We start from the raw sequence: 60,948 nt of genomic DNA on the forward strand, positions 1-60,948 counted from the left end.
ACTTTGCAATTCAAGCACAGACACAGTAATTCCCTGCTTAAACAAAGAAACAATAATTATGAGAGAAAAACAACAGAACCTACAACGTCCACAATTTAACAGTCATAATGTCCAGGATATAATTTTAAAAACTATCATATAAAGAACCAAGAAAGTGGGACAAATTCTCAAGAGAAAATAAAATCAACTAAGTCCAATGCCAAGATATTCCAGATACTGGGACTAGCAGGTGATCATTTTACAGTTATTAGAACTCTTCTCATGAAGTAAAATAAAATATGCTTTCAAAGAGTAAAAAATAAGAAATCTCAGGAGAGAAATATAAGTGATAAAAGAAAAAAAATGAAATTCTAAAACTGAAAAATATATCTGAAGTTTAAAAATTATTAGATAGACTTATCAGGCAAAGGGAAATGACAAGGAAAAAGTAAGTACTTGGAGATCAATAAAAATTGAAAGGAAAAAATGAAAAATACAAAATGGTCAATGAACACGAGTCAGAATAATAAACAGAACAAACCTCACACCAGGACACATTGTAGTCAAGTTGTTGAAAGCCAAAAATAAATAGCAAACCTTGAAAGCAGTAGAGAAAAATGACACATTACATACTGGGAAATAATGATTTAATTAACAAATGAATTCAGATCAGAAGCTATTCTGGTCAGAAAAGAATGGACCAACATCTTGAAAGAATGAAAGAAATGATCAACCTAGAATTCTTTATTCTTCAAGAATGAAGGTGAAACAAAGGCGTTTTCAGATAAAAGAAAACTTAAAACTTATCACCAAGAAACCTACATTACAAGAAATGCTAAAGGAAGTTCTTCATGCTGAAGGGAAATGATACGAGATAGTTGGATCCTCAAAAAGTAATAAAAAGGATGAGAAAAGATAATAGCTGGAGATACGCGAAAGACAGGGTTTTCTTCTGCTTTTTCCCCTTGGAAATTCTGTTAAGTCATATGGTTGTTCAAAGCAAAAATTATTTAAAAAATTGTTCTTGATCAAAAAAGTTAAATATTTATTCAGCAGATGTTTATGAGTACCTGTATGGACAAACTTACATACTAATTTCAAGCCAGGCACTGCCACATCCAGCCATTTGTGTGCACCGATTGGACAATCAGCATAGCTCTGTAAGACGAGCATCTCCATTTTGCAGTAGAGGAAACTGAGACTCTGAGAATGTCCCGATGGCTTGCCTATGTCTGCCTGCTCGGCTCGTGCAGAGCAGAGCCAGTGCCTGGTCCCAATTCTGTCTGATGCTGAAGCCAGGCTCTCAACTGCTTCTACTATACCGCCTCTGGAAGAACCCATCTGTTTGGACTGCAAGATTTGAGACACACCTGGAAATACCTTAGGAACTGTCAGGAAAGAGATACAGACAACAAGAGCCTGCATTGTTAGAGAGACGAGAGATCCATGCGGGCTGCAAGAAACAGGGAAAGCCCTAACAAAGAAAGGGAGATTTCTAATAGGGTCTTAACAGTAGTTGGGGTTTGTATAGGCATTAAGGTAGGAATAAGAGAAATGTTTTGGGGAAGTATGGCATTAGTAAATCTCTTAGATTTATTAGGTTAGTGCAAAAATCATTGCAGTTTTCGCAATTATTTTTAACCTTTTAAACCACAATGACTTTTGCACCAACCTAATATACTACTATTTCCTGCTGGAAACTGGTGTGAAATTGGTTTAGAAAAGTAAATTGGAGCCAGATAGCATTTTGCTATCCCATTGGCCTCTTAAGTTCAATACACACTTGAACCAAATTTGTCATCGTCTTCTGCATCTCTTCCATTGTCCCAGTGGGACTACCACGGAGTTCCTTACTTCTATACCTCAATATAGGCTAAAAGCTGAAAACATACTTGCAAAAGAAATCCAAAATCTCAATGGCTTCAACACAATAAAACTCTGTATTACTCTTATACAGACCCGGCTCAGCTGCTCCTGGGATGCTGACTCTCCTTCCAAATAATAAATCAAGAACCCATGCTGCTTCTGCCTGTGGCTGCACCATCTGGGGGTTAGGGTCTCGCTGGACAGTCCCAAGTGCAGTCCTCCAGCCAACTCAGCAGGGTTCCCCCTCACCATTTTCCCCTAGATCACTGCAACTCCCTGCCTCCAGGCTTACTGTCCTCTCACTTCTACAGCAACTCATCAAAACTTTACATCTGATTGTGCTACTTTTACCCTGAAAGCTGCCTGGAAAATGTTCTCTTACCATTATGTACAAGGTAAGAAGTCCAAACTCCTCGGTAGAACATAACGGCTCTCTATAATCTGGTCCCTTCCTATCTGGCCAGGCTCGTTTCCCAGAACTCTCCCCCACACACTCTTTGTTCTTACCAAATCGAATTACTAACAGTTTCCTGGTTTTTATCTTTTCTGCCTTCCCTGCTTTTGCACCTGCTGTTCCTCTTGCCTATAATCCCCACCCCTCCACCCACCCACCCTGACACGTACTGCCACCATCTGTCTACTCAGCAAACTTCCCATCCTTACGTACTCACGCTATGAACCTTCCTCCAGCATTCTAGCAGCACACATGCCAGGAAAACTTAGAGACAGTGCAATTTCCCCATTCTCCTTCACAACCCAGGTGGCTTACAGAGATTGAGCAGAGCTGACATTACACTCCAGGAGAGAAACCTCAACCCTGCATTTCTCCAGGCGTCTGATCAGCTGCGTAATAGGGCAACTCCCAGGTCCTCCCCAGGCATGAGCAGGTCTGGGACCCACGTCTTGTAGGACCGATGACTTCCAGCCCTGATCTGCCGCTCAACATTCTATCAGGATTGACCGCACTGCCCTAAGCGTTCAGCTGTGGCCAGTTTCCGTGGGGCAGAGTCCATGTCCCACAGTCCTGACCCCAGCCGGCCAACGCCATCTCTGGAAGGCTAATCTGCAATGGTGGGTCCTGGACAAGTTGATCCTTACCTCTCAGTTCACCTCCCTAAATTCAAAGGGCACCTCATTCGTGTTCCATCAGCATCTCATACATTCCAACCACAAGGTCCAGGCGGCAGGCTTGACACCACTCTAAAGAGCCATTGCAGAACAGACCAGAGCCACAGGATCCAGATCCAGCCAAGAAAAGAGGCTGCAAGGTGTCTGATGTGGGACCTGGGCAGCCACACAGGACCCCCTGCTCATAGGGCCTCCGAATTTGATTTAATGCTCTGCTGTCACTGTCTTGGAACTTTTAATCATTTTTCAACAAGGGCCCCACATTTTCACTTTGTACCAGGCCTGTCCACGGCGTTCCCGGGCACATCATAGTCTTGTACGTGGGAGACAGATTTGTCTTCCTCAGCACTGGTGCTAACCACATTCAGCACCATGTGTTGGTCGGCCAGTGGCAGACAGATGCGCCATTTCCTGCTTAGCAAACTGAAAGGCAGAGTCTGGATTTGACGACTGCACTGCAGTAGACTCACTTAATTATCAGACTACAGGTTGAAATACCTGAAGAGTGACCAGACATGCTAGAGAATCTGCCCAAGATTTCATCCAAGCTCCGAGGGGAAACAAGTCCACAGAGTGGGCTTAACAAGCCAGTGGGGGAGACTAAAGGTGAGTTCTGCCTGCCGCATGGAGCCCAGCTGGCACAATAGTCCAGTTACACTGTGTAGGAGGAAACCGTATTCCTGAAATGTTATGAAGGTGAATTCCTGATATTATCACGCTGCATAGTGTCTTTTGTTTTGTTGCACAATGGTTTATCTTTCTCTAAACATCACACGAAGGGAAAGCCAACATCCAGGTTTATAGATCATGGTGTTTGTAAACAGACATATGAGCAGGTTGCCATCTTGCCAGGGTAAATTTTAGTACTTTGGCTGCCAGCAGGGTCTCAGCAGATCCGTGACTATAACTGAAGCTACCGTCATTGATAGAAAATATAAGGTAGTGACTTCACATCTTGTATTCTGATTCCTCTTAGGAAGAGTCCCTAGACATTGTTTTTTCCCTGATTTTTTAAATTGGGGAACAGTGTATTTTTCCAGGACCCATCAGCTCCAAGTCAAGTCATTGTTTTCAGTCTCGTTGGGGAAGGTACAGCTCACTGGCCCATGTGGGAATCGAACTGGCGACCTTGGTGTTATGAGCACTGTGCTCCAACCACTGAGCCAATTGGCCGCCCCTTAGACATTTAAATGCTTCCCAAAGTGACAGGAATCCATAGCATTTGCACAATGCTGAATTAGATTGAGAGTGTTCTAAATATTTATCTTCAAAAAGCCATATCTAGTTATCTTGTTTTTAAAAGTCTATCAGAAAATGAGAACAGAGAACAGAAAATGAGAGCCTTTTAGTTCTACTATTTTATATTTAAAAGTATATATAAAGTAGTAGAACTAAAAGGCCCTCCCCTAAAGCTTGAGTTCCTTGACAGCTGAACCACAGAAAATCACACTAAAGGCCTCGGCGAGTTCTGAGGAGATACACAACAGGCCCCCACCACGCTGGCTTTGGCGGTGACATCTGACAACTCAACATCAGTGCACTGATACTGTATCAAGCAATGCATGACATGGCCCACTGTTAGCCTGCTATGCTGGACCTTGTCTAACTTCAGACACTGAAGTAACAAAACAGTCAAGTCCTACTTTCACGAGGCCTAGGAATTAGACAACATTATTAAATGGGCGACCTCAGTCTGGGTTGCTCAATACCATTCTAGCACATAGTGTGTGTCTGCTGAGTGTTCATTTTTTTTTTTTTTTTTGAGTGTTCATTTTTAATGTAAGGACAGTACTGAATAAGAACTATTGCCTTCAGCCAGACACACCAAAACTCAGTTAAATGTATTGCTGTTGCTATGCTAATACCATTATATACATATAAGGGAATGCCACTTGAAGTGTGCCTCTTTTAAATAATTATACAGAGAAATAACATAGTACTTTCAAAAGATACTGAAACCATGCTATGGGCTCCATGAAGGCTAAGTAAAATTCTGTATACAATTTCACTTTTTCTTTGCTCTTCCATCTGGACTGTAGAAATTGTCTCATTCTGGGAGAGCAAGAGAGAGCAATAGTAGTTTTCAAGAGAGGAATGACACAGACGTGTGTGTGTGTGTGTGTGTTAAGATAATTCTAGCAGAACTTTAAAATAGATTTTTGGTAAGATTGGAAACAGGGAGGTACAATTCCAATTGTCTAGAGACAGTGAGGTATCGAGAAGGCGGGGGTTGAAAGTAAGGGACCGTCATGCGAGACACAGCTGAGAGATTATACACAAAGCAAAGCCTGTCACTTAAGAAGGAAGAGAAGATGAAATGAAATTCAGGTGAAGAAATTACACTAATTACTCATTGAGTCACAGTTTTCACATTTCTAAAATGGAGATTTAGCAATACATTCCCTCAGCTTCACCACAAGGTATTTGTAAGAAATAAAATAGGCTTTGTACTTTCAAAAGTGATACACAAATATTGGTTATTATTATCCCCTGTAATAGATTTTTTTAAAACCCATGTGTCAAAGCAAAAGTACGTCGCCAACAGATAGAGCCAACAGTCATTTGTGCAATAAATATACACCACGTCCTTGCCACATGCTAGGCATTGTGGTTACAGCAGTGGTTACAGACCAGAGCCCTGCCCTCACAAAGCTCCCACTCTAGCATCAAGAGACATAGGGACAACCTTTGGGACATACCCTGCTTCTGAGTAGAGACAGTGGAGGACGAGAAGAATGGTGGTACTTGTGACAGGAACAAGGAAGAAAGAAGAGCTGCCAGCTTGCAGAGGAGGGACATGGTGGCTGTGAGTTGTGAGGAAACGTCCTCGAGGAGGCTGTGAGTTAATAAACGTGCTATTCCAAAGTCACTAAATTTGCGTTAATTTGTTACAGCAGCAACAGGAAACTTATACACTTGGCAAATATTTTTAGAGGAAGAGAGACCTACAAAGTCAAATGAATAAATTGTTTAAATTTCTAAAACTTCAGGGATCCCTTGCATAGGCTACCTAAAAACATAACAAAAAGCAAACCTGTGTTCGAGAGTACGTTGGTAATTGACGTGCTTGTTGTTCTGTTGTTATTGACGGCACCGGGATCGCCCCCACCGTCTAGTCCACAAGAATTCTGTGCCTTTGTGGCTTAGAAACTCTTGGGTGTTGGCATTTGTCTTACTGTTCATATCAGTTCAGATTCATTTGATGTCTTTTCTTCTTCTGAGTTCAAATGTCATGTAAGAAGTGGACCCATTCCACTGTAAGCACATGTCAATGATTGCTCCCCACGTTGGCAGCGCAGCCTGTACACGGTGGGCACTCAGTACACGTCTGTTGAGTAAATGAGCAGTGTGAGTCCCAGCCGGGAACATGGGGCCCTCGTCCTAGCCCTTGCTGAGTGGCTATGGAAGGGGACAGCCCTAGATCTCTCATTTCGCTTCCTTCATTTGTCCAGTGAGGGCCTCAGCTAGATGAGTTATTTACTCAATCTAATTTCCAGTTACTGTGAATGACAGCGTCCCGCTCACTCTTGTTTACTGCTCAGTGATGAATGTAAAAGACAGTGTCAAAAATCCTCCACCATTTTCATCTGTGACCCTCCTTCAAATGTCCATTTTTTTGTCAATATAAACATCACCTGCCTCGAAGCCTCCTGAACATTCTCCAAGAAACCTTCTTTGCAGGGCTTGAACTGGCAGCACAGTGGGACTTCATGCACAAATGCGACAGGATCCTGGCCACTGCCATTCTAGACATCTGTAACAGACACTTAAAGGTGCCAAGTGCCCGGAAAAACATAAAGCCAGAAGTGTGTAAGGCTTCGCCAAGTGTGCAGAGTAACTGCTGAAGTGGGTAGGACTGAGCAGGCTAAGCTCTCTATACACACCCTTAGTGTGGGACTGCAGCCTCCTAGACGCCCCAGACGCAGCCTCCTCGCTCACCCCGGGGTGAGCACTGTCATCATCCCCCCCCACAAACACACACACACCCCATACCTGGGAACCAAGACCACACAGGCTAAGTAATTTGTCTCAAGGTCACACAACTATTCAGAGCCAGGGCCAGGATTCACACCCATCAGTCTGGCTGTGGCGGTCCCCTCCCGGTATTGCCTCCCATTGAGCTGGCCAATGACAATCAGCTTCACAATTACCAGCTAACTAGGAAATAGGAAGCTGACCTCCAGAAATTATGTTTCCTTGCCAATTTTTCAAGAGACCTGACACTGCATAAAGAGGGGGATATGTCAGCAGGGGGGTTTTCAGGTTAACACTGCCGCTACTTTTCTGGTCATATTTCTACCACACAGAACCTCAGAAAGTTTGCATCACTTTAAAGTAAAAAGTGTCTACATTTACTTCTTAGTATTTATCCTACTTCTTTAACACGGGATTTAATTAATTATAGAGCTAGTTCCATATAAATTTTAAAAATGGGATAACAGTTTATATGACACTAGAATATTGTAGTCTTTCCAGAATGTCAAGAGAGGGCAGTTTGGTTTATATGTATGTAATGTATGTTACCTTTTTTTATTTACTTTTTTAGTAGTATGCAATAAGTTGCTATGCTTGGATTTTTCCTAGAGGTATTCATAAACAAATACGCCCCTAATCCCAATGGAAATTTATCATTTAAAATTTTCTGAAGATTCAGGTTCCCATTCTTCAGTTATTAGAGGCAACTAAAGATGCCTGAAATGACTCATCAACTTCTGATCACTTTTTGAAAGTCTTATTTCCTCTATTAAGGAAAATTAGAAAAATTTAATTAAAATTTTTAAGCTACATATAACAAATTATACAAAGGACTCATAAATACACAAATTTGTTATTTCTAATAGTTTTCACTTCTTTGTGTAGTATCTGCTAAAATTATTTCTAGGGCCGGCCCAGTGGCTCAGGTGGTTAGAGCTCCATGCTCCTAACTCCGAAGGCTGCTGGTTTGATTCCCACACTGGCCAGTGGGCTCTCAACCATAAGGTTGCCGGTTCAACTACTTGAGTCCCGCAAAGGATGGTGGGCTCCGCTCCCTGCAACTAAGATTGAACACGGCACCCTGAGCTGAGCTGCCTCCCGGATGGCTCAGTTGGCTCAGTTGGTTGGAGCTTGGGCTCTCAAACACAAGGTTGCCAGTTCAATTCCTCAAGTCCCGCAAGGGATGGTGGGCAGCGCCCCCTGCAACTAAGATTGAACACGGCACCTTGAGCTGAGCTGCCGCTGAGCTCCCGGATGGCTCAGTAGGTTGGAGCACTACCTCTCAACCACACGGTTGCCAGCTCGACTCCCGCAAGAGATGGTGGGCTGTGCCCCCTGCAACTAGCAACTGCAACTGGACCTGGAGCTGAGCTGCGCCCTCCACAACTAAGACTGAAAGGACAACAACTTGACTTGGAAAAAAGTCCTGGAAGTACACACTGTTCCCCAATAAAGTCCTGTTCCCTTTCCCCAATAAAATCTTTAAAAATATATATATTTCTAACAAAATTCCAGATAACTGAAATGTTTATAATGGCACACCTATTAAAAATTATAAAATAAAATTAGATCTAGAGATTACAGTGTTTTAATTGCTTCAATATCATTCATGTGTAAAGGATTAGTCATTACCTTAGTAATGTTCATTAAGTTCTTAAAGAAAGGATCATGTATTTCCTCCTATCAGAGGTGTGTCAGCCAACTTATTTCCATCGGACTCCCTTAGCTGGGTCTTTCCTCCTGTTATCTGAAAAGTGGATTCCATGAAAAATTGTATTGTGGTCAGTGTTCTAGGTTTTCAATGAGATGACTGCCTTATATTAAACGTGATTTTTATATACTGTACATGAATCATCAAGGGGACCTGCTTTATCCAAGATCATTCTTTATCCTTTGCATCAGGAAGATTCTTACCTCAATGTTTTGAATCATCTGTTCACTTTTTGGATGAGGGAAGAAAGGATAAATGCTAATGTAAAGGTTTCTATTTTTATGGTTGATTTATCCAGTTTATAGGTTATTCATAAAACGCTTCTTTTACCTTTGTCATTTTTATTTGTGAGTCAGAAGAATCATAAAACCACTATCTAATCCTTCCAGAATAAAGAAAAAACAACATAAAAAGATAACATTCAATAAGAAAAGGCTTAAGATATCTCCTGTCAAAGAGATGACAATTTATTGGTAGAATGGTTAGGGAGAGGCCCACTACATGTTTGAAGGAAGAACCTAGAGAGCATATCTATGGCTTGGGGAGAAAACATCCTTTGTCACTGATTTATTCAACAAATATTTATTTAGCACATACTGTGTGTTAGGCTCTGGGTCTGTGAGTAGGAAACAATGGTGAACAAACAGACAAAGTTGCTGCCCTGACTTCTGCATCTCCTGGAAATAAATAAAATCCTGCCCACCCTCAATTAGCAAACTCCGTCAGCCCCGTTAGGATCATTATAAAACACACCTACAAGAACTTCTTTAAACAACCTCTTTCAGTGCATATGCATGGTGATTCAGCTGGTCTGGGGCAGCGCCCAGCTATCATTTTTTAAAAAGCTTCCCAAATTAGTGGGATGTACAGTTACCCACACACAGGTGAAAAGTTGAAAACCTCTGAGCATTGTTTCTTTGGACTCTTTCATAAACGGTGGTTTCTTTGTTGCCATTTGACCCAGGATGTACTTCCCAACATTACAGAAAGAGTGGAATTGGGCTGAGTGAATTAGGAGTTGCTACAGACCCTAGCAATCCCTGCCGCTCTCACAGCCCCCAGAGGACACAGGCTGGGGGAGCATGGGCCACAGCCACAGCACTCAGGGGAATAAGGTCATCACTAACCCCACTCTCCTTCTCCAGCCACCTGCTGCATTAAGTGTCCAGTTCAAAACACGGATCAGAGGTGGCGAGATGGCTCAGTTGGTTAGAGCACGAGCTCTGAACAGCGTTGCCGGTTTGATTCACATGTGGGCCAGTGAGCTGCACCCTCCACAACTAGATTGAAGACAACGAGCTGCTGACACGCTTCGGCTCAGCTAGAGCAGGAGCTCTCAACGACAAGATTGCTGGTTCAATTCCGGTGACTGGACTTGGAGCTGAGCTGCGCCCTCCACTACTAGATTGAAGGACAACAACTTGGAGCTGATGGGCCCTGGAGAAACACACTGTTCCCCAATATTCCCCAATAAAATTTATATTAAAAAAAACACGGATGAGAGTCCATGCCCATTGGGGAAAAATGCCCAAAATGTGTCTTATTTATAATTAAATGGCTATAACCAAATGGTATCTTATTTACTTTGGTGAATGGTAAAAATAATTTTACAACATTATGTGAAAACAACAATCTATCCCTTTTATTCAGAAATTTAGGTGATATATACGTATTAGGAATATAGTTATAGATTTATTTTCAGGTAATATTCAGCAAATATTGTAATGCTAAAATAATATTCTATAATGAAAATCAATGAAGTATTAAACCCTCAAGTTTGAGTTACACGTTTTAATTGATCCATTTTTTAGTGTGATAAAAATATACGTATCATTCCTACAATGCTTTTTATGACCCATAACTTGCTTTGGTGGAAAATGTAATATTAATAAAAGATAGTTTACGAGCTTCTAAGCTGCAAATGCACCAACACTGTAATGAATCTGACAGTGGAAAAGCCTCACGGTGTGTATAGTATGACCTGACCACTCCTGACATTTAGCTTATTGACTGAAAACCTCAGATCATGTCTGTAAAACTTTCATAAATACCAAGACATACTCATTGCAGAATATAGTACTACTTTAAAAGATAGAATCTCTATCTAGAGCAGGGGTGTCCAAACTGCGGCCCGCAATCCATTTTTAATTGGCCCGCAGCAAACTCCAAAAATATATTTAGTTTACTTAAATAAACCAGGCGAGGCAATACGTACTTCACCTCAAGTGAGTGGCCTGGCTGTTTGTGTATTTTACCGCATATAGCCCTTGGTGAAAAATGTTGAAAAAAGTTTGGACACCCCTGATCTAGAATTTCCAAATTAAGCAAACCGTAGTAGATATTTTAAATTGCTGTCTGTGAGAACCAAGGGGAAGACGTGAGTCTTAAGGAAAACCATTTTTGCCTGTTTAATCTACTTGAAACTTGTCAGAGACCGCTGATAAATTTCTTTTCTCCACACATTCATGTCTTCAGCAAACATTTATCGGGCTCCAAGGCTTTTGAGACACAAGGATGAAAGAGCCAGACAGGGTCTCTGCCTTTCCACAGCTTAGACCTTTGTTTCCCTGCAAAACAAAACGTGCCCAGGATTGAGCACAAATGCCACGACTAGGGGCATGTGCGGGTGGATGGGGACTTAGCCAGTATTCAGCATTTCGAACTGAATTAACAATGGCAGAGGGTTTAAATGTGGTAGTAAGCTTAAAAGTATGTCCATCTGATGGCAAAAAAAAAAAAAAAAAAAAAAAAAAGAAAAAGTGGAAAGACTTTGTAAACTTCAAATGCTACTGTTTAAATATCTAAAACTAGCATTTACAAATAAATTAATTTAGGAAAGAGGACTAGTTTTTGAAGCGTGGTTACTGTTTAGTATCTCAGTAAGTCTGGGAGTATGTGCTTTATGGTGATTAGAAATATTGTGGCTGTTAATTGCATTACCCACAAACGCGCCCCTCCCCAGAGCCCAGCGGGAGGAGGCATTGTATTTCACCAGTGCTCTTTTGTCGGCTTCAGATGCTTCACTGACTGAAGAATCCACGGTAAGAGACACTGTAAACCACCTGCTAAAATATTCTGATACTTCCTGAGGACTGCAGCAAACACTCCCTGGGAACAGGCCCTTCCATCGGCACATTAACTCTTTCAGACCAAAGAGGCTGCATCAGGTCAGCTCAGCAGTGTCTGGAGGCAGAGCAGTTAGGCTGAGGCTGGGAACTACTCAACCCTGAACCCCTTTTCTGAGTCTCTGAGATTCTGGGAAAGAGGCCTCAGATAGTTTGCTCAATTGAATTCAATTTCATCTACAGAGTAAGGTTAACAAAAGAACCAGTATAAGTTACCTGCTTGGTCACACAGAACACAGATCGCAGGATGTTAGCCCAAGGGGCCCAGGGCAGTGACACAGGGGACACAGATAACTGAGCTGACTGCTGCTAGCATTTAAATCTTTGGGACCAAAGATTCTGAAATTACATAATAATGCTCTGCTAAAAGCAAGTCTCTACAGATTTAAAAATAATAGAATCAATTTGACTCATTTACCAACAAGACAGTGTAATCCATAATTTTGCTTTATAGCAATTTTGTAAATGTACCATTTAACAAAAGAGAAGTAGTCAATAGATTTTGATAAACAAAGTGGTGGGTCTAGCATACTTAACTGAAACCAAAAGTAAATTGCAAAAACAGAAATGAGGTTTTCAGTTCGTTCTCTAGACTTGAGGTTCGGACACTCCCAAAATCCTGTCTTAGTGGCAATGCGCCTTCTGGGGGAATGCTGTAAAGAGAGTGCTGTAGGATTCTGACTGCTTAATAGAAAATCTCTTTTTGTCATTTTGAATCATTAATGAAAAATGTTATTGACTATGGTCAGCTATTACAGATGAAAGAAGACTGAAAAGAAAAGTATTATGTACCTTCCAAGACTACATTCTCCGTGGTATAATCAGACAATATGACAAAGTGCTTTAGATGGGGATTTCCTGGAAAATCCAACAGCTTTGCTATGCATACAAATTATACTTTTATGTATTTTATACTGTAAAGACACTATACTTCTAAAAGAACACACAGAACTATGAGTAGTTGGGTTTTTTTTCTTTTCTGGTTTAGAGTTAATTTAATACTACTAAAGTTCTAGAAGAAGAAAATAACAAAGTCATTGTGGATTTTCTGCTTTTGAGAAAAGTAAAAGAACAGCTCACATTTGTGAAATGCAATTCCACATGCAGACGAAACCATTGATTAGGTGTAGTAGTCAAGTGAAATGAGCTCCCAGCCCTGAAAAAGATTTCACTTGAATTTTGTTTCCAAAGCCCCATTTTCATATAACTACATACTAGTTTTTCATTGTTTTTGTATGCATCGTTACTTTTCTAATTTCATTTGTTATATAAGATAAACTCACTTTGGATTTCCCATGCAGCCTAAGCAATTTAGGTAAGATCAATAATCATTTTTAAAATGGTGGTAAAACTTCCATTTCTGGCAAAACTGAGTTCTTTTTGGACCAACACTCCTACCAAGAACAATTAGAAAACCAGACAGAATGTAATAAACATGAGTTTAAAAGTATCAGAGATCTCCCAAAGCAGTATCTTAAGAGCTAAGTAAAAGATATGAAAGGGAAGCCATGAGAAGGAGGCCCAACATCTGGAGCCACATCTCCCCTTGAGGCAATTGTCAATAGAAAGTAAAAGCAGTAGCTGACAGGTTAAGAAGTTGAGCCAAGCTTTTGATCACTTCAAGGACTGGGGAAATAAAACTTGCACTTCTGAGTCTACCCAAGAGGAAAGGCCCCTGCAAACACCCTAGGTTTTTCGTTCGGAGTACTAAAGTGCTAAATCCTTAGAATAAGAATAAACTATAAATAAACCAGTTCTAAAAAGACAGGAGCCCAACTATGAATCATCTCAATTTCTGACAAAAATTAGGTGATCTGTCCCTAGCCCAGCTGTCTGCCATAAGCAAAAGTAAATCTTCTCTGGAGAAAGACAACACCATGGAAAGCCTCAAATTATCACAAAAAGATTTATATATAATGTCACACTCATTCCAGAATGACCAAGGCATAGGAGAAATCTGGCAAATTACACTTTAACCACAGGACGAAAATAAACATCACTAAAAATGGGACTATTTGAGAGACTAGTGATCCAAGATGGCGGAGTAGATAAAGACTGTGCTTGCTTCCTTCCATGAACACATTAAAATTACAACTAAATTACAGAACAATTAACCTGGAGAACCATCTGAAGTATGGCTGAACAGAAGTTTTATAACTAAGCATATAAAGAAGCCACATCAAGACTGGTAGGAGGAACAGAGACGCAAAATAAGCCGGCCCCAAACCCCCGTGTGATGGTGAGAATCAACAAGGATATCTCGGCTGCAGAGGTTCCACACCAGGCTCCCCAGAGCAGAGTATTTGTGCCAGGAAGAGGAACCCCCCACAACATCTGGCTGTAAAAACAGTGGGAATTCTGACCACCCGGGTGGGATGGAAGGAACCAGGAAACCCAGACATCCTGTTAAACGAACTGTGCACAGACTCACTCGCTCCCAGGCACTCACCTTGGGCTCCTGTGGTGGGACGGTGACTCAGGGGGTGTCAAAGACATACAGGGGCAGACTGAGGTGTGTTGCTTCAGGTTGAGGGCTGGAAGACAGTCGCAATTTCCCTGTAAGGAAATCCTCCTCCAGTGCAGCCGGCATGTGGATGCCATCTTTCCTATGTTGAGCCCGCCCCACCAGGGCCAAATCTGAATCTGATTGTCTTGGTAAGCTCCGTTGCTCCACCCTGCTGACTCACTGGGATGCCGCCCCACCCCAACACTTGAAGCATTTTGCAGCCTTTCTTGAAAAACTATCTGAGTCCGTGGGCCCCAGGCAAATGACAACTGCCTCAGTGTGCTCGGAGACTTTTGCTGAGTAGCTCCAAGCTCAGCACTGGCACCAAACCAGAATCCACACTAAACTGGTGACCACAACTCTTCCTATTCTAGTGATTCCCTGAGACCCTACCTCACCCAACTCATGTACCGCCCGAGGCTTTATCGGTGGCTTAACCTTAAGGACGCTGGCAGATAGCAGCAGACCTCAGGGTGTCCTGACTTTTTGCAGAGCTACCCCAAGTCTGGTACTGGTGGCAGCCGTCCTTGGTTCACAGCGTGGCCTCTCCCATGTGCCTCCAACTTTAGCACAGGCAGCGAACAACTGCAAATCACTTTGTAGCTCCTAACAGGTAGTCCTTGGCTGGTCACAAGCAGTGGGTGACCTGGGCCTGCACTGGAGCTCCTCCCAAGAGGCCCCAGACCAACATACTTGGAGGTTGGCTTCAGACCACAGCATAGCACCACCCAATTAGCTCCACAAGCACCACACACAAACAGCAGTCTCAACAAGCACCAGAGCCCACTGAGGTGAATCCTATTCAGTGGGATAAACCCCCTGCAAAACAGCCTATAATCTGTGCACATGGCAAACCCCACAGCCAATCAGCCTGAGGGTCCATCCCACTTACTGATGTGCCAATAGCAATCAAAGCTCAACTATAACAGGAAGGCACACACAATCCACACAGGGGACACTCCTGGAGTATGCAGAACAGGTGACCAGGAGGACTGTGCCAGGGCCTTACAGGGCACCTACTACATGAGGCCACCTGGCAAGAGTGGGAGACATAGGAGATCTACCTAATACATAAAAACACAGACAGGCAAAATGAGGAAACAAATATATCCCAAATGAAAGAACAGGAGGAACTCCAGAAAAAGAACTAAATGAAATGTAGGCAAGCAACCTACCAGATACAGAGTTCAAAACCTTGGTTATAAGGATGCTCAAGGAACTTAGTGAGAACTTCAACAAAGAGATAACAAGCATAAAAAAGGACACAGAAACCATAAAAAAGAACCCGTCAGAAGTGAAGAATACAATAACTGAAATGAAGAATGCATTAGAGGAATCACCAGAAGACTAGATGAAGCAGAGAACCAAATCAGTGATTTAGAAGACAAGGTAGAAGAATACACCCAATGAGAACAGCAAAAAGAGGGGCAGATGGATGGATCAGTTGGTTAGAGCACGAGGTCTGGGCAATGGGGCTGCCAGTTCGATTCCCACATGGGCCAGCAAGCTGCGCCCTCCACGACTACAATAAAGTCAATGAGCTGCCGCTCAGCTCTTCGGTGGCCAGATGGCTCAGTTGAGCGGAGAGCGGGCTCTCAACCACAAGGTTGCTGGTTCGACTCCTCGACTCCTGCAAGGGATGGTGGGCTCTGCCCCCCACAACTAAGATTGAACACAGCACCTTGAGCTGAGCTGCCGCTGAGCTCCCGGGTGGCTCAGTTGGTTGGAGCACATCCTCTCAACCACAAGGTTGATGGTTTGACTTCCACAGGGGATGATGGGCTGTACCCCCTGCAACTAACAACGGCAACAATGGCAACTGGGCCTGGAGCTGAGCTGTGCCCTCCACAACTAAGATTGAAAGGACAACAACTTGACTTGGAAAAGTCCTGGAAGTACACACTGTTCCCCAAATAGTCCTGTTCCCCTTCCCCAATAAAATCTAAAAAAACAAAAACAAGAACAGCAAAAAGAAAAAAGAATCCACAGAAAATGAGGATAGTTTAAGACACCTCTGGGACAACATCAAGTACAACAACATTAACATCATAGGGGTACCAGAAGGAGAAGAAAGAAAGCAAGAGATAGAGACCCTATTTGAAGCAATAATGACTGAAAGCTTTCCTAACCTGACTAAGGAAATAGACATACGAGGTCTGACAATTAAGTTCACAAACTTGTTGCACCAATGTTGCTAACCTTTTTTGATATTAGAAGGATTACTCATTAGGAATTTGTACCAACTGGACAAACAGCTAACCAAGTTTACTATTTGCACGTGCAGAAAAGTTTGTGTGAAAAAGTTAGACAACCTGAACTTTTCACCAATAATTCATGGCTCTTGCATCACGATAATGCACCAGCTCACACAGTACTGTCTGTGATGGAAGTTTTTAGCCAGTAACCAAATAACTGTATTAGAACACCCTCCCTACTCACCTGATCTGGCCCCCAATTACTTCTTTCTCTACCCAAATGAAATATTGAAAGGAAGACATTTTGATGACATTCAGGACATCAAGGGGAATATGATGACAGCTCTGATGGCCATTCCAGAAAAAAGAGTTCCAAAATTTCTTTGAAGGGTGGACTAGGCACTGGTGTCAGTGCATAGCTTCCCAAGGGGAGCACTTTGAAGGTGACCATAGTGATATTCAGCAATGAGGCATGTAGCACTTTTTCTAGGATGAGTTTGTGAACTTAATTGCCCAACCTCATACAAATCCAGGAATCACAGAGAGTCCCAAACAAGATGAACCCAAACAGGCCCACACCAAGACACATTATAATTAAAATGGCAAAGGTTAAAGACAAAGAGAGAATCCTAAAAGCAGCAAGAGAAAGGTAACTAGTAACTTATAAGGGAGCCCCCATAAGATTGTCAGCTGATTTCTCAACAGAAACTTTGCAGGCCAGAAGGGATTGTCATGAAATATTCAATGTGATCAAAAGCAAGGACCTAAAACCAAGATTACTCTACCCAGCAAGGTTATCAGTTAAAATTGAAGGACAGATAAAAAGCTTCCCAGATAAGTAAAAGCTAAAGGAATTCATCACCACCAAACCAGTATTAAAAGGAATATTAGAGGGACTTCTTTAAGACATAAAAAAAAGATCAAAATTATGAATGATAAAATGGCAATAGCTACATATCTATCAACAATTATTTTCAATGTAAATGGATTAAATGCTCCAATCAAAAAACATAGGCAGGCTGAATGGATAAGAAAACAAAACCCTCACATATGCTGCCTACAAGAGACTCACTTCAGATTGAAAGACAGTCATAGACAGAAAGTAAAGGGATAGAAAAAGATATTTTATAAAAATGGAAATGAAAAACAAATTTCTGGAGTAGCAGTACTTATACCAGACAAAATAGACTTTAAAACAAAGGCTATAACAAGAGACAAAGAGGACCCAGTAATCCCACTTTTGGGTATTTATGCAAAGAAACCCAAAATGCTACTTTGGGGGACATGTGCATCTATATGTTCATTGCAGCATTGTTTAAAATGGCCAAGATGTGGAGGCAGCCTGCGTGTCTGTTGATGGATGAATGGATAAAGAGGAGATGGTACATATATATAATGGAATATTGCTCAGCCCTAGAAGGGAATGGGTTCTTGCCATCTATGGTGGAATGGATGGACCTGGAAGGTACTGTGCTTAGTTAAGTATCAGACAAAAATAGATGCAATGTGATTTCACTTATATGTGGAATCTAAAGAACAAAATAAAGAACAAAAAAAAACAAAAGCAACTTCATAGATACACAGAATATTTTGGTGGCTGCCAGATGGGAGGGGGGTTGTGGGTGTGGGTGTAAAAAGAGGAGGGGATTAAGAAGTACAAGTTGGTTGTTACATAGTAGTTATGGGGATGTAGGTTATAGCATAGGGACTATAGTCAATAATATTGTGACAGCATAGTACGGTGTCGGGGGCTGCTGGACTTATCATGGTGATCACTTCTTTAGGCATATAAATGCTGAATAACTATGGTGTACCCCTGAAACTAATATAATATTATATGTTAGTTGTATTTTTAACAAAAATCTTTAATAAATAAATGAAATAAAGAATGTTCAGACTAAAATCTTTTAAAAAAAGGACTGAGATCATGCGCCTCTTTACTGATTCAGTAAGGACACAACACCAGTTAATCATACAGTGTTTTTTGCCAAATAAGCATAACCTGACTCTAATCAAACAATCAAACCCAAATTGAGAAATCTTCTATAAAACAACTGGCCTGTACCTATCAAAATGATCAATTGTATGAAAACAAAGAAAAACTGAAGGGATGTTTCAAAGAAAACTAAAGAGACATGAAATCTAAATCCAAGGTGTGGCCCTAGATTATTTTGGGATAAGGAAAAAACATAAAAGATTGCAACCAAGGACATCAGTGGGAAAATTGGTGAAATTTAAATATAGATTATGTTTCTGATAAAGTCATATCAGTATTTTGAGTTATAATTGACATAGCTCAACATTATATTGGTTTCCAGTGTACAACATAATGATTCAATATTTGTGTATATTGCAAAATGATCACCATAATAAGACTAGTAAACATCCTACCATATATACTTACAAAAAATCTTTTTATGCTAAGAACTCTTAAGGTCACTACTCAGCTTGAATTCCACCTCCCTGTCCAGCAGCGGGCAGGAAGCCAGGGTCATTGTGGGATTCACCTTGTGTGTTTCCCGTATCTCAAGATCACATTCCGACTGTTCTTCAACGCCTCCGAATAGTTGACTCATATATTCTGTCCATTTTTCTAGTTGTTTTCAGCAGAAGGACAAGCCTAATGCCGGTTTCTGTATAAAGGCCAGAAGTAGAAATCAAGCAGATGTAATGATGATTATGGTTTTAAGAGTAAAACAGTGGTTCTCAACCACAGCTGCACACTAAAATACCCTGAGGATTTTTTTTTTCAATACTAGTGCCACAGAGTATATTTTGCAAGCTCTCCAGGGAAACTGAAGGTGCAGCCAAGGTTGAGAAGCCCATCATATTGTCTCTACTCTGGCTTCTCACTCTCATCAATTTTAGGCTTCTTGTTCTTCTTTGAGGCAAAGCAGTACCCTCAGTCACTGTGACCCCTTGAATCGGCCCATGAAGAGGGTTTAGATAGTTTCTTTTATGGCACAAGGACAGTTAGGGTGCTGTCCTGTGGAATAAGACTTGCTTGGTCAGCTATTTCTGGGCCCTGTGTTCCCAGTTCACATCAACTTGATTAATAATTTACAGTCGTCCTGAGTGTTACTCTGCTTTGAAGGTCGTTTTGTTCAACTGTACCATAACCACATGTTCTAACACAACATCAACATACGATTGCTGAGTGCTTTGGGAGATTCTTTAGACCTGAGACTGCTCCAACAGAACCAAGACAGCACACTGAATTTATACGTCAGAAAGCCCATGACTATCTTTAGAACTAAACTGTATGCAAGCAATAAACCAGGCCAGTTTCCACAGTCCGAGTCACTAGTTGTAGGAGGAGAGTAGCCCCCAGGGGGTGGGCAAAAAAAACTCTGGAGAATGAGTTTCTTCAGAAACATCCGTAGAGTAGAAATTACCACTTTTTCATCTTGCATCCCTATCGGTGAGTCTCTCGAAATAATGTTTTATTTATTTATTAGTGGTACCAAAGATGTTTTGTCTTCATTAAGAATATTATTATTATGTATAGAGAGAGCAATTGATTTAAAATGCATAATTTTAAAAGATATTGGTTTAATACTTCATAATACAGCAAGTTGAAGGTCTGGTGTTAAGTTCCTCTTACTTCATTACCTGGTTTTGATGGGTCCTTTTAGCCAAAAAAAAAAAAAAAAAAAAAAGGTACCTCTGAAAAAGACGAGTAGAGCCAAATGGAAGAAATATCATTGGTTTATTAAATCATAATACTCATTTATCAATCTTATTCCCCAATTACACAAAATATTTTTGGTGGAAAATTAGCTAGCAAATTTAAATCCTCTCTGATACTCACCAGTTGTTCTTGCAAGCTAATCAGAGGTTGTTCCATTTTTATAATTTTAGAAAGTGGTTTGAAAGTCTGAAAATTTAATTTAGAACATTTTAAGCAGGTTAGAAAATTACATTTCCAGCTTTTGAAATGGGAAAATATGAAAATTTAAGAGTGACACGCATCATTTTCAGTAACAAAATCACGTAGTGATAGAAATAGTTCCAAAGATCTGTTTTGAAATGCTCTATCTAAAGTTTCTTTTACAAAGCAATTGCTAACATACTCAATGTTAAAATATCTCCTTTGACAATGAAGGATCAGATTATGCTTTTAAAAAAAAAAAAAAATGGCCACCAAGAATTTTATCTCTGATGGGAGGGGTAGTACCCAATGGGTGGGGAAAATGTCTGGAAAATAAGAGCACCTTCAGAATGTCGGAAAACATTAGCAAATTTGGAACACTGTCTTTTTACATAAGAAAATTAGGTAACTCATATTTAAGTTCAATACCTCTTTCTGAAGGCTTTTCTATGAGAACTAGTGAGCACCAATGTGGTAGAAAAGATTTTCATAGTCATTTCCTATCTCATTAAAAATTATTGCAGATTACCCTAGTTTAGATATTTTTTGCTTATGTATCTTTATTGAGATATAATTGATATACAATAAACAGCACATATGTAAGGTGAGTTTGGATATATGTGCATACCTGTGGAATGATCACCACAGTCAAGATAATGAACACGTCTATTGCTCTCAGAAGTTTTTTCATGCCCCTTCATAATCGACACACACACCCCCACCTCATCCCCAGGCAACCTTCTTTTTGTCACTGTAGATGTGTTTGCATTGTCTGAAATTTTATTAGAAATTGAATCATACAGTATACAGTCATTCCATTGGGGGATTGGTCCCAGGACCCCCTGAGGAAACCAATATCTGCAGATGCTCAAGACCCTTATATACATAAAATGTGGTCGTTTTTGTATATAACCTACCTTTGCTTCCAGACTACAGCAGGGTACGCCTACACATCATTTCATTTGAATGCATTCAGCATAGTGCTCAGCACCGGCAAATTCAAGTTCTGCTCTTTGGAACTCTCTGGGATTTTTTCTTCCCAGAATATTTCGATCACCAATTGGTTGAACCAGACATGTGAAACCTGCAGATACACAGAACTGACTGCATATTCTTTTTGTGTGTGGCTTTTTTTACTCAGTGTAATTATTTTGGGATACACCCATGTTGTTGAATTTACAATAGTTCATTCCTTTATTGGTGAGTACTGTTCCATGACATGGCTACACCTCAAGCTGTTTATCCGTGCTCCAGCTAATGGACCATGGCCTCATGGTCCAGTCCTTCCTTGAGACGTGAGCTTCTTATTCCCGTTGAATGAGTCAGTCAAGATGGGAACAATAACCGATTTCCTCTAAGGTGTGGGAGGAAAACCGACATGTGGAAAGGGAGAAATGCTAATATTAGGGCTGATGTCAAGTGTGGCATAATAGTCCTACAGACTCTCCACCTCAGCAAGAATGGAACCAAACAGCCTGGAGGTTCCGGAGTGATGACGGGCACTTCCTGGGAAGAGATTTTTGTGTTTGTCACTGACCCCAAGCTGAGGTGTGAATTTCTCTGTTCCTCTGTGAAGCTCAGCTATTATTTCTTCTAAAACACCTTTGTATCCTGAAAGAAAAAAAAGTGTGTGTGTGTGTGTGTGTGTGTGTGTGTGTGTGTGTGTGTGTCTCACAAAAAATGTGAGATCTTGCTTTATGAGATTAGCAAATAGCTGGCAAAGTTCACATGAAAATACCCTCCGCTGCTTTTGTATGACCTGTCATGCAACAACCACTGGGCCCTCCATAGTGAGCCCAGGGTCCGTTCCTAATTCAAGTGGGTAATTCGAAGCAGCTCTTTAATGGTCTACCACAATAAACGAGTAATCTGAACAGCACTAAAGCTATTTCTGGCACTGAACTTACCCTAGCAGTCCTAGCAGACCCTTACCCTCTGACCCCAGTTACCACGCCCACATGCTTCCTCAGGGAAAAGTGAAATTCCAAGAGGATGGTCTCTCCATTTGTTTTGACCTCTCTGATCCAAGGTGAATCTTCTTATGGAAGTGTGGTGGACAAGCTACGGAAGTTCTCCTTGGCCTGGGCAATAATACAGCTTCTGTGTGATGTGCACTGCTACAACCCAGACCTGGCCAGGCTGTCCTGGGGGTGGGGAGGGAGGAGAGAGGGAAAAGGAGGAAAGGGAGGTGGGTGGGGGAGGGGCTTCAAAAGCCCTTCAATGCACACGAATCATCTTCTGCCTTGTGTCTTTCTTTGGCCCAGTTATTTAACCGAAAAATAATTTTAAGACTAAGTATATATTTCAGAGCGCTTATCATTTGCCTACATTAAAGTATCTATTATGAATACCAACGTAGTTCAAGTGTCTAAACACTGCCTGGCACATAATTGATACCCACTGTATATTTCTTGAATAAATGAACAAATTCAGAATGAGAAAGTTCACTCCTTGGGTCTGAGGTGAGAGTCTTTACTTTCTGACCAACCAAATAGTTTTCGTGGTGCAGACTTGTTGCAAATTTTGAAAACTCCTGATGCTTTAGTGTGACAGGTGAATTAGTGACTGCGAACAGCTCTACAAAGAAGCTCAGTGGAGCAGCCAGAGCAGCCGCCAGGGCCACTGGGTGCCTGCAGGCTCTGCTGTGGTGTGGGCTTAACGACAGCACCTTCCTTGCAGGGTTTTTACAAGGATTGAGTAAGTCTATAGGCAAAAAGCTTTTAGAAAAAAGCTTGACGTATCCTAGTAAGTCCTACATATGCCGTGCTTGGTGTTAGCATTAGCATTTTTCTGGATCCCTTGAACTTGCTGGAATTGTACGCAATTATTCAGTGAAAGAAGAGTGTTGAATTCTATTAGCAATGTGGACCAGCAGGCCCCCTAACACCCTAAGTAATCATCCAAATGGCTTCACTCCTTCAGAGCCCCAAAGGGTAGCAGGATGGCAGCTCTAATAACTTGCCAAAATGTTTGCGGTTACTCCCCTTTCTACAGCGTCCAGCACTGTGGAGACAAATCAAACGCATACATCAAGTTACAATCCTGGCCCTGTCTAAAGCTAAAATATGGCCAAGGGATCCCCAAAGAAGTCCTTACTGAACAGGTGAATTTGAGTCCAGTGTTCCCTCTCCATGAGGTAAGATGGTTTTCTCGGCCATTACAGGTCATCACTGCCCCAGCCTGCGGTACCCACCGTTCAGGGACTGAGTCCCTGTTGGAGGAGCCTAAGTTCTGTGTGTTTGGTTAAATTCCATTTTTGTTCTCTGGCCACATCTCAGATAAGGATCCCACGGGGGCAAGGCTGTGTCTTCCAGAACCATCTGTTCCCCATCTCACTCTGTGCGAAGCCACTAAACGGGCTCCTTTTCCCACCCAGGCCTGACCTTCTTACACAGGAACCATGGTTTCAAATCCAGGGCTGCATTCAATGCGAAATGGAGACACCGACACAAAAGCACAACAGGCTTCCAACCCTTTGGGGGCTGAGAGGGGGACAGGGAGAGGTGGGTGCCCCGGTACTAATCCCGTGAGCTGCGGGCCTTGGTCTGGTTTTAGTCCCGGTGGCCAGCAGTGGTCACCAGACCTTTGAGTACATGGGTTTGAGGTTCTACCTCTCCAAGAATACTCAGCATCTTCTAAAAGAAAAATGAAGGCAGCGGAAAGAGATTTATATATGTAAACCTTATAACGTTTGTGTAAGCCTATATGAAAAGATGCTCACCAAAGCATCAAGCTGTGAACTCCTAGACAACTTCTTAATTTAAATACATTTTGACTGCGCCATATAACGATGTAGATTTATATTTACTGAAAAGGAAACATGTTCACTATATGATCTTTTTTTTTTTTAATTGGGGAAGGGGATGAAGGAGAACAGGACTTTATTGGGGAACAGTGTGTACTTCCAGGACTTTTTTCCAAGTCAAGTTGTTGTCCTTTCAATCTTAGTTGTGGAGGGTGCTGTTCAGCTTCAAGTTGTTGTCCTTTCAGTCTTAGTCACGGAGGGCGCAGCTCAGCTCCAGGTCCAGTTGCCATTGCTAGTTGCAGGGGGCGCTGCCCACCATCCCTTGCGGGAGTCGAACTGGCAACCTTGTGGTTGAGAGGATGTGCTCCAACCAGCTGAGCCATCCAGAGGCAGCTCAGCTCAAGGTGCCGTGTTCCATCTTAGTTGCAGGGGGCGCTGCCCACCATCCCTTGCGGGACTTGAGGAGTTGAACCAGCAACCCTGTGTTTGAGAGCCCACTGGCCCCTGTGGGAATCAAACCAGCAGCCTCCAGAGTTAGGAGCACGGAGCTCTAACCTCCTGAGCCACCGGGCCAGCCCCCATGATAAATTTTTTAAAAGTAGTGAAGATGTATGTATTGTACAATGCCTTTTTTAAAAAAATGAATAAAAGAATAAATCTCTCTATATGTTTTTTTGACCGCAGTCATTTATATTTATACATATATATTTATATTAAATTTATATTTATATATATATATAAGTTCTATGTATGTAGTACTTCATTATTTTAGCAGTTTGTTGCCTCTATCAATCTTTAAACTTTTTTGCAATGAATATGTAACACTTTCAAAGAAAGAAAAAATTGTTAAAAACACACACATACATACACACACAGAAAAAAACCCTTCCAAAGAGAGAAAGCCCATCCAAAGGAATCCGTTTCTACTAGAGGAATTTCAAAACAGAACCCCTTATTTTGGGGGGAGTTGCCTTCTCTGACTACCTCCCCACCGTGTCACACCTCCCTCCCATTCCCCACTCACACCATCAGGTGACAGCCCTAAGTGGCATTTTGGTGAGACATGCTGCTGCCATGCCCCAGCCTGGAGTCCTAGGGTCACCCCTGTGGTCCGTGTGAGGGAATTGGGACATTAGTCCATCACTTTTGTATTCAGCAGCCACCCTGACGCTTAGACTGCTAAGAGGTAACACCCTATAAAAAATAAAGATGAAGGGGAAAGAAGTGATTCACTTGGAGGACACTCAATACCAACGTGAGAAAGAGGCCAGGCTGTTCCCAGAAGGCAAGTGAGAATGCCTGGAACAGCAGCCTCCACTGGGCATGCTATGCTAACCGCAGTCTGCTGCAAGCATTACTGAAGAAAGGAGCTCCGAGGACATGTGCCAGCTTTAATTAATAGCTAACCGTTCCATATTGAGATGGTTTTCCTCTTTTAGTGGAATTTTCCATTAGACTCGCTGACAATATTTTATGGCAAATAAGTTATAAACTGAGCTAGAAAGTCAAGACTGCAAGGGATGCTCCAGAAAGGAACAACAAATGGAAGGCTGGGGGCACAGGTTAACGTAATATGACATCTCTGGCATAATCAATTATGAAAATGCAGCAGCAAACATAAGGACACTAAGGTAACCTTTGAAATTCAGAATTCAAGGAAAGTAGGGCATTCTTGGCCCTTGTTTAATTGCTACACCTGAGTAAAGGAACCCCAACTGCCAAGAGGCACCACCTGCAAATTCCCTTCCAGTGAACGTTTCCAGAGCCCTCAATTCAAACAGCTGGAATTATTCTCCAAGAGCCACGCCCAGCCTTTGGAAATGAGAGGTCTGCCTCCTGAAGGAAACTGTGCGTTTGTATCATGGACAGGACAGAGTGTCCTGGGCCTCGTTTATTCTCCATATAAACAGCCTTTTTTGAGAATCGTATGTTAGGTGACACAGGTTACAGCAAATTCATTTCCATCGTGAAAGGTTCCAAGTGTGCAGAGGAGCTTAAGAAGAATAAAAGCCTTCTAACCAAACAACCTTAGCTTCCAAAGTTCTAAATTTCAAATAAAGAAGAAGGTGAGGCTGAAAATATCACTAACATCCGAAGTCCATAAGGAGACACGCGGGGAAGGGAAGCGGAAGTATGAAAATAAATGACAGCGCAATAAAAACTTAGTGGCTCAGATATTAGAGGGTAAGTCAGGCAGCAGCATGTTTGTACAGGGAAATGAAGCACCTGCATGGTTTCCAAAATCCAGCCTTAAGTGGAGAAAGTGACACAGAACTCAAATCCCTAGAGTTTATAACAACTACCGGTAATTTAAGGAGATGAGGAAAACTTTGGCCTAGTAAAACCCTGACTCTCGGGCATCCACATCTTCAGAACTCCTGAGCTTCCAAACTGGGTACCAAACAGGAGATATTTAGCACACACAGACTGACATGCAGATACCCAGAATATATTTGCAACTCTTCATTTTTTTAATCAATTAAGTACGGCTTGGCCTTAGCAGAAAATCCAGACTGAGCTGTGTTTAGGGGATTCCCCTCTCTAGGTGTCCGGGGCTCGTGCAGGAACTCCTGGCCTAAGCAGTCAGAGAACTGGAGGACGGGCCTGTGCCACCCAGCCCCCCTCACCCCACACACACACACCACCACCACCGTGGTCCTCAAGAAGCTGGGTGCACGCTTCTTCCTGGCTGAGCCTCAGCATGAAGATTTCGAGCCAAGGCTTCCAAGCCAGACTGGCTACTCTTCAAGGGCACACAACTCAGACATCCCATCCAAAACATTACAGGTACACAGGACAGTTCTGAGGCCCTGACACCACCACCACCACCACCACCACACCACCACCCCTATAGTGGAAACCCCCAAAATCCTAAACTCAAGCTGTCTAATCCCTCTCTGGTTTGCCCCATTCCCCTCTTCCTGTCTGTTGGGAGTGGGGGGACATGAGGTAGCAATTTCAGCCTCACAATTTCCCTCCCTCCACTAGAAAGGTAACAAGTCTCTAGCCCAGATATTACAAAACAGATGCCTGAAGGCAAAATTCTGAGTTCTTTTGGCTCCCCCCCCCCCCTTTGGTTTGTTTGCTTTTATTACTTGCCAACACTTAAAAAAAATCTAGAATTTCACCTAAAAACCGAGACTCCTATCTTCTATTTGAAAAGCAGGTGCTGTGACAATACCAGGCTCACAGTCCCACGTGCCCCAGCTGTGGAGGGGACTTGGGTTCCCTGCGTTGCCACAGTCTCCGCTGCTCCCTGCCATGGCACTCGGGCCATCACACACTGCATTGCCTACTGGTGAGAACTGAATTGTGCAATCCCTGTCTAGGCTGCAGGCATAAAGGTTTGACTGCCTTTCTGGGAATAGGAAAAGGAACAATTACCTTTCCATTCCTTCAGATTTCCCAAAGAACAAGACAAAACACAATGTTTCAATAGCTTATGTTGTCATTTACCTACGCAAATGTATGTAACTGCTCTGATGGCAAAGCACAGGAGAAGCTGAGCGCCAGCAACCACAAACTGTCCAGCCACACTTGGCAAACAGCAACCAATCCATCCACATGGTAAGAAGAAATCGTTCTGATACTTGTGAAAATGGTGAGGCAGGCTTCATTCAGGACTCAGCAATCGATAGGTGTACACTGCCCTTGGTTCTAGGTAGGGGGAAAGATTGGGCTCGTCTCCAGATACAATAAGGAAAAATGTAAATATATAGCCACGTTGCAGAGTGGGGGTCAGTGGATGGAAAATTACTACAAGGGGGATTCTGGCTGAACTGACCTAACAAGATGCTTGCTGAAGGCGGGTCTCCATGGTCAGGTATCAGTTACCTAAGGGCTGGGGGGATGAGGGATTTGGTCAGGTATGAGGTATCAAATAGCAAAGCAGGGGGAGATTCTGGCTAAGCTGACTTAAGGTCATATGCAAGGATGGGGCCTAGTTGAAAAAGCATTCAGAGGAGCCTGCGGACAGTTTGGTCGTGGAGAAAGAGCCCTGTCACACATCTCCCTCCTCACAGACAACCCTCTCCCTGAAAGACTGCAGGGCCTGTCACTGGCTGGCAGTATCTATAAAACACCCGTCTTTTCTCCCAAGTTCAAGGAGCTGTGACTGAAGAGAAGGAGGAAGATGTAGAAAGCAGGGCCACTCCCAAGACAGTGGGAATAGGGTTTGTATAAGGCGGCACTCGAAGTGACCGAGGGCATTAACAGTCTATCCCAACAGTGGAAAGAAGACACGTAGCCTTAAAGTGGCAGGGGACAGGAGATCGGCACCACCATTGTCCCCCAAGGGCATGACCCTCACAGAAGTTGTATCATAGCACAACAGTTGAGGGTAAGAGACTGTATCATACATTACAGAAAAATATCAGAATGCATAAAATTAAAAGTTTCTTGGGAAACCTCCTAATATCCATCGCATTCTCTTAACCAGGATGACGCAGTCCTCCAAGGTACTAGGGAGTGGGTCTTCTGATGTATCTGAATTTCAAGGGAAAGACTTCCTTTCCTGGGTACCAGATGCACACCTAGCAAGGAGCTCACCTCAGGGACTTTGAGCAGCGGCGTTGTTTCTTCTGCTGAACAGTGTGGAATCTTTACCCACGACCACAAACTTGTCCTGGAACATTCATGGTGCTGGAGGCACATGACAGGCTGGGGTGTGGTTCAGGAGGAAGGGCTGGGGTGGGGGTCAATCTTTCAGAGCCCAGGAGATGGTTAAGGCTTTGGTTGTAATGAATGAAGAAGCAGACAGAGTGAGAAAAAAATCCCAGTACCTGAAGTACTTACTCCGTAAAAATCTGTGTGTGGGGCACTTAATAAGTATTGTCTCAATCCATCTTCTCCCAAATGAGGTGGGTGCTGTATGATCCCATTTCACAGGAAGGGACTGAGGCGTAAGCAGGTTTTATGACTTGTCCCAGGTTTCAGTGGTAGTGACCGGAGAGCTGGGCGCTGAGCTCATGTCCCATGACTCCAGAGCCAGGAGTCTGGGAATGCCAACCCATGAGGACAGGACAAAGAGACAAGAAACTAGAAGCCAGAGAGATCAAAGGAACAGCCCCCAGGTGTGCCCACAGCTGCAGAGTAGAGTTTAAAGAAGGGAGTGAGCTCTGGCTGGAGAGGCCCTGGATGGGCCACGAGGGGCGTCCCTTGGGTGGAGCGTGAGGGCAGACATCCAACTGTAGGATTGGAAGTATAGACGGGGAGAAGACACCTTTCCAAGGAGCTGGGCTATGGAATAAAGGTCAATGTTCACCAACCCCTTCCACATGTAAGTTCATCGTTAGGCCAAAGCAGAAGAGACAAAAGTTACTGGGAGCCCAGTCCAAAGGTCACCTGCCCACCACAAGCCGCAGGCTTCCTGTGTCCGGGACCATCCCACCCACGTCTGCCCCAGTCTCCCCCATTCTCCCAAGCAGCAAACAACTACCTGACCACACATCTGAAGTCCCTTTCCTGCCTACAGACTTGCTAGAAACAAATTTGCAAGTGGTCAGCCATGTGTGGCAACCCTATACATGGGCGAACAATGTCCTGTGACTGTCACTCAGGTTCGCTGATGTGTCACTAACTGCATAAGTTACCTGAAAGGGTAGAGATGGGCTCAGAGTTTTCCTGAGGGGTTAAATATTGTGGCTGCTCACTCACGGGTTGTGAAAAAATTCACTCGGGTTGTGAAAAAATTCACTCGTCAGGTAGAAATACAGAAGGAAGATTTATTCAAGTAAGAGAAGGGTCGGCTGGGCAGAGTCTGCTGGAAACGACTGCAAACTAGTGCATTGTTTGCCTGAAGTTTTATATTTTCTAACCAAGGTGTAAATTGCTTCGGCCTGTAGGGGAATTTTCTATTGAGTTCAGCTTTGTCCGTTGTGGTGGTGGAAGCAGTTAAACTGGTTTTGGCAACCTTTGCATATGTTATGTAGATTTAAGTTGGAGCCAGGAGAAAGCCAGTCCCTTACAGAGGCAAAACCTTTCCCCAGTCACAGGGGCCAGCACTGGGCCGAAGTAAATAGAAACATTGAAACTGGTCTGCGTAGTAAATGTATAGGAAGCAGAATCAAGCTCTAGTGGAAAGGAAGTGAAGAAAGAAAAGAAAGCTTTCAGAAAGACCCAGCTAAATTACACTTGTTAAATCAAATTATACCATTGATCCAAATCTCAAAATAAACGATCTAGTGCCACCATTACAATCCCCCTGTCTTAACATTAAAGATGCAAGAAACTCGATAATCACAAATCCTGATAATGATAAATTACTGGAGAAGAGATTTTCTTTCTTCAATCCTCACAGCCCTCTTCTCCTCAAAGAAATCCACAAAGCTGGAAAGATATAGGAAACAAAAGAGGTAAAGAAAAATCTAGGGCAAAAACAAAAACGTGGAAATTCTCACAGCAGAGTTCTTGAATGCTAAACTAAGCCCTGATGACTCAAATACTTTGAATGTGAATCCTGAAGTCAATCTTTTCATTGAAAAGAATATGTCTACAGTCTAACATTTTATAAAACACGTGTGAAACAGAATTGAAAATGTAAATTCAAAAACATGTCACACCTAACTGATGCAATAAAAAATGTAGAGAAGTGAAAGTAACTGAAATAGGCTTTCCCCTCATTCTTGCTTAAAACACTTGCTGATGTCTGCTTAGAACTGAGCTAGAGAAAGGATTACACAGAAAGAAGGGAGGGTTGCTCTCGGATCTGAGGTCCGTGAGAACTGGGGGTGGGATGGGGGCGGTCCCCCTCTGCCCCCTGCCTGACCTCCACCTCTCAGCAGCCACCGTTTTTCCACCTGCAAAGCACCTTGCCAAGTCCAAGTGCCCTCAGGAAGGTCAGTTATGGTGCGCTGGCTCAAACTCTCCCACCTTTCCCGGGTTCGATGGCTGTAAGTCTTTTTAGATGTTAATTTCATGATTCACCCAAAGGCTTTCAAAAGAAAGAGGCTTTTAAGTAATGAAAGAATCAAATGGGTTTTAAAGTCCGGGCTAGCTGATTCAGCTCAGTCTCTAGAAAGGTACAAAAGCATGCTGCAGAACTGGTTTGGCTTGGAACTGAAACCGCGGAGGAGAAAATGTTTGCAAAACTGGGAGGCGTCACTTCCAGAAGGGAACTGAGCAAGGGGCCCACTTCCCAGTGAAGTTTATTTATCTCGAGATTTCTTCCCTGTCCACGTATTATTATCACAGGTGACTGGCTAGAACTACATTTAAATATCTGAGATTCACATCAAAACAATGTTTCCTATGATTGAATTTAATAAAGTTTCAACACAGAACTGTTTTAAACCAGTCTTGTCCAGGACTCAGTTTTGGATGACTCTTACGCTGAACTGTACTGTGGGATTTTCTTTCCATTTGCAAGATTTAAATGTTTAACAAGTATTTGCTGGTGAAGGGATTAACAAAAGCACGGGTGAGTCACACAATCCCTCAACTAAACTGCTGAAATGGAGGGAAAGTGCAGCGAGGGATCTTCTCAGGGGGAAAGATAAAGGTTAGGCTGAGTGATCTCGGCAACAACCCCCCCCCAACACACCTCACACAGCGCCCCCACCACCACCACCAGTTCAGCGCTGAAGTCCAGATACCTCACCCTCCAGGCCCTATAAAGGAGAGAGGCCTCAAGTGGCTTTTTCTCTTTCTTCCTTTTTTATTATAATGAAGTATTTCAAACATACACAAAGGCATGAAAAGTTAATATGATCAACACTGTTTATTCAGTTTAAGAAATAAAACATTACAAAAATAGTTCCCAGTGTAACCCTAATGCTAATCTAATTCTCTGCCCTCCCTTCAAGAAGCAACTCCTATCTTGAGTGTCCTTATTTCCACGGACTTCTTTTACTAATGTGTACATATTTCTAAACTCTATTTAGGTGTTATTCTGTACATTTTAAAGCTTCGTGTGAATGTTGTTAAAAACAAAATTCAACCGAGTAAATTTGAAGATCTAATCGGTTTTATTAAGTGGTTCATGAATCAGGCAGCGCCCCATCTGGCAAACAGAAGGGTCCTCTGAGGGGTTGAACAAAACGGGAGGTTTTTGTAGGAAGAAGGGTGGGGCAAGGGAGCTGTTAACAAAAGAAAAGAAAGGGTTATTTTTAGGCCATCTTTTCTTTAGGGAAAGAAAAGGGGAAGGGCTTTCATTATGTAGGTTGCCTCTTCTTTCTAGGGGGTTTGGAGAGGACCTATGTGACAGGTTACTTTACTGGTGCTTGACCAGAAAATTCCATACTGGTCGATTGAGATTATGTTTCTGGGAGAGGTTGAAACTACAATTAGACCAGGCATTAAATCTAGGTTTGGTATCATGGGCTTTTAGCACGAGTGACGCCATTTGGGACCGGTGGTTATTTTTTTCTAACGTTTAGCTCCCCCCCCCCCCCCCACTTTGGTCATATTCTCAGTTTAACTGAGAGATGTGATAAAAAAATTAAGGCATTAGTGTCTCTTTCAGCTCCTGTTCTGCAGCTCTGTTGATCCGCGGTGTGGCATGACATTGTTGCTTAATCTGTGACATTTACAGGTCACAGTTCCAGGTTTGGTTCCAGGTTCATAATCCTTAAATCGGTCATTCTCTAATTTCCCTCTTTGATATTCCAGTCTGAGGGCGATTGTTGACTGGGCAATTAGGGACTGCAAACACGCATTTAAAGCATTTGAGAGAATACAATGCCAGGGAGATTATTATGATAACTATAATTTCCAATGTTTGGGGTGCACTTTGAAGCCACAGTCCCCAAGAACCAAACCAATCAAAGAAAGACCCCATTGAAGGAGTCATCCTTTTAAGCCAAATGGCTTGCTCAATGAGCTCATGAAACTGAGTTTCAGCTTCCCCAGAAGGCATGATCCAGGTACAGCAGGTGGTGTTGGCCACAGTGCAGGCCCTTCATTGCTCAGCTAAAGATAATCAAGGGCTATTCTATTATGGGGAACACCTTTAGTCAGAGAGTCTAAGGATCTTTGCTGGGCAGCTGATGCCTTAGCAACTAAATCTGCAATGTCTCCAAGCATTAAGGAAGGACTTTCTTTCTGATCCTATTCCCATTTGTATCTATTCCTAACCAGGAAAATATGGCCCTGCCAAAATTAGCAAAGCCTAAATCATGGAAAGCCTCGTAGGTAAGTCCTTTCTAGAACAGACAGGATACAATGAGATCACCTAAAAGGCATTGCCCAACTGAGCGGCAGCCATCTAGGCATTCACAGGCCCAACGAGAATGACAACTACAGACAAGGATAAATCCTGTCAGGGCACAACAGCCCATTCAAGCCAGGGGTCAGCTAGGTTTTCTCCTAGCCTGAAATAAAAACTTGCTCTAACTTTCAGAGGATTCCCCCTTAACAATGGCCTGAGAGATGTAGAGGACGGCGTTATCTTTCCAGGCCGATGCCAAAGCAAAGGAAAGGAAGAAGAGAATAAAGGGTTTCATGGTTAGCTCAGTTGGAAATCTGGATCCAGCGTCTTGGGCAGAAGCAGTCTACACCAACATCAGCTACTTCTGTTCCTAGTCAATTTGATGTGAAGGTCCCCAGCTTGTGTGAAGAATCAAAAGGTGAGCCTTCTGCAGCTGTAAGATGTGTACCCAAGGTTCGATGACTTCTAGTTTTGTATCAAGTGTCAGTGGTCAAGTGTACTTGGTAAGGTCTCTTCCACCGGGGCTCATGGGCTGTGCTTCTCTGATGAAACTTCCAGAATACCCAGTCACCAGGCTCTACATCATAACCAACAGAAACCCTTGAATTGGGGTCTGGGAAATCTTCCTTAAGGGGTCTGGGAAATCTTCCTTAACCTGTTAATGGTGGGCTTGAGTATAAGACATTAAAGACTTACAGTAGCTGCACATACTAGTATGAAACAAGGGACTAACCAACACACATTGGTCTACCAAGGACTATCTCATGATTCCGTGTGGAGTGAAAACACATTGTCTAATGGTTTGTTTGCCACTGTGAAGGTATCAGGCTGATGGTAGGGGAAAGCTTTAACCCATCTGGAAAACACACATACTACAAGAACATATTGAAAACCCGTACTAAGTGGGAGTTGAATGAAGTCCAACTTAAATGTACTGTGGAGAACGAAGGAATGCAAAAACCTGAAAACGGGTTTCCCAGGGAGCCTGAGAACCAAGTAGCCACCTCAGGTTTCCCATCGCCCCAACTGTCCGTTCAACTTATAGCGATCATTTACCTGTCTTAGCTTCTCTGATTTAAGAGCAGACTGCTGCCAAGTTTCAAGGACATAGCAAAGGATGGCGACGAGGGGCCATGTTTGCAGAAGCAGAACGGACTTCATCCACACGTACCACAATCTGATACTCAGGCTCAGTCCTTTCTGTGTGTGCCTCAACTTTGATGACAGACACCCAATGCCAGGACATCTCAGACTTGCGGGAATTTCACGTAATTTGTGGAACACTTGTAACATATACAAATACAACATAAAGAAGGCTCAATGTTATACTTCCTGTTTTTTAACGTTTATTTATTTAAGTGTGCTTTCCAGGACCCATCAGCTCCAAGTCACATAGTTGTTTCAGTCTAGTTGTGGATGGCGCAGCTCACAGTGGCCCATGTGGGGATCGAACCGGCAACCTTGTTGTTAAGGGCTCGTACTCTAACCAACTGAGCTAACCGGTCGCCCCCTATACTTCTTATTTGACAATGCTTCCCATGTAATTTAACATGTCAAACAAGCCTAATTAGTTCAACACCTCCTTTTAAGAAGAAGAGAGACAAATTCTTTGAGATTTTTTCCAGGGGTCCTCTGGGAATTCTCAAGGTTAGTTTGGAGTCATAAAAACTTTTTTTTTTGGATGTGATTTTGGGAAGTTTGTCAAAAAAGGTTTTGACATTTACTAAAAAGATGTACGTTATCTATTTACCAAAGTGTCAATAAAAATTTCAAAGACAAGTACAGAAGGTTAGTTCTTACTATGAGAAGATTCATTTTTCTTAAGTAAAAGATCTGAGTAAAACAACATAAAACACAGAAAATTATTATTTTTTATTTATTTAATTTTTTAAAGATTTTATTGGGGAAGGGGAACAGGACTTTATTGGGGAACAGTGTGTACTTCCAGGACTTTTTTCCAAGTCAAGTTGTTGTCCTTTCAATCTTAGTTGTGGAGGGTGCTGTTCACCTTCAAGTTGTTGTCCTTTCAGTCTTAGTAATGGAGGGTGCAGCTCAGCTCCAGGTCCAGTTGCCATTGCTAGTTGCAGGGGGCGCAGCCCACCATCCCTTGCGGGAGTCGAACCAGCAACCTTGTGGTTGAGAGGATGCGCTCCAACCTAGAGCCATCAGGGAGCTCAGCGGCAGCTCAGCTCAAGGTGCCGTGTTCAATCTTAGTTGCAGGGGGTGCAGCCCACCATCCCTTGCGGGAGTCAAGGAATCAAACTGGCAACCTTGTGGTTGAGAGGACGCGCGCCAACCAACTGAGCCATCCAGGAGCTTAGCTGCAGCTCAGCTCAAGGTGTCGTGTTCAATCTTAGTTGCAGGGGGCGGAGCCCACCATCCCTTGCGGGACTCGAGGAATTGAACTGGCAACCTTGTGGTTGAGAGCCCACTGGCCCATGCCCATGTGGGAATCGAACCGGCAGCCTTTGGAGTTAAGAGCTCTAACCGCCTGAGCCACCAGGCTGGCCCCACAGAAAATTATTTTGATAAAACACAGAATCTTTGCTTCCTCAACAAATTACTTGGAAAGAAAATCCTTTTAATATCTCTTATCGGGAGCAGAATGACAATCCAACAACAGTGTCCTTTTAGTAGAAGAAGTTTTAGTTTTACAGAAGCACATGATTGATATTAAAGCCTAATTTTCTAATCTCTTATAACAACAATTCAAATTTAGCCAGCTTGATTAAAAAGGTAAAATTCTCCCTCTTCCCGTTCTAAAACAACCAGGACAAAATTACTTTCATTTCCTTAATGAAAATGCATCTTTATCCCTCATACCTTTTCTTAGCCAGGAACACATCTTCCTTTCCTTGTGTAGTCATCCCTGTATTATTTCTAGTAGCTCAATTACATACATAAGAATTTCCAGCCTTTAAAAAATCTTAACAGTTATCACCAGCAATACCTTTTTATGACCAATCTGTAAGGCAGGGCAAACTTCTTATTGCTAAACATCTCTTCTTCTTACTGTCCCGCAGTGACCCTTTGAAGCCCCAAGATACCGTACTTCATCCTTAGCTCAGAATGCCATACTTACCTCGTTTATGAAATCTTTGTTCTTGTATTCAGTCTATTGTTTCCCAGAGGATATAGTACTTTGAGGCTCTTTGGACTATGTGCAGTTGAGTTTCAGCTCCCTAATTTGCATGTGCCCCCAGGGCATTGTCTACCAAGCCCATGTGGCCATCTACACATTTAAGTCACCAGACTGGCAAACACCCCCCAGCATGGCGCTAGCTTAAACATTCATTTACAACTCCAGTTTCCAGCTCCCTTTCCATGTGTGACCCCTGGGAATTTCCTTGATCTCTGACCTCAAAGAAGTATTTATAAGGATATTAGTTACATTTACACCAGCATTTCTAGGTATATGTATCTGGGTTCTTTTCACTTTGTTGTTGGTTGTTCTGGTGGTGGAATTAGCAGAGATTCCAGCCTAGTTAATAGCACGGTGTGTCTTGGGAGCGGGACATGGGATATTCGTTTTTGCTGGAGAAGCTCTAGGAGATCGAGCATGTCTCAAGGGTCAACAGCTGGGGCAGCAGCTGCCCAATATCTAGAGTGAAGCTGACTGGGGCAAAAGCAGCAGCTCTCCTGAGGCACCAGTTCCGGGAGTTGTTCTCAGAGTCATTCTTGGAAGCCCAGTGAGGTCCTGCTCCTCCAGCTATTCCAGTGATTTTGTAAGAAGCTGATGCCCTTTGTCAAAGCTCTTTCGCACTAAGATAGCATGAGCGGTTTCTGTTATCTACAGTTGAACCTTGCCTGACGCAGACACGAGTCTAAAGATGAAAGAAAAAGTAATAAATACATGTAAAAAAGATTTGACTATATTTGTAATTGAAGAAATGCAAATTAAAACAAGACACATTTTTAAAAATATTTAATTTTTTAAAGATATATTTCACCTATTACATTCGGAAATATTCAAAATACAAGGCCCAGTAATGGTAAAGATTTGACGAAGCAGAGACATTCATTCACTGGTACTGCTAATGTAAAATCAGAACAACTGTTCTGATTGACAAAGCCTTACAAATATGTACGACTTTTGACCTACATATGTGTTTCTGCTTCTGAGAGTTTATACTAAAGGAATAATTAAGGCTGCGCACAAAAATTTAATTTCAAGAATGTTCAATGGATTGTCATTTTTTTTTAAAAAAAAGAGATTATCTCATGCTGAACAATTGAGAGCTGGTCAAATAAATTACGGCACATACATAAGACAGACTTTTGAAACTCTACAGGAGAAGAATGCTAACAACAAGGGAAACTGTTGCCAACATAATAAATGGAAAGACCCGTTGTGAACAATGTGCACAAGACGATTCCATTTTTGGTAAGCTAAGGAGTTGATAAAATAATTTTTCTTCTTGGTAACCAATTACTGAAGACATAGGCAAGGACAGAGAAGCGCCCTGGCACACCTGGGCAGCGCGCTGGGTCCTCTCCCACACCTCACACAAGGTGGGGCTGGCACAGAGCTGTGAAGGAGGGAGTGGGCTACCTCAGCCCCCCAGAGCTTCTGCTGTCCCTGCTCCTCCTCCCTTTCAACACCTGTGCCCACAAAAGGCTCTGTGGACTCTTCCCTACAGAGTTTAAAAGCAATTAGAGAAAGATCAGAGCCCTTAGAAGGCTCGGACTCTCAGATCAGAATCTAAAGAGAAATTCTCTTGTAGATTTCTGCAAAAAAGAATCAACTGCACAGATGTTGTAATGATAGATGGGAAGCCTGTGCAATGCCTTTACCATCAGTCCACACACACGCCCACCTATGCTGCCACCCCACGACCCTACCCCAACCCTGTTGCCCACCCCAGTCACTGTTCTTACTTCCCTATTCCTGCTTGGGATGGCGGTGGTTGTCACAATTTAAAATCACATCAACATTGATTTGACCCCATTCTATGCTCAGCTGGGTGACCAAGTGCTACTGAAGAGAAAGCCTGGGATGCCCAAGGAGCTTCTTTGGGAGAGGTGGGCTTACCAAGTCCTGGAGAGATGTAGGTAGTTGGGACAAGCAGGGCAACAGTTTGCAAGGGCCCAGAGGCAGGGCAATGATGAAACCCATCTGGCTGGAGCAGAGAATGTGGGTGGAGCTGCTTCTCCCCACAGATTAGACAGAAGCTCCAGGGACATTTATGGATAGGATGGATGGGATGGTAGGATATGGAAGAGTGAGCTGATTAACTTGGATTTTATCTCGTACATGAAAGTGACTCAAATAAATGCTCTGAGCATCCCAGTGATAAGTTGAAAATGTGCTTAGAAAGATGGATTTGTGCAGGGTGGGTAAGGAAGGGAGAACTGGTGCTGATGAGCGAGCTAGACTGTAGACTACTCCCCAGGAGATAAAGGACTCAGGGAGGCAGCCACAAAAACGCACATTGTGAAATAAGAATCATTGAATTTTGGAACCTAAAATTGGATGTGATGGTTCAAATTAGGAAAGACTCAAAGTCAGTGCTGACACATAAACCTGGGGAAATCTGATTCATTCCCCTGTCCCCTTCCCATTCATTCATTCATTCACCGAACATCAGGTGAGTCCTTACTATGTGGCAGGCCCTGTGCAAAGAACTAGAGATGAAAAAGAAGGGAAAGAGAGACAGCGTCTGCTCAAGAAGCTCATAGCCTGGTCAAAAGACAGACTCAACAGTTATAAAAATGATTGGAGATGCAGGCCTGGCAGTTGGCCCAGGGCTCTGCAGGGCATGGAGGAGGGTCTTTAATCCCAATGACAGGTAGTGCCATCCACATTAACACCTCTCCCCCCCACTGGTTCATTCTGCCATGGCTTTGATGGAGGCAAAAAGATGAAAATTCCCAAGGGTCTGGGGGTAGAATCTCTGGTCTGTGGGAAGGAGAGCACTGTAGATGGGAAGGAGCCCCAAGTAGGCTGTCTCGCTTTCCTGAGCACAAGGTGTGGTGGGTGGACCCCAACAGTACCAGGTCACCACACATTTGGTTAGATCCCCACATGGCTTCTCACCTACCTTCCTTCCACTATTGTGCAGATAATACTGAGAATCCTGGATGTTGGAGCTGGAAAAGAACATTCTCTTGTAGATGAAGAAATTACCCTGCTAAGACTCCCTGTTCTTCATACCTCTCCACTTGCTCCCACTAATAAAACTTAACCACGCTGAGTCATTAGAAAGCTAAGTGATAAATACACAATAATGTGCTAATGAAGTTAACAGAATGGTGTTAAGAACTGGTAGTGACTTCTCCTTCTAGGGTCATTTACTTTTTATAACAGAAAGTTCTTCAACACCCTTAACAACAACAGATTGCATGCCCCTAAGTGGATTCTGTCAGATACTAGAAGAGGGTAAATGGGCTGTCTTAGAAAGGAAGTGAGAGCTTCTCCATTTTCACCCTTCAAACCCAGGTTGCTGCCTCCTTGGCCTTCTATGAATGCAGCTGAGCCTGTACATTCAAATCTTCTGACATGCACCAAGTTGACAGATGTGTGATCTAATTAGGAGAAAGAGGCAGGTGGAAGAGAATGGTGATGAAAGCAAAGGACATCAAAGAAACACAGGACAGGAATGATTATAATCCTCTGCTCCTTTTTCTTAATATCAGGATTTGAAATTGTTTCACAAGCAATGTATGGTATGTAATATCAGTTGCATATCAGTGATTTGGGGTCAGAAACCCTAGGAAACATCAAAAGATGGGCCTTCTGTTCCCAGTGCTGACACTGAGGGCTGGGACCCACTTCCCCAGGACAAGCTGGCTGTGTGCTCTACTCCTGTCCTGGACTTCCTCTCCAAACAGTGTACAATGTGTGCACTGCATAGAGGCCACCTACGAAGACAGAGAGGCTGAAATCCAGCTCGTGCTCAGTTCACCAAGCCCTGGTCTTGACCAGATCTATACCAGTCCAAAAAACAAACACCTTTTTTTTAGTGGTCTGACCAAATAAGTGTCTGTATCTAATTTGAACAAAGGCATGTATAGGATAGAGGCATCTATCTACCTCTTGCTTCCCAGGAGACAAGACAAAATTGATGCCTTTAGAAATAAATAAGGTATCTCAGTCCCTCCAAGGGCCCAGGTCAGACCATTTCAGAGTGGAGAGGAATAGCCCTCATTTTTCCAAGTCCCTTAAATTGTATCCACTATCACTTCTATTCAACATTACATTGGAGGTCTTAGGTAATGCAAGAAGACAAGAAAAAGAAATAAAAGGTATAAAGATTGCACAGAAGAAGTAAAACTGTATTTATTTGTAGATGACATACTTATAAACATAGAAAAAATAAATAAATTAATAGAATTAGTAAATAAATTCATCGTGGGCCTTTAAGGTCAATATGCAAAAATCAATCATATTGCCATATATTGATAATAAAAAACTGGAAAATAAAAAAATTTAAATGTCATTCATAATAACATCAAAAATATAAATATATAGGAATAAATCTAACAACAAAGAAAGGGTCCAATCATCATGCTGATAACTGCAAAACATTTCTGAGAGAAATTAAAGAAGACCTAACTGATATATACTCCAATATAAAGAAGGAAGGGTAAAGGGATCTATATGGTGCTAACATTTCTACATTCCACTTGAAATAAAATATTTGTTCTAGTTAGACTGCGAACTGTTAAAATAAATTAAGTATGTGCATTATAATTGCTAGAGCAACCACTAAAGACATACAGAGATATAATGAAAAACTCACTAGAAAATTTAAATGGAATACTAAAAAATATTCAAATAACCCAAAACAAGGCAGGAAAAGGGAAATAAAGAAATTAAAAATAAAGGAAACAAACAGAAAAGAAATAATAAAATTTAAAAATAACCTAAATCCAGACATATCAATAAATACATAAATGATCTAAAAGAGGGGTCAGCAAATTTTTTCTTTAAAGTGCCAGACAGTAAATATTTTACGATTTCTCAGCCACATGGCCTCCACTGTTTAACTCATTTTGTAGTAGGAAAGCAGCCATAGGCAAGACATAAACGAATGAGCATGGCTGGATTTCAATAAAACTTTATTTACAAAAACAGGCAGCTAATGGGATTTGCTGGCCCCTGGTCAAAACACAACAATTAAAAGATAAGAGATGGGCTGGCCTGGTGGCTCAGGCAGTTAGAGCTCCATGCTCCTAACTCCGAAGGCTGCTGGTTGGATTCCCACTTGGGCCAGTGGGCTCTCAACCACAAGGTTGCCGGTTCAATTCCTCGAGTCCCACAAGGGATGGTGGGCTCCGCCCCCTGCAACTAAGATTGAACACGGCACCTTGAGCTGAGCTGCCGCTGAGCTGCCGCTGAGCTGCCGCTGAGCTGCCGCTGAGCTGCCGCTGAGCTGCCGCTGAGCTGCCGCTGAGCTGCCGCTGAGCTGCCGCTGAGCTGCCGCTGAGCTGCCGCTGAGCTGCCGCTGAGCTGCCGCTGAGCTGCCGCTGAGCTGCCGCTGAGCTGCCGCTGAGCTGCCGCTGAGCTGCCGCTGAGCTCCTGGATGACTCAGTTGGTTGGAGCACGTCCTCTCAACCACAAAGTTGCCGGTTCGACTCTCGCAAGGGATGGTGGGCTGTGTCCCCTGCAACTAGCAACGGCAACTGGACCTGGGGCTGAGCTGCGCCCTCCACAACTAAGACTGAAAGGACAACAACTTGACTTGGAAAAAAGTCCTGGAAGTACACACTGTTCCCCAATAGAGTCCTGTTCCCCTTCCCCAATAAAATCTTTTAAAATAAAAATAAAATAAAAAGATAAGAGATTTTCAGAATGGATTAAAAAAAAAAACAGACCAAACTATAGGCTGTCTAAAAAACAAAACACATACACACACTGGAGTGGCTAAATTAGCATTACACAAAGTAGACGTCAGAGCAAGAAAAATTACAAGGGATAAAGAGGGACGTACGTTATTGTTGAAAGACAATTCTCCAAAGGCTCTCACATTTGGAACATCTTGTGAGCAGGGCAATGACTGTCTTGGATCTGTGAGTACCTTTTCAAGAGTGTTTGTATAGTCAACAGCATTAGAAATAGAAATAGTGGTTCCCACCCAAGCAAGGGCTTGCTTTGTTTTCAGTCCAGTATAACAATGATACTGTCTCCCTTTGGAGCAAAAGTCAGTATGGCTTGATCAAAGATTTGGGTCCCCCTAATCTTAGGGGTCCTCTGCTGTGATGCAACCTGCTTCATGTGCTGGTACCACCTGGTCTGCCTCCCATCATCCAGTGGGAAATGGGGCTCAAGGAACTGGTGCAAATGCCGATACTGTGGCTTCTAGTCCTGTGGCTAATAAAGTCCTGTGCCACTAACGCAGGAGCCAATGTCTTCTGCCAGCATTCGTGAAACTGGCAGGCTAACTGGTTAGCTGACAAGTGGAGTAAAACCTCAGACCTTTCGCTGCCCTTGCAAATGATGAAAGCCTCTCCAAGATAACACATGTCAGATAGCACCTGACAACAGAACTTCAAAATACCCACAGCAAAAACTGATAAAACTGAAAGGAGAAATGGACAAATCCACAATTATAGGTGGAGAGTTCAACATTCCTCTCTCAGTAATCAACAACAAAAAATCAGCAGGATACAGAACTGAAAAACACCCTCAGCCAACTAACTTGACTGATATTTGTAGAATATTTCACCTAATACGTTCTTGCTGAGGGCATTCACCAAAATAGACCGTATCCATAAACAAACTTTGAGAAATTAAAAAAACTGAAATCATACAAAACATGTTCTATGGCCACAACAGAAACCAATAAGAGAAAGATAACTGGAAAATCTCAAAATTTAAAAATTAACCAACAGAATTTCTGGTTTCAGCTCTCCTGGGGGTCTCGTCTGAGAGGGCCCCACACTTTCATGGGTTTTATCTCCAGGAGCCCCACCATGGTTTCAGGCAGGGGAAGGAGAAAAGTAAAGATTTTGAAAAACACCCAGAGAGGTTGCCATAACAAAGGCCTGCCCTGTAAGGGAAACTACCAGTTTTATCTGATTCGGAGGAATGGCAATTAGCCAACTCCAGAACCCTTGAGCCTTCTAGTCTCAGGTAAAAAGAGGCGGGGGGGGGGGGGGGGGGGGGGGAGAAAAGCTAAGAACTGCCTTTGAAGGTCATAGGCCAAGGACTCAGGCCCACTAAAACACTACGATTTAACTGTATGATTAGAGAACACCTCCCTTCCCCCACACCGTACCACCACATCCATAGGGCTCCAGTATATAGTAATGGGATTACAACTGAGAGCTAGCTGCAAAACACAGACTGTGCTTAAGAAGACTCTTGGGAGAATCCGATGACAACAGCGGTGCATAAAACACCAAGGAAACTAAAGGAAGCCTCGAGCTATAGCGAACATTAAATACAGGCCAAATCCCCACCAGATTAACACAAAACTTCACACTAAAAGCCTAATCACCCCAGTTCCTATTAGCTGGTACATGATATCTGGCTTTCAACAGAAAAATTACAGTGCGTGTTAAAAGGCAAGAAAAAGTACAGTCTGAAGAGACAAAGCAAGCCTCAGAACCTGACTCAGATATAACAGAGTTTAGAATTATCAGACAAGGAGTTTAAAACAAGTATGATGAGTAAGTTAAGGGTTACAAGCAAAAAGTGGATATGCAAGAACAGATGGGTAATAAGCACACAATATGGCCAATTGTTTTTTCACAAAGTTGCAAAGTCAATTCAATAAATATAGTCTTTTTATCAAAGGACTTGTATCCAGAATACATGAAGAACCCTAAAAAATTCAACAGGAAGAATACAACCTGACTTTTTTTCTTAAAATGGGCAAAAGGCATGAACAGACCTTACCAATGAGAATAAAGGTGTGTGGCAGACAAGCCCCCAGAATGGTGCTCAGCACCACGAGCCTTCAGGGATCGCACAGTAAAACCACGATGTGATATTGCTCTCACCTATTAGAACCCCTAAAAAATAAAAAAGTGATGATAACAAGTGCTGGAGAGGGTACAGCGCAACTGGAACTCGCACACATTGCTGATGGGAACACAGAATGGTCCTCTCTGGAAAACAGTTTGGCATATTTGTACAAAGTTAAACATACACTTACCAAATGATCCAGCAACCCTCTCCTGGGTGCTTAATATGGAGAAATGAAAATGTATGTTTACACAAAAACCTGTACACAAATGTTTGTATCAGCACTAGGTATAATTGTCAAAAAGTGGAAAGAACCCAAATTTCCTTCAACATGGGCATAAACAGTGGTACATCAATACGATAGAATACTACTGAGTGATAAAAAGGAATGGCTACTGATATATGCAACAACATGGATAGATCTCACAGGTAGAATGCTAAAGAAGTTAAAGAAGCCACACTCAAAAGTCTACCTACTATATGATTCCATTTAGTATATAACATTCTGGAAAAAGCAAAACTACGGCAATGAAGAACAGATTGGTGATTTCTACAGGTTACAGGTGGGGAAAGGATACAACTGCAAAGGGGCAGCATAGGGGAATTTTGGGGGGTGACAGAACTGTTCTGGGTCCTGATTACGGTGGTGGTTACACTATGCATGTGTAAAAAATCTCATAGAACTGTACATTTTTTAAAAACTCAATGTTATTGTATGTTGACTTTTAAAACAAAGTGAAATAAAGACTTCATAAGAAACCAAAAAGGCAAAGCACAGACTGTGAGAATATATTCATGATGCCTAACAAAAGACTCATATCCAGAAAATATAAAACATTCCTAGAAATCATAGGGAAAAAACAGACGAGCCCATTAAAAAAATAGAAGACGTGAACAATCATTTCCCAAAAAGTTACTCAAATGGTAAAGGAGCTGAACATCATTATTCATCAGGGAAACACAAATGAAAACCACAGGAAAATACTGCTACATACCAAGAATTTAAAAGACTATTAATGCCAACTGTTGGCAAGGATGTGAAGTAATTTTCATATATCGATTCAACCTTTTTTGGGAGCTGGTAGGTAGTGTCTCTTAAGACTAAATATACACTTATCCTATGACACAAAAATTCTGTTCATAGGCATATACCCAACAAATTGAATGCATTTATTCACCAAAAGACCATATGAATTTCACAGCAGCTGCATTCATAATAGCCCCAAACTGAAAACAACCAAAAGGTCCATTAGTGGTAGAACGGATAAATTAATTGCAGTATATTCCTACAATAAAATACTACCCAGCAATAAACAAACTACTGATATATGCAATGTCATGGATGCATCTTACATTGCGTTAGATGAAAGAAACCACAGAAAAAAAAAGCACAATGCTTGATCATGATTATCTGACGTTTGGGAACAGGTATATTAATATATAGTAATAGCGGTCAGAATAGTGGTTACCTCTGGGGTGGTAAGTATCGACTGGGAAGGAGCAGGTGTTAACCTGGGTGATAGAAATGTCTTGTATCTTGATCTTGGAGCTGATCACATGTATAGATATGTATAAATTCACCGAGCTATCCTCTTAAAATCTGTGCACGTTATTATGTGTAAGTTACACTTCAATTAGAAAAAAGAAAGAAGAAGCAATGACGGAGAAAAAAAAACTAGAGAGAATGAGAGAAAAGAAAGGACGGAGTAGGAAAAGAAGGGAGGGAGGGAAGGAAGGAGTGAAATAAGGGAGAAATGAACATGATCACCAGGAGTGTGCCTCAAAAATGTTATCGGGCAGGTACTGTTATCTGCATCTTAAAGACGGGAACGCCCCAAGGTTTGCTGATGTGTTCAGTGCCATAGAGCGGGTGTGTGACTCGAGCAGAGGCTGGCACTCAAGCGTGTCCCACGCCAAAGCCTTTGTTTTTCCACCGACTAGCTCGAAGTACCTCCTCCAGGAAAGGTGACCCCGAGAAACGCCTCCCACACTGAGTTGACTCGTCCTCCGGAAAGGATGCCTATTCATCACCAACGGCCTCAACTGGGTGTGGCCCCTTCTGTCCCCCACCCACAGCTGTGACCGCTCCCCGAGGGTAGAAACGCGTCCGTTCATTTCAGACTTTCCTCCAAGGCCTAGCGCCCGCTGCATTCCCATTTTCTCCAGCGGGACAAGCAGTCACCGCTGGAAACGGTTGCTGCCTGCTCTGTGAACGTGCCCTTTGATTACGCAAGCCGCAGGCTGCGGCCGGCCCTTCTTCCCGAGGAGGAACCCAGTTAGGAGGAGTGGAGCGATGATTTGTGATGATCTAGTGCCCAGGCGCGTCACTGTTACTCACACAGAAACGCCAGGTTACGCGAGTGTTTTGGAGCAGCCGCTCACAACCTTCCTCGCCTACATCAGGCGGAAACAGGTGCGCAGGACCCGCCCCGCCCCTCAGGTGGGGCAAGCTCCGCCCCACTCACCTGCGTGCGCAACCCCACCCCAGCGCGCGGCTCTGAGCCGGCAGCGCGGGCCAGCACGTATTTATATGGCGCTATTTTGGTCGCGCGCTCTGATTGGCCGGCCGCGGGTGACGACATGCTCGCGCGCCGCGGGGCAGGACGGGACCGAGACCTGGGGGAGGAGCGCTTCCGGCAGCCCCGAGGGATGACAGAGTGGGTCTGGGTCCCAGGGAGTCTGTGCTCTCCAGGCCTCCAGGCCCGGACCTTCTCTACAGATACTCTGGGACCTCCAGGCCCACTCCGCAATCTGTTGGTTGGGTTATATTTTAATGAAAGAACCTGTGTGGCTGAAAAGAGCTGCTAAGAGCCAAACACCTCTGGGAGGGAGTTGCTAGATGGCATTACACTTCTTACAAGCCACATGGCGGAAGCACATGAATCATACCAGATGCTAGCCCAAAGCTGCATTTCCTGTCTAGAAGCACTGTCAGCTCCCTCTGCAGACCTGTCTTTCTGCCATTCTTACCTCGCCCTTTGCAAAACAAGACCTCAGAGGCCTTCGTGATTTTCATCCAGGCTGTTGCCTGGCCTCCCTCTCTCCCTACAGTGCTTTTATCTACCTTTCACTGAAGCCAGAGGAACAAAACACTGCTTAGACATCTCAAAAGGATCGCATTTCCACCGCATTCCCATATCATGATCAGAGCCACGTCTGGTTTCCCATGGATTGTGGTTGTCCATCAGGCGGCATTATTTCTCTGAGTCTTAAGGGTCTTCGATTTCTTTTGGCAGCAAACTGGTTTTGAGCTTGTTTGTTGAAAGTTACTAAATAAATATCAAGTATGGTTACAGAATATCAAAAATCTTGATCATACTTTAAAAAGATAAGCAAAAAGGACCATTAAGAGCCATCACTGTCTATTGGATGGGAACTTAGCTTGAAAGGGGTTCTGTTAATGAGTTCTATTTCCTCCTTAGAATCACAAATAGCACCTCTGGTTTTGCATAGCTCACAAGGGCCTCTGAGACTTAAGGAAACCAAGGCCCAAATAGATTGAATAACTTGACTGGAGTCATATGTTAGTGTGATGGCAGTGCCAGGATTCATAACCAAGGTAGTCTGACTGATATTTGTGCCCTTAACTACTAAGCTCTGTATAGGTTCTTTTCTCTTTAATTGGAAATTAAGTCTTAGACTGACACAAAAGGAGTTGAGATAAGTCAATAAGTATTATAAATCCTCAGGAAGATGTTTGTCTCCCTGCTGACTTGAAAAAAAGGATTGCTACTAAGAGAAAATGGTGCCAGGGGGTCTTAACAATCTCTACTTCCCCCGAACAGCAGCACATATTAAACCTGCAGTACAAGGTTGTGGGGACAGAGCCCCAGAGAGTAGTTTACAGGCTCTCGGCCTCACGTGGAAGGGTGCTGGCTCAGGTGGTGGATGGCCGTTGGCTGTGGCTGATTGGCCGTCAACTGTAGCCAGTTAGCCGATTAGCCGCTGGTATAACTGCTGCGGCTACGAAGGATTGCCGAGGAGCTGAGCAGAGTCGAAGAGAGCGGAAGAGAGGAGAAGAACAGAGTCGAGAGAGTGGAGGAGAGTCGTCGGTCGGTCGGTTGGCGGAAAGGCGGACGGCAGGTCGCACGTCCGGTGAACCCAGCCTCCAGTGAGACCATAGTGGTATGACTCCCCTACCTATGGCTCCATGGGTGTTCCTTTTTGGCCTCACCATATCCTGCGTTCTTGTGTGGGGAGCAGGAGCAGAGACCCCGCAGGCCGCCCCGCCTGAAAAATGGCGCGGCGAGCAGGGTCTCCCGCACGACAAAGGTTTTTGGAAAGATTTTTGATTCTGCTGTGCTCATTGATATGGAGCCTGAACTGTTTACAAAGTGGCCTCACTTAGATCTACTTGGTTGGTTAGGAATCAGGAAGCAAACTGGTCATAAGAATGACTTTCGAACATTTTTCTATACTTTCCCCCACAGACCTACCAGAAATACCTGGTGAAAGTTCCGAATACATGTCCAATAGACACTGCAGTGAGGGTTTCCTTTGGAGCCAGACAGGCCTGGGTGAAACCCACAGCCTACTGCTCTCCCTCTGTTTAATGCTGTGTGTTTCCAAACTTCTTTGAGCCTCATTTTTATCTGTAACCTTGCTGCAAGGATTAAGTAGGATAGATGATGTTCCTGGACTAGTTTGTGGTGTATATAGATATTCAAAAATGTCAGTTCTCTTTCTTGCCCTTTCCCCTGAATGTGTAAGAAGAAAAGCACGTAGCTGTGGTGATTATACCTTTCTTGTTCCTTTTACAGAGCTGCACGACCTGTAGTGAATTTCAGTCAGGTAGCAATTTACATTAAGACCATTGATTACCATCCATAACTTTAAAAGTCCTTACTGAAATTTCAGTAACATCATTTCCAAATATCAGCTTCAGCTTTAGCTGTGTCTTTCATTCATTTAACAAATAGTTACTGAAAAGCTTTTAGGTATAAGTCATTTATCTTGAATAGAGCTTTCTGAAGACATTACAGCAAAATAGACTGGTTCACAAATAGGTATTAGGGAAACAGACTGTACTTTATGGTAATAATAACCTGTTCTTTCTCGCTGGTTGCAAGTTCCAACCCTGACCTTAATTCTTTTTTTTTTTTTTTTTAATTGGGGAATATTGGGGAACATTGTGTTTCTCCAGGGACCATCAGCTCCAAGTCGTTGTCCTTCAATCTAGTTGTGGAGGGCACAGCTCACTGGTCCATGTGAGAATCCAACTGGCAATCCTGTTGTTCAGAGCTTGAGCTCTAACCAACTGAGCCATCTGGCCACCCCTCTGAGCTTAATTCTTAGGGAAAATAATTTGGTCTAGCAAGACAAAAAAAAGGAAGAAAAAGAAAACAAACACAAAAAACTAAGAACAGAACAAGGTCTTAACAGAAATTAAAGGTGTTTCTTCTCAATATAACATAGGGGATGTAGCTCCCTTTTAAAGTCACTTATTTGTTAATTGATCTTGCATAATCAATTAAGAAATTGTTTTCATCACTGCTAGTCAGTCAAAGGGAAACTTTTAAGTCCTCTTTTCTAGCATAAAGTTATAAAACATGCTGTGTTCATAGTGTGTGTGTGTGTGTGTGTGTGTGTGTACAGTGTGTACAGTGAGGTAGCAGTGAATATTACTACAAAAATGCAGACTTTGCAAACTTTGCAAACTATTACATATTCAAATATATTTTAAATGAACTGAGTTTCCAGAGATTTCCTAAGTGTTAAGTTTAATTAAATGGTTTGAATTTAAATGGAGCTATTTGTTCCTAATTAAAAAGCACTGACTTAGGCTCTCATTCAATAAAAAAGAAATTAGACAAACCCACTTTTTTAGACTACAGTAACCTATACTTTTAGACTTAGCAGTATTTAATAGAACTTGTATCCTAGGGATGATAAATGATCATACAATTATATAGAATATGTGAGAAATTAATGTATAATATATACAAGATTAGTTATTGCGAATAACTAATAAATTATTAGCTACAAAAATAGTGATATGAATTGAGTGTGTAATGTAATAGACACTGGATGCCATTGTTGCTCGTTAAAGTTGTTTTCTTACTTTTAACTCCTTTCATTGCCAGCAAGAGTGATTTAGGGTGTGACTGGCTCAGATTATTTTTTGCTCCAATAAAGGGATGCTTTTGAAAACCTGCTTGTACCCTAACTCTCTACTGTTGCCCCAATACAACATTTCTGTTGACAAAACTGAAAAACCAAACAGTAGCAGGAAATGAAAGTGCTCTATACTATTGCTAAGTAAGTGAACACAGCCTTCACCCTGGAACCTGAGCCAATAAAAATCTACATTTCAAATGGCCCCTTTGAAGCATTCATTCATTCTTTCAGCAAATATTTCTTGATCTCTCTCTATGACCCAAGCATACAAATGAGTATGAATAGGCCATGTAGCTGCTATGACTGGCTTCCAGTCTAGAGGGGGTGAGAGACGAATAAGCAAATACTGCAGCGGAGACCTAATTACTGCAATGGAGGAATTTCAGTATGTGGACAAGGGCGTGGAGACACAGAAGCCTCTGGACTGTAGGCAACACCAAGCACAAGGGCTCAGCAGGAGGGAGTGTTGGGAGATGGAGGCAGTCAGAGCACAACAGCCTGAGGGCCACACTAAAGCATCTGGCCATCATCCTGCAGGTAGACCTGCGTCTAAAGAAAGTGAAGAGCATATCAGAAGAGCTGCTTCCTGGGGTCTGCACACTGGTTTCCCGTGCTGTACCAAAGGAAGAAAAATGGGGCCTCAGATCAGTTGTACGGTGCTCCTGAGTGGCGGTGGTGTCCCTAAGACGTGCCCTGATGAGGTATTTACTGTCTTTGCTTTACCCAGGATTAAAACTTCAGAGGAACTTGTGGGTTTGTAGGGAAATTGTTTTGCCTGCCATCATCAGTCCTTGTTCTCTGATAGCAAACAAAGGGTTCCAGCAGCTTGGGGGGTAATGATCACATCCAACACATTTAGTATTAGAATATATTTAGACATGACCTTTTGTCTAAAAGCTGTAAGTTTGAGGATTTCTGACTGACTTTGCTCACTTTACTGTGAAACATATGATGAAGCTCTCTGGCACCTACTTGGCCGTTTATAATGGTTCATTCAAGGCCCTGGCCAGCAAGTCTGCATGACAGAAGGTCACAGTCATTAACAGGGCACATTCTAACATAAACACTCTTGGCAAGATGAAGGCTGAGTGTTTCTGCCAAAAGAATCAGTAGAACACAAAAAATGCACACCACGGAATGAACGCCTGAAGATCAGTTCAGGGGCCTATCTGAGTTAGGAAAGGTGCTGGATGCTGATACAAGAATGGTTGTGTCCTTAGACTATGTAACTGACAATCCACCAGAATGAAATATAGAAATGGTCCCGCCCATTCGCTGTACGTTACATTGGCGAATCTTGATTATGCCTTTGATGGTAAAACTAAGGAATTACTCCACATTGGGTGGATCTGGGCAGGATGGTTCATGACAGTAGCATTTTTCTGTAGGAATCCTAAAAATGCTTGGAATGCCACATAAACCCTTCTCTGGCTAAAGTCAGCAATTATTAGCTACAGTCACATAGTTTTTGGTCCAAAGCTCACTTCAAATGACAGAGATCAGTGGCTGAAATTTTGTAGGGATTGTTGTGGAACTCTTGGCTAAAGGGAGATAGACAGATAGGAAGGTAGGTAGGTAGGTAGATAGATAGATGCATACATACATATACATATATATGTGTATACATACATACATTCGAAGGTCTGACAATTAAGTTTGCAAACTTGTTGCAACAATATTGCTAAACTTTTTTGATATCAGAGGGATTATTCATTATGAATTTGTACCAACTGGACAAACAGTTAACCAAGTTTACTATTTGGAAGTGCTGAAAAGGTTGCGTGAAAAAGTTAGACGACCTGGGGCTGCCGGATGGCTTAGTTGGTTAGAGCGCGAGCTCTGAACAATGAGGTGCCGGTTTGATTCCCACATGGGCCAGTGAGCTGCGCCCCCCACAACTAGATCGAAGATAAGGAGCTGCTGCTGAGTTACCAGAGGGGTGGCCAGATGGCTCAGTTTGTTAGAGCATGAGCTCTCAACAACAAGGTTGCTGGTTCAATTCCCGCATGGGATGGTGGGCTGCGCCCCCTGCAACTAAAGATTGAAAACGGCGACTGGACTTGGAGCTGAGCTGCGCCCTCCACATCTAGATTGAAGGACAACAACTTGGAACTGATGGGCCCTGGAGAAACACACTGTTCCCCAATATTCCCCAATAAAATTTATAAAAATTAAAAAAAAAGTTTGACGACCTAAACTTTTTGCCAACGATTCATGGCTCTTGCATCACGACAATGCACCAGCTCATACAGCACTCTCTGTGAGGGAGTTTTTAAACAAATAACTGTATTGGAACACCCTCCCTACTCACCTGATCTGGCCCCCAATGACTTCTTTCTTTACCCGAAGATAAAGGAAATATTGAACGGAAGACATTTTGAGGATATTCAGGACATCAAGTGTAATATGATGACAGCTCTGATGGCCATTCCAGAAAAAGAGTCCCAAAATTGCTTTGTAGGGTGGACTAGGCGCTGGCATTGGTGCACAGCTTCCCAAGGGGAGTACTTTGAAGGTGACTGTAGTGATATTCAGCAATGAGGTATGCAGCACTTTTTCTAGGATGAGTTCGCAAACTTGTCAGACCTCATACATACTAGATAGGGCAGTTTCACCAGGTGCATGAAAAATCTTTTAGGAAGGAGGTAGTTCACATAACTAGGAATAGGTTGTCAAGAGGGGCAAACCTTGAAAAGCCTGCTGTCTGGCTATTGTCTAGGTTTGCCAGGCATTCTCCAAAGACTGGAAGTTTCCAAGGGAGAGACAGTGGCATTCATCCTAGGCCTGGCCACCTAACAACTCACCTGCCAGTAGAAGTATACATTTCAAAGTAATTCCTCAATTAAGGTTAATACCTAGGTGTTCAGGACTGAAATTTCTGGTAATAAGGTAGACAATCTAAGTTGAAAACAGTCTCTCTACAAAACACCTAAAAATACTGAATAAAATATAACACATTTATGTTTAAATGCATATCTAAACTAGAAAGACCCAATAGTCTCAGTAACTTTGCACTGGAGAATTTTGATTTGGGGGGTTTGGCAATTTTAGAAAGTTCCACTTCTTCCCTATAGATACAGTTTGTCAGCAAAAAGTGAGAGACATAAGTCAGAATTTCTGAAGTCAGCTTCCTAACCTGATCCCTGTCGCTGATGTTGCTTCTCCACAAATATAAGGAATAAATAATCCATCATATTCCCATTCGAAAAGCAAAGCGAGGCCTTCCTTCATTAACAACTCAGTTCCAAGGACCTTGGAATCAGAGACCTACTACACAAAGGTATGCTGAGCAGGGCAGTGGCCTGGCAGAGTCAGGAAATTGGTTTCAAACAAAGAGATTGAGCAATAAGTAAATATACCGTGTTTCCCCGAAAATAAGACCTAGCCGGACCATCAGCTCTAATGCGTCTTTTGGAGCGAAAATTAATATAAGACCTGGTCTTATTTTACTATAAGACCAGGTATAATATAATATAATATAATATAATGTAATACCAGGTTAATTTTTGCTCCAAAAGAATCATTAGAGCTGATGGTCTGGCTAGGTCTTATTTTCAAGGAAATACAGTATTGAGAATAATGGAAGTCAGATTTCTCACTTTTGAAGAGTTACAAATATGGGAAGGGAAGAAGCTAGAATGCACGTAATATTGCATTGGAATTAGAGGTATTAATATGTAGTGATGGTTTTCAATGTACATGTGTGTCTGCATATGTGTATGGTTTCTACATCTGACTATTGAGAGAGGCTAAAGTAGTGAGACCCTGATAATAATAATAAGCACACCTGTCACCAAAATCATGGCTTCTAAAGCCCATTCTCCACTAAGCAACCAGGGCTTCCTGAGTCCAGAGCTGAATTAGGGAAATATAAGGTGAGCCTGCAGCATCTTGTTGGCCTAGAAAGCAAGGAAGCTCTCAAAGTATGATGGAGATAAATCAAAAGAACACAGAAGCTAACTTGAAGGGCTTCTACTTGCTAAATCTGGGACAATTCAAGCATCAAAATATGTAATAGTAATAAAAGCGTATAAGCCCATTGAATAGAATTGAAAACCATGAATCCATAGTGAAATAGATGATAGATAGATGATAGATAGATAGATAGATAGATAGATAGATAGATAGATAAAGAGACAGCTCAAACTTACAGTAGCATGCCAACCAATAAATGTAGATGGAATGATAGAATTAGAAAAATCACCTTTTGGTAACTGTCATAGTAATAATTGATTTAAGCAAGAAACATCAATGGATGCTAAACCAAATGAATGGAAAGTTTGATGGGAAAAGAGAAAGAGATACATGCATAGTCTCAAATAAGTTTTTATTTAAAGCAGAGAGAAAGTAAGTCAGTGGTGGAAAACCCTGACCGATACTACAGGAATCAAGTATCGACGTTAATATCATTCATTGATGGGCCACAGTGCAGACATGCCAAGTCCAAGAACCACACTGTGCACAACCAGTCCCCAAAATGGCACAGAAATGACATCAAGAAACTATGAAGATATGAATTTCTAATGAGATGGACCCCAAATTCATGAGGAACATATGCCGTGCCAAGAAGCACAAGCAGAGCCTAAAGAAGATGCAGGCCAACAATGCCAGGGCTGTGAGTGTGCATGCCGTGGCTCTTAAGGTCCTTGGGAAGACCAAGGAGGTAAAGTCCAAGATCCCCAAGGTCATCAGCTACAAGTTCAGTTGACTTGCCTGCATTGACCATTCCAAGCTCAGGAACCATGCAAGTGCCTACAATGCCAAGGGTCTCGGGCTTTGCTGATCAAAGGCCAAAGCTCAAACCAGGTTCTAGCTCCAGCTTCAGCTTCCGTCTGGCTCTATGTCAGGCCCCCGAAAGGTGCCTAGACCCCACGATAGCCCTGGAGTAGAGACCTTCAGGTACCACTGTGAGGACAGAAGGATTAGTATCTGCCTGGGCTGTTGTCTGCATGAGATGGTGCCCTCCCGTGCTATTTGTACAAATAATCTGAGGCAACAGCTGTCAAAAAAATTAATATCACTGATAATGGGACAAATAAAAACCATGTTCCACTGATAGGATTCAGTGAGAAGATGAATCACTTCTGTGAAATTCCTACCAAAATAATCTAATCTGACCTGAATCTGATTATGAGAAAACGTCAGACACACACCCAAACTGAGGAACATTCTACAAATTCACTGATCCTGCAACCTTCAAAATGTCAGTGTTTTGAGAGATACGGAAAGATTGAAGATGAAAGAAACATGACAACTAAATGAAGTGCCTCACCCTGGATTGGCTCATTTAGCTATACAGAGCATTATTCTTCAGACAGTTGGTAAAACTTGAATATGGGTTTGGTGGTAGTTGAAATGTTACAATGTTGATTTCTTAGTCTTGATGGTTAACTTGCAATTACGTAGACGGCTGTTCTTGTTTGTAGACCACATACACTAAGTTTTAGCAGTAAAGGGAAATCATGCCTACAACTTACTCTCAAATTAAAGAATTAAAATGCTCTTTGAATTATTCTTGCAATATTTTTGTATTTTTGTAATTATTTAAACCCACAAAAACCCAAGGACTTCAAGCATGCTTAGGTGAATAAGTTTTTACCACGATTGGTACAAATGTTCACTAAACATCTGGTAGGCACTCACTGGGTACCATGTAGTATGTCCAGTCACCCTTATGGAGCCAGCCCGTGCTCTGTGGGGAAAAAAGGATTCTAAAAAGTTGGGCCCAGCAGCAAAAAATTTACTTTGGAAATCAAGTGTCTATTGTAGTTAAACTCTGCAGCACAGTGAACACAAACCACCCATTCTTTCCATCAAAGGAAGCATCCTTACAGTTAGAAGCCATGTTGAATCATAAAATGTTTTCAATATTACCAAGACCCTACCTGCTGACTGCTCAAGATAAATGTCATTTTCAAACTGAAAATACACCCAGAGGCACATCTACATTTTATTTACACCCTCACAAGAAAGATTGTATAAATATAAAATGATGAATTTAAGAATTGGCACCAGGCCTTGAAAGGGGGCCATGCAAGTGAGGAGCCCTGAAACTCAATCCCATTTTCTTCTCGGTACACTCACCTCTGCTTCTACATGAAGCAGACAGATATACCTTGTTCTTGAGAATCAAGAAGTCAGTAACTTCCTCTGTGGTGGTGTCTTTTAAATCTGGGAATGAAGATTCTTCGGGAATTTTCTCTTAAGATAAACCTAAGCCTTTATTGGGGCTATCCCTTGAGGCGCTCTCTTGGTATCAACAGAATGACTGTAGCCGCTTTCAAAAGAGAACGTGTTCAGTGGCACTCCAGGGTTCTAATGGGTTTGTTAACCAGGCAAACCCACTTCTTTGGGCGTTGTGTTTCATAAACAGACATCATAACAGGCCACAGAGAACAACTGTGGACTTTCAGTGCGATTTGTATGGCCACTCTGGAGAATGTTACAAGGGCGTTCAATGACCACTTACTGCAATATTTTCCTCACTCATACCACGTAGGGAGCACCATCTACATAATAAAATCTATGAAGTGTCTGGGCGTGTGTGGTACTACACTAGATACTACAGACCTTCCTCGACAGGAAACCTCTAAGCCTCCTGTTCACCTGGTCCTCCACGACCACCCCACCTTCTGTAAGTCTCAGGATCCCATCATTAGAGCCACGTAGCCCTCAAAAGATCACTCTCCCATTTAGCTCCTTAGTGATCCTCAAGAGACCACTCTTCCGTTCAGTTCTTTTTTTTTTGTAAGTATAATATATATATTTTAATTGGGGAATAGTGTGTTTCTCCAGGGCCCATCAGCTCCAAGTCGTTGTTCTTCAATCTAGTTGTGGAGGGCGCAGCTCAGCTCCAAGTCCAGTCGCCATTTTCAATCATAGTTGCAGGGGGTGCAGCCCACCATCCCATGTGGGAATTGAACTGGCAACATTGTTGTTCAGAGCTTGCACTCTAACCAACTGAGCCATCCAGCCGCCCCTCCAGAAGCTCAGTGGCAGCTCGTTGTCTTCAATCTAGCTGTGGAGGGCGTAGCTCACTGGCCTTTGTGGGAATCGAACCGGCAATCCTGTTGTTCAGAGCTCACACTCTAACCAACTGAGCCATCCAGCTGCCCTCCCATTCAGTTCTTTACGCCCACAGGACAAGGTTCTAACTTCTTGGATGGCAACAGTCCCCTCACAAGTCACCTCCATTGTGCTTTTCTAGTCTCCCTTCTTTAGCCAAACCAGACTACTTTTCTCCCCAAAAAGGCCGTGTCCTTTCACATTCACCTCTTTGCTTTCACATCCTTCTCTCACTGCCTGACGTGTTCTTTCCTTTCTTCTCCCTCTGGCAAACTTCTACTGAGCCTTAAAGGTACAGCCTGTCTTAGTCCGTTCAGGCTGCTATAACAAAATACCACAGACTGGGTGGCCATAAACAACAGATATTTATCTCTCACAGTTCTGGAGGCTGGAAGTCCAAGGTCAAGGCACCTGCATGGTCGTGTTCTGGTGAGCGCTCTCTTCCTGGTTCATAGCTGGCACCTTCTCACTGTGTCCTTACATGGTGGGTGGGGTGAGGAATCATTACCTTTGGGGGTTGTTATTTCAACCTATGAATTTTGGGGGGATACATTCAGAACATAGCACAGCCCAAATGTCACCTCCTGAGGTCTTCTCCACCTCTCAGGGGCAGTCAGCCATTCCCTCATGTACTCCTGGGGCACAGAGCACGCTGTTCTTGTTCTCCCTTCATCACCCTCAGTTTAGTAACATATTCCTTGTCAATCATCCTCAGTGGTCCGGAAACAGCCAGAGGCAGGGGCCACATCTCGCTCATCTCTGTAGATTCAACACCCTTGCACTGTGCCTGGCATATGGTTGGCACTGAATTGTTTCAATAAGTTCCAGCTATTAATAATATCAAGAAGCATTCTATTTACTGTCTGCTTAGTCTCTGCCAGGTTATTTGCTAAATGAATCAATGAATGCAGCCGTTAAAATGCATATATGACCCAAGGAGAGGGTGGGGGCTTCTGGGAGGCCTCCTCCCTCCAGTAAACAAGAGGGAGATGACTTGTCATCTTGGACTGAGACCTGGGGTGAGGAAGTCCAGGCTGGTAAACTTTGGTCAGCCAGAGGCCACCGTGGGAGCCTCCCGGGGTGTGGGCATGGGGAGGGGGCTCTGAGATTGGGCTCCTCAGGAGGGCGGGACAAGGAGAGCAGGCCACAGGTGGGGGCTCCGCAGCCAGTGGCAGGGAGGAGAGGGGACACACAGCTCAGTGGGGGACATCTTTGCATGTTGACTACATCCCTTGAAAGAGCAGATAAAGAACTGCAGCCCAACGATGCACTAATAATGGCCATGTAAAAACTTCGTCATTTCACATATAAATCCATCTGAGGAAAACAGAAAGCACGGCCAATTGGCCTTAAGATTGTTTGCCCTGCCCTGTGAAAGAGACCAGGAGGAGAAGAAAAATAAGGATTAAAAAGTACCAGAGACTTTGGAAAATAAATCACTGCTGTTTAGATTCTGCCTGTTTCATCAACATTTGCAGTTGCTCTTCCAGAGGTCTGGCCTAGCTGGAGCTAGGCATTGCCTGATACCTTCCGTTTATCTCTCAGTTTATCTCTCAAAGGGAAATATTTGGGGAAAGTGAAGTCCACACCCTCGGCCGAAAGTGCCCTAGAACATTAAGCATAGTTCTTGGCTGTCATAGATACCCAGCATCGGAAAACCCGGACCCCGTCTCTCCCCATCTTGAATCTGGTTGCACCTCATGTTAGAGCATATCCTGAGGTACTGCGGCTAAAACAGTGTAGACAGGTTGTTTAGAATATGTTTGAATAACTGTTTCCACCAACACATTGGTCCTGAGCACCCTGAGTCCTTTCCCCTGTTTATGTCCAGGAGCGGGGACAGTCTCAGTCCTTCCTAGGCCCCGGGAATGAGGCGCTGCTGCCCTCTCGTCAAGGCCGTCCAATTTTCCTGTCCATCCCAGCGTCACAAGGGCCACAACTGGGGAGAAGAGAGCTCCTGCCTCAACCGGGAGCCATCTGTTCTGGGATATGTTGGCCCAGGGCTCAGAAGTCAGTGAGAGACAAGCATCCTCTGCTTCAGTTGATTGATGATGATGATGATAAGTATTCTATTTACTAACGGCTTATGTTGTACCAGGCTCTATGCTAAGCACTTTATATATCACCTCATTTAATCCTCACGCCAATCCTATGGGATTGGCATTACTATCCCCATTTTTCAGACCTGCCTAGTCTCACAGCTACTACATGGCAGAGCCCAGTTTCCAAGTTCCTAACTTCTCCAATGCTTCAACTCCCTCAAGGGTACCTTTTTGGCTGGTTCTAGCCTTTGAGCGGGGGCAGTTGCCGTACACAATGGGGATCCATCAGGTCACCCCCTGCCTTACAAGGTGTCTCTGGGGTATCTGTACTCTTCTCCCCGTCCAGCCTCACCACCAGGATCCAACTCAACCCCCCACACTCCAATAAGTCTATTCTACCAAGGTCCACTCACCAATCCCTTCCCGAATGCTCTCTCTAGTATCCCCAATACTGGATATTTCAAGTGTGATCCATGGACCGGTAGCCTTGGCACCACCTGGGAGAAATGTGGACTCTCAGACCCTACCTCAAATCCACTTTTTAACAAGTCCCCAGGGGACTCCAATGCACCCAGACTCTGTAATCTAAGTCTTCATCACTTATCAACAGGTTCCTATGGTTCTAGAGCTGTTTGTTATGTGGCCCTTTGCCTTTTGGGCGAGATTATAAATAAATGCTGGATTGCCCCAATCACCAGAGACTGTCCAGATTGCATACTGGTTATAGACCAGAGTGATCACATGGTAAGCCCTGTGGAATGGCAGCCTGACCGGCAGTATTACCCCAAGGACAGTATTACTCCAAGGACACAGTGGCCTCTCAGGCACCACCTCTGTGGGCCTTTGTTTGCGTCCTGGAGGACTTCTAGGACCCTGCAGGGAGGTTCCTGAAAAAGTGTTACTGATTTTTTTTTTTTAATGCTAAAAGAACCCAGCCCCTCTCTGGCATTCTCCCCTAAGGCTGCCCCTGTGACCCCACCTCTCAGGTGTCCCATGTGCCCTAATCCTCATGCAGTCTTGGTGGCACAGCAGCTGGATCAAAGAGCCACTTGCTCTGGGCTCTGGAATTTCAGAGCCCTGTTCATGAAAGACTTCATAGGACGCCTGTGGCCTCCTCAGGCTACTGCCACGTCCCCTCTAGAGGTGTCACTGCCTCTTCTACAGCTCTTGCTTTCTGAAATCACCTATTTAACATGTGCCCCAGCCCTTAGAGAAAAACTCTGTATTTACTCTCTCACTTCCTGTGGGCAGGGTGGGGCCCACGCCCTTCGATCTGTGGGAGTTGCTATGATTCACTTTGGGAGTGAGGGCCTCTCAGCAGGGAGGCAAGTGATTTGTGTGGTCTTGGAATGCAGGTATGGGCTATACCTTCAGTCGTGTGTGCTGATAAAGGAGAGTTGTGGGAAGGCAAACCTGTCACATAGAGCACATGGAGTGTGTGTGTGTGTGTGTGTGGGGTGTGTTTAGTGTGTGCTTGGTGTGTGTGTGTGCTTGGTGTGTGTGTGTGTGTGTACTGTGTGTTTGGTGTGTGTGGGGTGTGTTTTCTGTATGTGGTACATGTATGTG

General features: G+C 43.0%; 1 long non-coding RNA gene across 1 annotated transcript; it reads right to left on the bottom strand.

Moving 5' to 3' along the window:
* Positions 1-35,099: 35,099 nt before the first annotated feature.
* LOC141571729 (uncharacterized) lies at positions 35,100-46,636 on the bottom strand. The gene is made up of 2 exons (XR_012496809.2): positions 46,497-46,636; positions 35,100-37,070 (listed from the first exon to the last, which is right to left on the bottom strand). It is a non-coding gene; the product is annotated as an uncharacterized LOC141571729 (long non-coding RNA).
* Positions 46,637-60,948: the final 14,312 nt, after the last annotated feature.

This window comes from Rhinolophus sinicus, chromosome 2 (genome assembly GCF_057876585.1).
Source record: "Rhinolophus sinicus isolate RSI-liver-muscle chromosome 2, RSI-T2T, whole genome shotgun sequence".
Taxonomy (NCBI): Eukaryota; Metazoa; Chordata; class Mammalia; order Chiroptera; family Rhinolophidae; genus Rhinolophus; species Rhinolophus sinicus.